Here is a 72,089-nt window from a genome sequence, read left to right as displayed (position 1 = left end):
ATTTAAAAATAAATAAGGAGTATAAGATCTACTTACCTCGATCGTCCTGAACCTTTTAATCTTCCTTAAAAGAATCGGACAATCTTATTTAAAATATTAAATCATCAATAAATTTTATTTTATATTTTTAATAAAATTATATAATATAAGGAGATGACTGATTTGATGATCAGTCCAATAAATCTCTCCCTTCGGCTCTAAATCGATTTAAGGTCATAGGTTCCTAGGAGTGGAGAAGATGGCCTAATAGGAGATTCATAGGGCTTCTTAGAGAGAAAAAAATTTTTAGAGAGAGAAAGTAGAGAGAGTCCAATTTTAGAGAGAGAAAGATTTTAGAGAAGGATGAGAAAAACTTTCTCTCATGTGTATTATTATTATTATTTTATTATTATTATATAAATATATATTTTTTTCTTTTTTCTTTTTTCTTTTCTTTTTCTTTTTCTTTTCTTTTTCCTTTTCTTTTCTTTTTCCTTTTCTTTTTTTCGTGGCCTTCTTTGGCCGAAACAGGGGACCTAGCGGTCTCCGTACCTTAGACCGATCGTTCACGATCGTACCTTGCCCAACGGTGGCCGGCAACAAAGGGTGACTCTCCTGAGTTCGGAGAGGCCAGAGCCGGCAGTCGGCATGACCGTCGGCACCTTAAAAATCAGGAAAAGGGAGAGGCCGAACAGGGCTTCCCTTTTCTGACAAAATCCGACGACTCCTGTCACCGGCAGTCATGCCCACCGGCACGAAAAAGAAGGGAGAGAAGGGAGGAAGAGGAGGAAGGACTTACCACAGTCTCCGATGACCCCCACCGACGTGAAATCGCAGCGAGCACGAGTCGAGGGGCCGCGGCTTCAATCGAAAAAATTGGAGAAGAACTTCGGTGATCGTCGGTGACTGTTGTGTCTTCTCTTAGAGGAGAGGAGGGGGGTTCTTATAGAGCTCATCCTAGGGTCTTTTAATGGCCCTATGACTCTGATTCCTGATCGAAATTGGAGAAGGCGAAGACTCTGATCGAGAGTTTTCTTCCCTATTTTTTTTTTCCTAAGTGGGCTTAGTGGGCTTTTGGCCCATCGAGCCGGGTTATCACATTCTACCCCCCTAAAAAAAAATTTCATCCTCGAAATTTAACATACCTTCATTTTTAAATAAATGTAGATATCTCATCTTCATATCATCTTCAAGCTCCCATGTAGCCTTTCTCTCTTCATGATTACTCCAATGAATCTTTACATACGGAATGATACGCCGTCTTAGAACTTGCTCTTTTCGATCAATAATTCGGAGAGAAAATTCTTCATATGTTAGATCTTCATGAACTTGTAATGGCTCATACTTTATCACACTATTTGGATCAGGTACAAACTTTCTCAGTAGTGAAACATGAAAGACATTGTGCACTTTGGATAAATCTGGTGGTAAGGCTAGTTCGGAAGCAACATCTCCTACTCGATTTAAAATTTCAAAAGGTCCAATATATCGCGGACTCAGCTTGCCATGTCTCCCAAACCTCATGACACCCTTAGTAGGTGATACTTTTAGAAAAACATGATCACCGATCTGAAATTCTAATTCTCTTTTTTTTTTATCTGCCCAACTCTTCTGTCTATCCTGTACTGCCTTGAGTCTTTTCTTGATTAGATAAATTTTGTCTCTAGCATCTTGAACTAACTCGGGACCTATTAATTTCTTTTCACCTACTTCATCCCAATACAGAGGAGATCTACACTTTCTTCCATATAGAGCTTCATAGGATGCCATCCGGATATTAGAATGAAAACTGTTATTATATGCAAATTCAATCAATGTCACATGATTATCCTAATGTCCTCTGAAATCAAAAGCACAAGCTCTTAACATATCTTCAAGAGTTTGAATTGTCCTTTCAGATTGGCCATCGGTCTGGGGATGGAATGCAGTACTAAGCCTCAATTCTATCTCCAAAGTATCTTGAAATTTTTTTTAAAATCTAGATACGAATCGTGGATCTCGATCAGATACAATACTTATTGGAATACCATGCGGGCGTACAATTCTATCAATATACATCTGGGCTAACTTATCAAGTGGAGTGCCAATTCGAAAAGGTAGAAAGTGAGCTGATTTAGTAAGCCGATCAACAATCACCCACACTGCATCATTTTTTCTTGTTGTCCTTGGAAGTCCAGTAACGAAATCCATCGTGATATGCTCTCATTTCTATTCTGGTATCTCTAATGGTCTTAGCAAACCAGTAGGTCTTTGATGTTCGGCTTTCACTTGCTGGCATACCAAGCATTGAGATACAAACCGAGCTATCTCCTGCTTCATTCTATTCCACCAGAAGAGTTGTTTTAAATCTCTATACATCTTTGTACTACCGGGATAAAAGGAGAAACGGGATTTATGGGCTTCTTTCAATTTTTTTTTTTTTAGTTCAAGATCTCCTGGTATACATAATCTATTTCCAAAATAAAGAGTTCCATCTGTATGTAGCCTAAACTCAGTTCGTAGCCCTTTCTCCATGTCCTTCTTAAACTGACATAAATGAAAATCACTTTGTTGGGCCGCTTTTATCGGTTCGATCAATACTGGTTGTACCATTAAATTTGCTAACACATTTTTAATATCAGTACAAGTCACTTCAATTTATAAATCTTCAAGATCTCTCAGAATTTATTGCTGAAAGGATAGCAAAGTCATTACATTCGCTGAAGACTTCCTACTAAGTGCATCTGACACCACATTGGCTTTTCCAGGGTGATATTTAATATTTAGATCATAATCTTTTAATAGTTCAAGCCACCTTCTTTGCCTCATGTTCAGCTCTTTTTGAGTAAATAAGTATTTCAAGCTTTTATGATCAGTAAAGATTTCACATGATTCTCCATATAAATAGTATCGCCAAATCTTTAAAGCAAAAATAATAGCTGCTAACTTCAAATCATATATCGGATAATTCTGCTCATAAGCTTTTAGTTATCGAGAAGCATAAGCTATGACTTTATCGTTCTGCATCAACACACAACCTAATCCCTTCTTGGAAGCATCACTATAAATGACAAATCCTCTCTTATTAAGGTTGCCGGCGCCTTCTCACAGACATCACATTGGATCTTCATGTCTCCTTCTTCAACACTTCTTTCCTCTCAGTTAAACTCCCCTCCTTTCTATCTTCTTCTTCTTCTTTCTGCTCAGCTTTCTACTGATCTTTAGAAGACACCCATATGGTAGCTCCAGAGTAACAAGAAGGCTGTATTGATACAGAAAAGAAACAAAAACTTGTGTTGAGAGATGGACATGAACAAAATTTCCATGGATATTGGCTGTCTAGAAGAATAATGATGACCTACCTTGGAGAAGGAGGATGGTGGTTGGAGAGGAGGGAGGGAGAGAAGAGGATGGGAGGAGAGAAGCGAAGCAATGGGGTCAATGGAATAGATAAAGTCGCTTATAATTGTGATCCTCTGCATCCATGAGGTTGCTTTTGATGATGCTAGATTTTTTAATGCTGGTCGGTTTGGGGCACTAGTGGCTGCGGTTGCTCTACGGAACTTGTGGCCCGGGGCTCTTTCTTCTTTATTACATTAAACAATAGTATCTTCTCTTCTCTGCTGCATTTTAAATTTTTTTTTGCTATATTTTAAATAATAAGATAAATTAAAAAATATTTTTTTTATTTTAACTCAATTATATTTAAATTTTTTATATTTTAAAAAATATTAAATTAACCATTCTAGTCATCGATATATTTCGATATAGTCTAACCGTCTATATCCATTAATAAAATTTTTTAAAATAATAAAAATACCTATCTTCTTCCTCCTCCCTCCTCCCTCTTCCTGCATGGCCGGTGTACCTCTTTCTCCCATTTTTTTCCTTTTTTCTTTGTCTTCCTCTCCTTTCTTTTCATCCATTTCTCCTTCTCCTCTTCTTCTTTTTCCCTCCTCCTTTTTTCCCCTTTTCTTTCTCCATCCATTCTCCTCCTCCTCTTTCTCCACATATTCTCCTCCTCTTCCTTCCTATCCACTTTTTCTTCCCATCCTTTTCTTCCAAATTGCCTATAAATTATTCTCCTACACAGCGGCCTCCTTCTCTAGCACATGAGAGAAAAAGAGAGAAAGCTAGTTTAAAAACAGCGATTATATCACTCTAATGCTTTGGGACAAATATGGTCCAGTAGCAATACAATTTTAGTATCTGAAGCAAGAGATAAGAGCTCTAATATCCAACACAAAACTATAGCTATCATCTAAGCTTTTCTGTTCGACTGCTCCAAGCTTTCCTGAGGAAAGAGAAAAAATAGAGAAAAATTAGAAGAAAATAAAAAAAATTCAAAAAAAATAAAAAAAAATAGAAAAAAAATTTTGAAAGATAAGATTTTTTACCACATAGATTGATCATTATTTTTTTTCTTTTTGCCTCCTTTTTTTTTCATTTAATTCTCTTTTTCGAAGATCTGTGGGAAAAGAGAGCACCTGAGGGAGGAAGATTGGAGGGGTTTCTTAGGTTCTGGTTGGGTTTTTCTCGGGCACATGGGATTTTGTAAGAGTTGTGCTGGTGTGAGTAGGTCCCTTGAGGTTTTGAGAACTTAATTTTAGTAGAAGCATTAAATTTTGTGGGATTTGGGAAAAAAATTAAATGGATGGATCAGAAGAATTCTATTCCATGGGGGAAGAAAGTAACAAACACCACGAACAAAAAGATAAATGTAGCCAAGAGACTAAGGTGATGAAAGGCCGGTGGACCATGAAAGAAGACCCCATCATGGTGGGGGAAAGAGGAGGAAAGGAAAGAAGAGAATGGATGGAGAAAAGAGAGGAGGAGAAAGGAAGAGGGAGAAATGGAAGGAGGAGAAATAGATGAAAAGGAAGGAGAGGAAGAGAAAGAAAGAAAGAAGTGGGAGAAAGAGGGACACTGGCCAAGGAGGAAGATGGAGAAGAAAGAAAATGAGTATTTTTATTATTTTAAAAATTTTGTTAATGGAGATAGATGGTTGGACTGCATCGAAACATATCAATAACTAAAAGTACTAGTTGGATACTTTTTAAAATATAAAAGTGTAAGTGAAATTGAATTAAAATAAAAAAAATATTTTTATAATTTATTTTAAATAATAAGGGAAGAGATGCAAACTGACCTTCGTCTTACGGACATCATCTGTCATCTCTGGCAAAAGCAATGTATGAAGATCGCTCAACCCGACGACCGCGGTGCTGGCTTTCCAAAGACAGATGTCAAAAAAAAAAAAAATGAAAAATGGTAAAATCATCGACGTTGCATGCACAAATATGATATCATGCTTCAAACGATATCATATGATTTACAATACCAAGCAGCAATTGTACCAATTCTAGATGATGTATATGGCACCAAGGTTCGATAATAGGCTGTTCTGATGTTCCACTTGCTTGTGTGGACCTAATTGTCTGATAATAATTTCTCTTTTTGAACCTTGGTAGACTAGGATCATGATGTGCCATTCAAAATTGGAAGTATTTTCCAGTTTAGATGTTCTATGGTTTGGTGATGATGATGATATATGTCAAGCATTATGGAGCCCACTCATCAAGATCCTATTTTACTGGGCTAGATTGTGGGCCAATAGACCGACCCATTAAAAACTTCACTCTAACCAACCCAACCGAGACAAACAAATCCGAACTATGCCCAACTTCAAACATTTTTATGTCAAACCCAATTCAATTTGAGCGTGGATGGATTGGCTGATGAAAGATTTAATTGTAGAAATATGAGCACTTATATTTGAGATTGGTCATGTTGAGAGCCCTACACAGAATATGAAGAAATACAACTGCATTTAGGTGATCTAATTAAACAAAACAAGGCTTGCTTCAGTAGAAAAGTTTCGTCAATCCAACCCAACAAAGAAAACTCCTCGCATTTGTGCTCTTGGAGTTTTCAAAAACCTGTAGACAATGCAGAGAATAGCTAATTATTATTATTATTATAATATTTTAATATCTTTTGGTGGCAACTGTCGCTCAAAAACATGTCTTTAATACATTTTGCATTGTGGATAGAGATTTCAGGATTTGTTCTTGGTCTAGCTTAAGTACATCCGAATTTAATTCCATCGTTGTGATCACAGACCAATTTATCAAGGTTGCATATTTCATTCTTTGTGAACATATACTTCTGATTTATGCGCTGCTGCTGCATGAACTGCTTAGTTTAATTTATTTGCAAGAATTCTTTGCTATACCTGGAGGAACATGCATATGGGCAGTGGTCTATACTTTTATGTTGTTTTTACCCGAGGTCAGTTAATAGACAAAACTTAGCAAATCATATTTTGGTGAATCTCAAAATGAAGAAATTATCTGATTAAGAATATGATGCCAAGCACAAGAAGATCTCAGTGTGTTCATTCCAAAGGAAACCAAAAGATTTGGAAGAAAGTGGATAATGGTCAGGATTGAGAAATAAAGTTATCCAGCATGAGCTTATAGCAAGCAAGTTAAATACCAGAGAAAAATTACACATCTTTTATATGGTTGAGTTTAGCAATTATTATAATTGATGGCATGCTGGTTTAAAGGAATGAATTGTTTACTATGCTCAAGGAGCAAGTTGAGAGCATTTTATATGACAGTAGCCTCTGGAGGAGCATTTTTCCCAACCTTCGAGAATTGCAAATCCAATTCTGGGGAGGTGCATCCGAAACCAGGACACTGTGTGCACTAGGAAAAAGGTGCTTGATGCCCTCGCTTGTGTCAAAAGCAAGAGGTGCATTGGCTACTGTGGACAACTCTATAGGATATCTTTCTGTCTCAGAAGCAGGTACAAAACAGTGGATTAGTGGTCTTATTATAATCTGCTATGAGGGTGGTGCAATTAATTATATTGCAAGAGCTTTAGTAGGTTTTGGAGGCAAAAGTTAATGTCTGAGATTTTAGATCTCATTATGTTTTGATGTAAAGGTCTTCAAATCCCAAACTCAAATCTCTACTGTATAGGCATGCTGATTTCCTTTTATCTTTGCTGTCTTAGATTGTCCAATAGCTTTTCTGTCTTCTCCTGTCAAAAATACTTTTGTTACACATTTCATCACTTGATACATAAAATGGGCTATATCAGTGCAGTTGCACCCTCCGTATGGCAGAAGGTTCTATGTTCAACCCCTGGTTGTGTTGCACTATTGTTGGGCCAAGATAATTCTGAATTTCTAAAGGTGGTACACTATATTCCCTCAAAGGAGGGGAAAAGGTCATCATTTAATACATTTGGAGTCCAATACTGGTAAGAGAGGCTATTCGGTGACCGGAAAGTGATGCTATTTTCTGAACAAATACCACAGTATCTGGGTTTGGATTGCAGCTCTAACTCGTGCCCATGAAAGGGACTAGTTCTTACCAAAAAAAGAAAATGTACCAAAAAAGAAAGGGACTAGTTCAGGGGAACTGGAAGAATGGTACCATGGCCATAGCTTCAGGATGCCCACATAGTTGCATCTTTCATGCATGTGTTAGCAAGATTTCAGTTCAAGGAGGGGAATGTCATCAGAGCCATTCTTTCCTAGTATCTTTAGCAAAATAAATTGGACTACTGCTCTAACAAAAGTTTCACTTAAATTTACCCTGCATGATCAGTGAATTTCCTGTACCCAGACAATCCAACAACACCAGATTTTGGAAGCCAAATCAAGAACAAGAAAATATGCAACACCATTATTCAGATGGGATGCAGCAGGCTCAAATCTTGACTGGTCTTGCGACAACTATAGTAAGTTGGATGACATGGAAATCTGCTGAAAAGCTCTGTGACACTTCCTCTTTCCTATTTAGGTAGAAAGAGACCCATAGGTAATGACAGTGCACTTTGCCTTATCTCTTTAAGCAGAAGGATATGATAGAAACCAGAACCATATGCTCATGCCCATTTCATTACTAGGATGAATAGTAATACATAACAGAGCTTTGGCTGCTTCCAGCAACCAGGATATTAGAATCTAGCTCAGTAGGCATTTTACATTCTTTTAGGGATGCAAAATTTATGCAAGAGACTTATCCTACTACAGGTTACAGGTTACATTGGAATAAAATCTGTGGTCAGGATAGAAGATGAATAGAGTTAGGATTGTAACTAGCAATCTGTCTCTAAAACTACTTCCAGCCTCTGCCATGGTCATAACACGCTTTCTTCATTCAATGGGAGTAAGTGACAAACTTCGAGAATTATGGTTGTTTGTTTGAACTAACAGGAGCCCAGAGATCGGCGCCATTGCTTTGAGCAATTCTGAGTGTAGAGGAGATCGGCATGAGACAGAGGCCGCGGTTTCTTAGGCTGCAGTACTCAGCTTCCTGAATCACATATTACAGGAGAATAAAATCAGTGAAAGTCTCATTTTCACCTTTCGAAAACACAAATGCATATGAAAGTGATAACAAGACATAATCTATAAAAGCTACAACCCTGCATTCTAGCTTAATATCTATGCACACCCTTTGCTCTTTTATTTTGTTTGTAATTTGAAATGTGGAATTGAAGGTGGTCCTCATGGACTTGCCATGGAAACCACTCCCGATTGCCCAAATGGACCCCGTGAATGCAAAAATTCAGCATGAGCAGGGGAATATGGTGAAAGATATCTCACCTCAGTCTTTGCAGTCTGTGTCCTCGTCCTCAAATATGGAGTACTCAGCACCTGTTGACAGCAATTAACACAGTGAGTAATTCAAGCAAAGGTCGCTAAATAACTCATAGAAATCCTTGTTGAAAGGAGGAAGTAAAACAAGATGAAAAATATTACGGGAAGTCAAAAAGGGTCATGGAATGAACCTGGAGTTGATCATGGAGGAATTTGATATATCCAGTAGTCTCCTGAAGAACCGATGCCGTGTCTGACTGCATTCAGCACAGGATATTCAACTTCTCGATCACTAGATAAGAAGCATAGAATAATGATCAAGTTCAGTCAATGGCAATCCAACACTTACCTTGCCAAAAGGAGAGACCAGTTGTTGCAGCTTGGCCACTCTTTCTCCAATCTTGTCCTTCTTCTCCTGCTCATTACTCTCAAACCTCATCAGCATTCTAGCTAGCTTCAGTTGTGAATAATATGATCAATGATTAGATATAAAGAAAGATGGAGAAAAACAGCAAACCTTTGTGGTGATGGTTCCTCCTCCTCCTCCACCACCACCAGCAGTTTTAAGCCTCTTGGAAGTCAAGCCACTGCAAGTGGTAGTGGTGGTGGTCATGCTAGTGTTATGGCTGTGACCTCCGCCGGCGCCGGCGATGTTGCTGAGGAGGAAACTATCATGGCTTCTTCTCTTCTGATCAGTAACTTCTGTCATCATCATCATCATCATCTACTTTCTTTCTTCTGTCAACAGGTTGATGCCAAGATAACAGTATAGTTGGTGAGTTAAAACACATGGAAATACATTGAGGAAAAAGAATGGGGTCAAGAATGTGTGGTTTTTAAAGTAATTTTAGCTATATCATCATGCACTGACCCACTGCTAAACCTCATCAATTTGGTGTTAATTTAGGCCTCATTCCCCATGAAACATTTGTTTGTGGTCTTGTTGCCTCCTGCTACTCTATCCATGTTGTCTCCTTGCCTCCAATTCTTTTTGGTTTCCAGAAGATGCCCATCACAATATAAAACCCACCAGAAGCCTTCTCTTCTCTACTTGTTTATTCGGTTTTATTTTATCTCATTGACCGAGCCTTCTCTCTCTTCTTATTGGCAACTTTTACAGAAAGCCCAGGTAGATGACTGGTGAACTTAGTTAACTTGGGCTAATAACTCAGTCCTTGGTTTGGCCCATTGGCTGAATAACTTAAATATTGAGCTAAGTTTGGACAGGCTCAGCTTGGTCAGGTTTGCTTTATTAGCAGTGCTTCCACATCTGATAACATTTTTGTCAGTCTAATGATTTTTGTATCTGTGCACTGGCTTTAGAATTTGAAATTTATTAGTAGGCCCCATGCCTAAAAATACTTAGCTGACCTGTAGTCAGGCCCAATCTTGGATAGTCACCAAGCCAACTTAAACTGGTGGAGCCCAAACATTTTAATTTTCCCATTTTCTCATGCACCAAATTCAGATCTTTGTCATTGAGCAATATTATATGCTTGCGTGTACACCTAAACCACCTATGCATGTTCCTTCAGTGATGACTCATACAAGATCTCTTCAAGTGTGGGCCCCATCTTATGTTTGATTTAAAATTCTGAGAACCCGAAGCTAAGATCTATACAATGCATGACTCATATAGATGGTTCTAACACCACATATAAACACGCGTCATGTACGTCTTAGACCAAACCTTTTTTTTCACTCAGATCATATTGAAATTAGACAAAATGGATCTTTCTTCTATGATTCAACTATTAAATGTAATCTGCCATCTCTAAACTGAATATATATCAAATTTTAAACTCCTCTTTTAATGTTAATATTTTTAGAAATAAAAATGATTTTTTTGGAAAAAACAAAGACTATTAATAATGTTACCAAACAGAGAATACAACTACCAAGAAATTTTATCTGTTCATAACTCTTATCTAATTCGCAAAACAAAGCCCACTAACTCTTAATTCATGCTTTAAATACTTGTGGACATATACATTTGTACTCTAATTACGTCTCCCATTAGAAGTCATTTGATTGACCAGTGGCGAACTCCCTAGGATTGAATTGCACTATGATATAAATCATGTATTATACTATTAAGCTAGGCTGCAGTTTGGTACGACTCCGATCAGGCTCTAGTGATACGTGGCTGATCGGATTGTCCTTCACCTAATACCCACCAGATCACCCTCCATTTGTCGGCCCTTCTAGACGTCGACGGCGATCATGTCGATACTGACCCTCCGATGGGAGAGAGCCAACAGCTCTCCTTCAACCGCGAGGGGGGGGTTGGAGAGAGAGAGAGAGAGAGAGAGAGGGAGCGAGCGAGCAAGCGAGAGCTTACCAAGATTTAGAGGAATTTGGAGGGGGGGAAGCTCGTAATGATGCCGGAACCCGTGCAATCCGAAGAATCCGACCGCCGCGGATACTGTCGGAATCCAACGTTCGGGCAGGGAATCCGACCGTGTGGTTCGGACAGCCGCCGCCGGAATATTCGATTATAGCATCCGAAAGATGAAGGACTCTAGAGGGAGAAAGAGAGAGGGTTGGAGAGAGAGAGAGAGAGAGAGAGGAGGGGTTAAGAATGGGGTGGGTGGCTACTCTTTATATAAACACGAAAAGCCCAGGAGGGCACCAACTAAATCTATGAAAATATTAAGAAAAAGAAAGAAAAATCTATTACCTCGGCTGATCCTTTTTTTTTTTTTTTTTTTTTGACAGCTAATATACAGCCATGGAAGGGCCCACAGCCCAGGGAGGTGACATGCAGCGGTTAGCTCAATTTGTACTCCTGGATTTGACCCTGTTTGTTTGTGGGAAAACTCTCGCGAAGTTTCCTGCCATCTATCATTTATAAATATTATTGGAGCAATAAAAAAATAATAATACTTCCTATTAAAATATTTCTTTATTTTTAATTTATTCTTCAGTAACTACTTCGGGTGAAAGTCTAACCAAAGTCTATCTTACAAACATCACCATCAAGAGACTTCACTAGCAGGTTAATTTTAAAAATAAGAACAAACATACTTTTATGTGTTATTGTTTGAACATTGGATGCCATCTTCACGCGGCAATAGACTGGACTCCTACCCTATTTATAATATTTTGGAACTGACCAGTGGAAATCTGTGTGCTGATTAGCTAGTTAAATTACATTCCTCTTTGATTTTTGCTGACCATTTCAGATGTGTTTATGCAAGCTTCAATGTTTATGATCCGTGAATAAAATTTAAATTAGAATCAAAATAGATTGAAATGATTATTGAAATAGTTATACTCTTCGATGCATCTAGTTCGTGACAAATTTGATTATTAAATAAAATTATGAGTTAGATTTTAGATAATTAAGATATTTTTATTTTCTTCTACAATCAAAATGAAAATGAATTTTTTTTCAACTAAATAGTTAGAATGGAAGTTACTTATTTTTATTTCATTTCATATTGTAAATCCTCCTAACCAAATATTCCTTATGGCTGATTTCTCCTCTAATAAAAAAAAATATATTTAATAATATTCAAACAATGCATATTATATATATGTGCATTATTTAGTTGCCAATGTTATCCTAGAATGATCTTCCTAACAAGAGTCCCAAAGGAGTTGTAAAATATGGTAGGAGATTTTGAGATGCGGAGCATCCCATCCCTAAGATTAGGATAATATTTTGTGAACTTGGGCTTATATTCCTCGCTCCATTCTAGCTTTAGCTTTGGATAACTATAGTAGATGTATTTATCCAAAAAATTAAGGTTAATCATCCTACTTAATAAAAACAAATATTATGTATATGTGTCTGATTTGGTGTCTAATGTTGCGCTTAACTGATTCTCTTGACAGTTGAGAGACGTTTAAAAAATTCTGGACCAGAGTAATTATAATATAGGATAGCTATCCCTTCCTTTCTCTCAATCTCACCCAAAAATAAAAAAGGACTATGCATTCAGGAAGTTGAGTACATGGCTGATGTTCATAGTTAATCTAGTACAAATCCATCTTTTATGGTTTTTCCTTTAATATTTCAGTAGCCTTGTCAATTTTTTGAGACGTTGTCATATGATATTCTATCTAATTTCACAATAAAAAACGTTATAATTATGTAATACTTGCTTTATCCATTGAATAATTGCATTCAGTGTAGTGTCAAGATGATGTTTTAACTTTATTCTTTATTTGATCTAACACTTTTTAGTTACATCTAAAGTTGCTCTAATGTACATCAAAGTTTCTTACCTTCTATATCAGTTGCTAATGCATATTTACGTACATTTTAGCATGAGCTTGAATAGTTCAAGCACAGTGTTATTGCTATTCCAATAAAATTTGTCCTCTTAAATATAGTCTTTCAATTCTCACTTTTCTCTTCCACATCATGTTTTAAATATCTTGACGGTTAACATTATTTGCTACAGGATTGTGGTTTTACAAGACATCAATTAATGGTTGAAGAGCCAACAGATAGCAAAATAAAAATTCTAATTAAATATATATGTTCCTTCAATTAGATCTTTTCATAATCTTACATTTTTGTTGATGTCAATTCTCTTTTAGGCCAATCTGGTCGCAAGAGAGCTAATCCAGGATATCAAACAAGCTTATTGGATTAGTAATATCCCTTGGTTAGTGGATGTTTAAAGATTAGTGGGACGAGTAATGAATTAAAGTGAAGTTTAAAGGTATTCGCTTTCAGGATGATATTTGGCAGGTCAGGTGGATAACTTTCTTGAAACCCCCACTTAACCTGCAAGAAAATATGAATTTAGAATTTAGGTTATCTAGGAAATAAAAATACCAATTTGTGAATAACTTCCTAGTACCCCCTCCCCACTTCCACAACTCCCTCCCCAACAACCTGAGAGAAAATATGAATTAAGAATTTAGGTTATCTAGGAAATAAGAATACCAATTTGTGAATTCTAAACATAACTTGTTTCATTTTATAAAGAAATTAATTCATTCTGGATTAGAAGAAAAAAACTAGGCTATAAAATTTGAATATAGCTAGCACCAGTTGTTCATTGCTATTCGGTGCTGCCTATATTTATTAGGACATATTTAGCCCATTGTTCTCTATTCTCATTATAAGATATGCCAATTTGTTAGAGATGCTCTCTAACCATAACCAAAATTTTCTATTATCCTTTAAGGAGTATTCTCTTGGACACAACAATATTTATCTACACTGCCTTTGAATTTTTTCTCTCCCTATGGAGGGATCTGAGACAAATACAAGAATAATAAATCCTCTTATTACTATTTAGTGGATTTTGCCTCAAGAAATTCATTTAATTATTAATTTTATGAAAATCAATTTTGTTAGAAATTTAATGTACATAAAAGGATCATGAATAGTTTCATTCACGTGCCCCACCTAAATAAATATAGGTCAGATATTTAAAATATATGAATTAAACTTCTAAAAAATTAAATATATATCGCCCATCTTATATTTAGCCCCGGAGATAAAATTGTCTAAAGATTGAACATATTATTCTGAAAAAATAATACAATATTTTTTTGTAAAATTTATATTTAAATAGATTTTTTACAAAATATATTAGTATCAAGAAAACACTTCAATCTATGGTATATAGATACATACATACATACATATATATATATATAGAGAGAGAGAGACTAAAATACGGTTGAGTAGATTTAGAGTCAAATTTGGTCGAGTTTTCCCTTATCCAATCCTTCAAATTCACAAGGATCTCCATACAACAGAATAAAAATTAACGGTCACTTTCCAGCTATTTGGGGTTAAATGTTTTTTTTTAAAAGATCATTAATATAGATAGAATGGGGTAGGGGTTGGGGTTGAGTTCATATTTATACTGATGTATTTCTATTTATTCTATAAAATTTATATTTAATTTGATATATTTTATTTATTTTAAATTTATTTATATTTATTTTAGATAGATGTATATTTATTCTGAAAGAATTTATGTTTATTCTATCTGAAATTTTTATTTATCATATATAATTTATGTTTATTATGGTGGGATTGAAAGTGGCAAGTCTTATTGATATTAATGATAGAATAGGCTATTTTTTATTTTCATAATAAACATAAATTATGTAAAATAAATATAAATTTCAGATGAAATAAATATGAACTCTTTTAAAATAAATATAAATATATTTAAAATAAATACAAATTGGATTTCATCCCCATTCCATCCATATTAATAGTTTATTTTATTTAAAATATTTTAATTTGAAATGAAGAGTGATCGTTAATTTTTAAAATCCATGCAGGTGTGGCCGTGTGGGAGATGAGGCGGTAGAAAACTTGATCGAAACGTATTAACCTTATTCCAATCTCTCTCCATGTATATATATATATATATATATATATATATATATATATACCATTTGTTTTGACATGCTTGGGCACCACATGGATTGGGGGGTCATCATTCAGATGAGTCCATGTAGCATTGCGTGTGATGAGAGGAACTCTTAATATGATAACTTATTCGGCCGATTTGTTTGTTTATATTTGAAGAGAAATCGCTATCGGGCAGTTTCCGGCTTCTCTCAACCAGTCCAGCACTGTGGGCCCCACAAAGGATTGCTGCTCACCGGACTTTAATTTTGTACCCTGCGACCCATGCTTTAATCATGGTGGGACGCACACCTTTGGACGCCTCCCAAAAGTCCACATACTGGTGGGGATTGTGACTCACGTGTGGGGTCCACGCGTTTCCTTTTGTTTTTTTTTTTTTATTAACGCTAAATAGGAAAAAAAAAAAAGGGCGGTTACTAACGTTAAATATAGTAGATTCTCGTTTGCTCTTTTTATTACTAATATATATATACACACGCCGACGTACCGATATCACTAAATAAACCTATAATAAATAATATGAGGCACTCTCAAAATTTTAATCATACGAGTGCCATCCTTTTGGGTATAACATACAATTCAATCATAGGAACTGTAGTATCAAACAATCTAATGCTTCCACTGCCATACCATTTGTATTTCCAATAACAAAATTTATCCCATTAACTTCTTGATAAAAAATTATTATTATTATTGAACTACGACTTTAATACAATAATAATGATTATATAGTAAAACTAATTATTATATTTTTTATTCATCTCAACAAAATAATAAATTTAAAATTAATTACGTATGCAATGTTGCACAAGTGATTCAAATAGAAAAAATCATTATTTTTATATTATAATAACTACAAACAATATCCGTTGTGCTAATATCAGGTTCCGGAATGGTTGGCCAGTGCTATAGTTCGATATATCCCATACTATTCCACACCAGATCTAAACAAACATGATAGAGAGGGTAAAGAGAGAATGGAAAAGATGAAAACAGAAAGAAGGAAGAGAAAAAAAGAAGGATAGAAACGACAATAGATAAGATATTTGCAAAATTTGCCCTACCAATATCCCAATCCATTTAAAATCTTACCATCCAAACTCATTCCAAATCTAAGTATAAAATTAACTAAAAATCTCAAATCTATCCCATTAAAACATGATAAATCCATCAGGTACTCAGACCCATTAGATTAACCTTTATTTGGGTTGGATTATTCGGATATCTAAACCTATTTATATAACCAATGATTAGACTTCTTGAAGGCATGGAGCTCAAATCCTCTCACCAAAAAAATTCAGAATAGAAAACAAAATAGGGGCCGAAGCCTCTATTTCAATCAAGACCTCCCTCCATCTTTCCGGTGGATTCAATAGTGGCACAACTACCTCAGCAGCCTTAAAGGCCCTATGTTCCTCTCTCTCTCCCTTCTTTCTCTCTTTTCCTCTCTTTTTTTTTCTTCCTCTTTTTGTCAAATTTTTATTTCAAACATCGGAATCATCCCAATCCACTGCTAACATCGTCCGGTATACTCCAAACACATAAATTCATGATAGTTTCGCAAACCTTAACTGCAAGAACTCTGTATTTTTTTTTCGCATCTATTAAGTCTACGAGTGCAAATGGGTCGAATTGATCTATGACTTGATCCGACCCAACTTGCTTAGATTCAATCCGAACTATTTTATAGGACTTATAGAGTTGGATCGGATTCTGAAATTGGATCCGTTCTATTTTCTGAATGAGATATAGATTTACTAAATTCTTACTTGACTTGGCCTAATTAAAACCTAGTATACGAACATGAACAATTGAACCTATACTCTAGATATTCTTTTTAAAAAATACAATGTTGGTTCATAAAAAAAAATAATTCTAAACATAATTTAGATAAATTGCAAGTCCTTATGTATTTTTTAATGTCCTAATTTGGTTTGCAAGCCTATTTTTATTTTTTTTTTCAAAATTTACAGTAGTAAATAAAGATAGCGGGAGATGATGATAACCATAACAATCAAAAATATATAATTGGGTGCAATGTGTGTCAGCTCTTAACATAAAGTTAGACCACTATAGCTCATACAAACTCCAACCGGAAACACTACATTGAAGTGGAGAATTCAAAATTTTTCCGTATCTTTTATTTCTTCTTATTAGAATTTATTAAAGCAAATGCAATATAGCTAGGATTTGATTCTGATCCGAATGGAACCCAGTGTGGACCTAAATTGTTTGGGTTGGAGTTAGCTGTATATAGCCAGACCCAATTTTTTACTGGACCAGATCTGGGTCCAACAATAAAATCTGATCAAAGAATGATTTGGGTCAGAGTCTCTGATCTAATTTGACCCATTTGCACTTCTAATTAAGTCACATATTGGGCCAATGATGGATTTTTTTTTTTTTGCAGTGGAAATAATAATTTTGAATTTTTGAAAAAAAGAAAATAATGATTGCAAAGAGCGCGCTACTTGCGGAAGTCGGTGCTATCGAGATCTTGACATAATCCTCATAGATTAATTAAGTTATTATCTTTAGATTCTGTCCTTTCTTTCGTTGTTTCACTATATATATTATGGTGAATGAAGTCATCATTTCATGTCTTCATATTTTTATGAGAAGAAAATATAAAGGCGTGAAATGATGACTTCACATTGTTTGTCCATTTTTTTTATGTTGCACGCAATAAAACATATAAAATCTAGCACGGTAAGATTTGACAATTTTGTCACCCATCACAAGACTTTTATTTTTGGTACTACATAAACATCAGACACTTCAATGCTAATTAATTAAGAATCACTTAAATTATATTGCTTCAGGCTAGAAAGTATACGATCATAGGTAAGATCTCATGATTTCTTCCCTCATAACCAATTAAACATCTTCCTAATTTTTCATACAAAGTATTAGCGCCTCTAATAGCATAAATTGAATTTGAAATCAGATGAATATTTTGGATATGTCATGATGTTGTCCATGTATTGTTAAAGAACGGCACCTTTAAATTGACAAAAGGTGTGGATTATATTGTTTCACCAAACCCTGATGCAATGAAGCATTTTCTTATCCGCTCAATGGGTCAAGGGACGTTAGAAAAACTGTACCATAAGAAAGGGACGTTAAAAATACAACTGGGAGCTTTGACAGGACGTTAAAAATACTCCACCGAATCCATGAAAGTATAGTAATTAGTAGAAAAATAGAAGGGAAGCTCCTCCTTTTCTTCCTTGAATACTACTGTTGCTGATGGATAAGACCAACCAACTAAAATGTCAGGAGATTAACCAAACAATAATGTGTTTAACAGTCTAATGTCTCCAATTTCAATCCAAGACCGCCAAAAAACACATTAAAATTTTCAAACATGGTAACATATTGGTCGGGGAATAAGTGATGAATGAGATTTTTGTGTAGTTTGTATGCCTCAAGTTGGCAATACACCCATAACTTATGCAAGATCTTTGGACCATTATATCGTTCCTATGACATCTATTATTAGTTTTATTCATTGCTCTTGGAGGAAAATAAAGGATTCTTGTTTGCTTCTTTATTTCAGAACAAAATAATCATTACGTAACACGCGATGTTTATGGCTTCAAGCAAATCTAACCTACACATCACATTGTACAGCTTTTTAATCTGGACTTATCTAAATATGGCATGGAGCCAATGTCAAAGAGCAATTGTTCATCATTCATGACATATGCTGTCGGCTTTGTGTCTATGTACATGCATCAAGTACTCATCTAAAATAAGAAAAATATCTTGGGATGCTAATTATGTGCATATGAAAAGTTTGGTCAAACTCATATATGTCGCTTAGATAATTAATCAAGTGATCTCATATGTGACAACAAATGTTGGAATTTATATCAATCTGTCTACACGAAGAACTGATCATGTGTACAAAATTGAAGCCCTATAGCTTTACTTAATAGCTATGATGATAATCTTATTTGATATTCTGTGAGAAAATAACAAGTTATGGTGGTGTAAGCTTTCTCATAAAAAGTACCGGTGGAACTTTAATGGTTGCAGATAGTGTTAGAATTTTTAATAGAGAAAACTACTCATTTGAGTTTAAACTTAAAAATAGCTATCCATTTGAGTTTCAAGTAGCAACTTCCCATTTGAAACATAACTTAAAAATAACTATCTAAATGAGAATGAAATAATCTAATTATCCTTGCAGTTATAAAACAATACTACACTATTGTGAAGTAATAATACTATACTATTATAAAATTATATTGCACTATTATAAAACAACACTGCATTGTTATAAAGTAATATTATAATAAAAAAATACTATACTATGATAATGTTATACTATCTTATCGTAAAAAAATACTACAGTAGTATAATATAATAAATTAATATTATATTATTATAAAATAATATTATATTAATATAATATAATACTATTTTATTGTAAAAAAATATTATACTAATATAATACAATAAAACAACACTACATTATTATAAAGTAATACTACACTAATGTAATATAATACTACCTTATTGTAAATAAATACTACACTATGATAATACAATACTGCAGTATTTTAAAAAATATAAGGATATAAGAGTCATTTCAGCCAAAATAGATAGTTGCTTTTAATTTATATTTTAAATGGATAGCTTCTTTTACTTAAAACTCAAATAGATAGCTACTTTTAAGTGAAAAGTATAGATAGAGATTTATTTCTAGTTCTCTATTTTTAATACTATAATTTTAATAATAAAATTGTATATGATATAGAAGAGATTGATTTATGCTATACAAATATTGAGGGCTTTCTATATTTATTTAAAAAAAAAATTTTTGACAGTTATTGTATGGCTTTCACAACCATCTTCAGCCCATGTCAGGCTCCATCCACTTTTGTGGATTGTTGGTGAATAATACATACTTAGCTCTCTATTGAAGTTACACATATTTTCAAAGTAGATAATAATGTGATTGATTGGATATGGCAATTTATGTTACCAACCATATTAGGTGTATATCATAGGATTTCTCAGCAAAATACTCGAGTGGACTTGTTAAATATTTTATTTTTTGATTTTCATTAATGCACCCGCACTTGAATGTTTGAATTTAATTCATATAATTTACCAAAAAACAGGATAAAAGCCACCATCTGTGCTATTTATAATGGTCACCAATAACTGCTATCTGGATGGCATGCAAAAATGTCACGAGTAACCGTTATTTTAGACCATGTTGCACCGAAACATTCGGCTTTCCTTCACTTTTTTTTTTTTTTTTGTTGGTAAAGTCTTTCCTTCACGTATTTAAAGGCTGCTTCATTCTGTAATGTTTCAATTGTGGCGTAATTTGCGGTATGGTGGGCCTACAGGAACTATCAAAGTCCTCTTGATCCACTTTGCTTTTGTCTTCTTATGATCGGCCATGATGGCTAATGATGTCTCCCTCTCTCACCTTGGATTCCAATTCTATACGTCCACTATTGTCAACCTTGTCCAATATTTAGGCCGAATCATGCCCGCAAATTCCGGTTCCAAAGCTTCTAGACAAGCAGCTTTAAACAAAGATTAAATACCTTACTTAAGTTTTAATTAAATCTCCAATGACAAGCACATCCCATCTAATTGCCATAATTTAGGCTATAATAAGATGTTTCACTAATCACTAGGAAAGCACAAAAAAACACTATCTAATAAGATGATTTTTTGGATCACGGTAGCAGCTGGCTGTGACTGGGATGCAAACTTATGGCAATAGATTTTTTTTTTTAAATTTTTTTTTTGGCATCCTCTATTGGCATGATCATAGATAGCAATCAAATGCCCTATGCACAATTTTGTATCATCGTTGTTGTCCTTGGTAATATTTTTTAGCATAAATATATATTACGGACAAGGACTCGACCCATCATGTGAGGTATTGTTTACTCTGACCCACGGGCCTCACGGTTTTGCCCTTTAAAAGATGCTTTACGTGAGAAGAATTTTTTCTCTTTATAAGCGCGAGTCTCTCTTGACTTACAACTGATGTGGGACTATTGATGTCCTTCACATTATTAAAACCACAACAGAGCCCCTCAATTAAGGGAGATTCCGATGTGCACAGTCTGAGGAGCTCCATAGTCAGCCGAGGTGGACCTCAACCCTTAGAGAATTGAGACGGACCTCGACCCCTACCTGGCACGTCATTGTTGCGGACAAAGGCTCGGTCCGTCACGTGAAGTATTGTCCGCTCTGGCCCATGGGCCTCACGGTTTTGTTCTTTAAAAGGCGTCTCACGTGGGAAGGATTTTTTCCTCCTTATAAGTACGAGTCCCCCTTGACTCACAACCAATGTGGGACTATTGGTGTCTTCCACATTATTAGAACCACAGAGTCCCCCAATCAAGAGAGACTCCGATGTGTACAGTCCGAGGAGCCCCACAGTCAATTAAGACGAACCTCAACCCCAGGAAATCGAGGCAGACCTCGACTCATTCCTGGGTGCCATTGTTGCGGACAAGGGCTCAGCCCGTCACGTGAGGTCTTATCTGCTCTGGCCCATGGACCTCACGGGTTTGCCCTTTAAAAGGCGCCTCACCTGGGAAGGATTTTTTCTTCTTTATAAGTGCGAGTCTCTCTTAACTCACAATCGATGTGGGACTATTGGTGACAAAATGCAAAGTAAAAGTTTGGCTGAAAGCGATCCTATATATATAGGATCCATCAACGGTCCAGATGAAATCGGTCGAATCAGAATCTCATCAGATGACGATATATGGCAACATTTGGACCGACTATTGGTCGGACGGTTCAACGTATTTGTTTTTGATCATGCCACCTCACCATCATTCGCATAAACAGCTCCGACCCAATGATATTCGGACACGTGGCCAAGATCTATTAGTCAGAATCGTATCGTCCGACGTCGAATTATTTTTCTGAAATGATGTCTGGTACCGAATTAACCTATTGAAATGACAGCCCAATAATGATTCTGTAGCTATTGAAACGACAAAACAGTCGAAGAACTCTCGTACTCCAAAAAGACTAGCAGTCAAGTCAGGGCTCGAGGCAATACATGACGACTCCTTCGTCCAACGTGACAGACTACGTGATAATATATAGTTGAATCACCTTAAACTTGAGAGTGGAGGGCAATTATTGGGACAAGTCAATCGACTCTCGACTCTGACTCTACATCAGCCGCATGAATACATTACGCCGACTCACGATTGGTGAACCGACCGATAGTCGGCTACTATCAATCATCAACTAACAATTTGGTTAACTTCCGACCGAAGACCATCGACATATCAGAGTTACTAGCTGATGCTTATTTGGATCTGCTACCGACTTATCAGTATTATCGATATATAGTCGGCCTATCTGCTCAACACATCCAAACCGTTATGAATGGTTATTGACTATGTGTCACGGCCATTAATGGGAATAAATAGTTCACTAACTCCACTATTATGGCCTGATAATTTAGCACCATAAAAAGCAGGACCACGTATTCGACGGTTACATCAGAATCATCTATAAAGGGAGGTAAATGAACAGCACGGATAAAACAATTCTGGACTAAGATTTTGCCGCTCTAAATACTCTTTATCTGCTGTTCACTAACCCCCTCTCTGATTTAAACATCGGAGGGTCTCCGTCAGACACAACTCCAATCTATGAAGATTTTATCTTGCAGGTGCTCTTCACCGGTGACAGGCGACAGGGGATTGACCGCAACAGATTGGCGCGTCAGGTAGGGGTTGAAGTCCGCCTCGATTCTTTGGAGCTGAGATCTGGCTCGGCTGATTGTGGAGCTTCTCGGATTGTATACATCGGAGTCCTTCTTGACTGGGGGCTCTGTTATGGTTCTAATAATGTGGAGGGCACCAATAGTCTCATATTGGTTGTGAGTCAAGGGGAACTCGTGCTTATAAGGAAAAAAAAAGCCTTTCCATATGAGATACTTTTTAAAGGATAAAACTGTGAGGTCCATGAGCCAAAGTGGATAATACATCACATGATGGACTGAGTCTTTGTCTGTAATAATATACAAATTAATTCATGCAGCTAACTTGATTAGCTCCTATCTCATTAACAATTTTTTTAAAAAAAAAATAAAAATTATTACTATGAAGGGTATGATCACTGTCAAAATGCAGTCAAATACCTCGGACTATATGCCTAGGATCACAGAAGGATCAAAAAAATAAATAAATAAATGCAAGAAGAACAAGTAAGAGACGGGTCAAACAAACAGAACTTCCATTAAACAAACAAGATTACCGTAGAACTAATTTGGAGATGCTTGAACTCATTATCTGTTCACTTGCTTACGAGAAATGCACGACCTGCAGATATATAGGTCCTGAAGACCTTTCTAGAGTGAAGCTTGGGTATTTGCACTTCATTAAAAGACTCATTTGATTCGTAAAAAAAATTTTTCTTCTCGAGAAGAGAAGTTATTTTTTGAAAATAAAATTTTGATATATTTATTTAATCATAAAAAAATAATTAATTACAGAATAATTTATATTTGATTGAATATTTATTTTTTTAAAAAAAATTATATAAAATATCTATTATACTTTTAATAGATGTAAGACCATACTTTTTTATTCCTGAATTTTATATAAATATAAATATTATATTTATATTAATATAAAATATAATATTAATATATTATAATATAACATTAGACCATAATAATTTATTAGGTTCACATAATACTAATATATATTAGTATTATATTAATATTATATTTATATAAATATTAAGATAATATTAATATTTTATAAAATTTTAACCGTAAATCTTAAAAGGATATTTTGAGAAAGAAAAAAGTACTACCACTTCGCATCTCATGGGAAGTGCGAAAACCCATCTCCTCCATGGATTTTCACTTTTCATAAAATATAAAAAATGGTTTGAAAAGAATTTTTTTTACTCTCTCTTCTCTTAAATTCCAACCAAACAAGAAGTTCCTTCTCTACTTTTGAGGAACTGCCTCTTTCTCTCTTCACTTTCTGTCAACCAAACGAGTCCTTACAGTCATTTCTATAGAGACCATTATACCCATCCAAAATTTAAAATTAATTAACTCTAAAAAACTCCCATGACTAGTTGGGGAAAAAAAAAAAAAAAGGAAAATCCAATAACTCTCCATGTTCTTTCCTTAGAACACTTAATGGCTCGTTATTATCTCCATCCATCCTTCTACTAATTTACCACCACACTTTAATGACTCATGTAAAGAAATGACATAAAAAAATTAAATGGATACCTGTCAAGCAGCCATGTTGGCAACATAATTTTGAGTTTAGTATCATAACAGATGAAATGGTGATTTTGTTACGTAATAAAATAAAGAATATCCTATAAATAGCAATTATATTAGCCCTTTGCAAAAATCCCTTTCTAGTTTCATCAATAAATATGTTTAATATTTTATTATTTATATATAAAATAATATTTATTATTAAAATGTTAATTTCAAAACCTACCATTTCGTATGAGATCTCATACCGATACCATATGATTATAATATATATCGATATGTGATCCGATACGATATGAATTAATATACCGAATATCTGTATGATACAAAATAATATACTAACATGATATGGTATATTCTGTACCAGATGGTACAACACATCATGGTTAATTCTTTAGATTGCTAGCTTATGCAGCTGACCCGGCCGATTTCTATTTCATTCACAACCATGGTCATATGGCTGGTGTTATGGTATTATGATGGATGGGACCTTGAATTTGCTACTTAATTAGTCAAGCTATGTACGATAGCCTATATAGTGATCATGTGGGCCATTTTCTGCCGCTTTTTCCAATACTGATTTACTTTTAACAATATCTTCTCCAAAAAAAAAAAAAAAATCTTTTTTCTAGATATATTGGCAATATGTGTTTATAATATCGTTATCCATATATAAAACAGTGTTTGTCACTGAAACGACATGAATTCACCATGCTGTTGTTACAATATTATAAGTTATTATTTGCTGTTACAATATCTAATAATGGAAATAAATATGTATAAAAAAAAATAAATAGCTGAGTTACGGTCCATTATAATCCAGCAACAGCTCCAATGGTTTCAGCCCTCGGCATAATGTAGCCACAATGGCATCAGTAAACCTTGTTCACAACTGTGCTTGGAAGAGAGCAGAGACAACATCAAAAGGTGGAGATCTATTTACTACTGAAGCTAGTTAATTTTTACTTACCAAAAAAAGGCTAGATAATTTTTTAAACTATATGCAAAAGTACATAAATCTCGCATCATTTTTTCAGGAGGTAAAAGCTGTAACTGGTCCAATACTCATTCCTATGAAGCTGCTGGAACTAGAAAGTTTTGCCAGCTTTCATAACTGTGAGCTCATTAAAGCCCACCAATCAATGTCCACAAACTTACAGACCTGTTTTGTTTTCCACTGTTTCAGTTCTGTAGTTTAATGAGTGTCTTTTTCTTCCTCTTTTCCATGGGAGTACCAAGGCTGATACATCATGCATCAGACCCAGATATGTGAGAGCTATAGTCCATAAATAAGAAAACAGAAGGCCAGGGGACCAATATTATTACTAGAGCTCCCATGGTGGCATTTCTCTTTGTTAGCTAGTCAGAGGCCCCATTGTTATCTTTTGTTCTGGTGTGGATTTGCTGTGACCACTAACTCCTCTATCATTGCAATTGGTTGGAATGTAATAAATAGGTCAGGTGAGCCAATATCCAAATCCAGACCCAATCCACACATTGGCTCATGATTATGGCTTACGGTCAGGGTCAAGTTCGTGTCCATTAGGAAATTGACCCAATCTAATCTGATATGCAAGTGGTCTAAACATATAGTTCTCGGCATCATTTTATTTTGAGCAGCTTAGAATGGCTTGTGTAGTAGAAGCTGGTTAAAAGTATCAGTAGGTTACAAACATGTCTGCCAATGTAGGGCACCTAACATTGGTTGACTATGATAAATACAATGGTAGCTACCGTGGAGGTAGTAAAAATGATGATAATATTAATAGCAGATATGATGGTGGTATAACGAAAATAGTAATAATAGCAGTTGTAATGTGGTGGAAAAAGTGATAGTTATGATGATGATAGTGGTGACAGTGGTGGTGATAGCAATGGTGGTAACTATGGCGATGGCCAGAGTAGCATCAACGTGGTAAAAGCGATGATAATAATGATAGTAATAGTAATAATGATAGTAATGATAGCGAAGGTGCTAGTGTTGCAGTGGAGTTGACAATGATGGTTGTGATAGTGTGACCGGTGGCGGTTGCGGTGGAGGTGGTGTTACCGGTGATGGTAAAAATATAAATTTTTTGTTTATAAAAAATATTAAAAGTAAGGATTTGTTATTTTCATTTTTTTAGAAATAATGAAATAAAAACAACCACCAAATATACTTCTATATTTATTTTTATTATTTTATTATAAAAATAAAATAAAAATAGAAAATAAAAATGATGCCACATAGACTATGTGTCAGCAACAATAACAAACCCAGCTAGACTTCTACAACAATAACCCAGCAATCTTGCAGTGCTTAAACTTTGGATTCAAGCCCATGAATTCTGAATGGGAAAGGCGTGCCAACCTAATGGGCTGAGCCTTCATCCATACTGGTAACTCACATGGATATGATGCAATTTCATAAGATTCACCACCACCAGATCTTCCTAATGTCACAAGAATGAAGGGTCAACTAAATATCCCCAACCTAGTACTTACCTATATCTAGAGGATAGCCTTTGTGAACATAAATTCTCAGCTTGTGGCTTCCTATGACCTGTTTACAATGTGTCTCCTTATGGGAGACCAGTTCCTGGTGCTAGTGTGAGGGCGTTCTTATAAAATTTTCATGAGATGTCTCTTGTGACGAGCTGCTTGGTGAAAACTTGTTGCATCAAGAGCTACCCACCCTAGGGTTCCTTTCACAGGGTCGTTAGCATAGACTTTGCAACGAGAAGTGTCAACAACTCATTGCTTGTTCCACTTTAACTAGAATTTTTAGTATAAAAGTTAATTTTATTTATTTGTTTAATCTTATTAGGTTTAGGACAATACCTTATTTTTAATTTTGGATTGTGTGATGGCATAGGACTAGCATAGAGGGTTTTATTTTGACGTAAGATTTTATGTCCCGGCGGAATGGAGGGCATCCCAGCTATCTTGTTTTGTTTCCCTAAAAAAATGAGATTGAGACAAATTTGGGATACTAAAATCTATTAATGCTAGGAGAGAAGAAGAGATGTAAAAAATAAAAATTAAAAAAAAATAAAAAAAAAAGAAAAAGAGAAGAAAAGAAAAGAAAAAAATAGAAAGAAAGAAAGGAATGTAGAAGAAAAAAAAAGAAGAGAAAAAAAAAAAGAAAAGATGAAAGAAAAAGAGATAGAAAATATCTACTGAGATACATGATCCAGACTACGACCAAGACAAGATGGAATTATGGGATACCAAGTAATTAGAATTAGGATAGGATTAGATTATCTCTTATTTAAATATATATTTAAATTCAAATCCTGGTAAGGATGATCTTGTATATATCAACTAACTTTATCTTTAAATTCTATATATACTGTAACTTATTCATTGAAATATGAGGTTGAAATTCCTTTAAACATATTCTCTCTTCATGGTATCAGAGCCGTAAAAGCATAACAACAATCTCCATGGCCAACTTTTCTTTCTCTTCCACAAATACATCACGGATCATTACCTCACCACCCACTTCAAACAACAATTCAACCCTAATCTCTATCAATACTGGTGCATAGCTTCCCCTAAAATTGACACGTCTCAATTATCCCTTCTGGCGTGCTCAGCTTACCATCCTATTATTCGGCTCGGACCTCCTCAGCTTTCTGGATGGCTCGTCCCATTCCACCCAAAACAATCGACAAAGATGGCCTCACCATGGCTAATCCGGATTTTCTTCTTTGGAGCCTTCAAGATCATCTCATCCTGCATGCTATCATAGCATCCATCTCTAAAATGGTTGTTCTCCTCATTGCCTCGGCAACTACTTCCAGAGAAGCCTGGGACAAGCAATCAAAAACCTATGCTAACAAGTCTCGCTCAAGGATGATGGCTCTCAAAGATAGATTGGTGACAGCCCGAGGTGAACAATCTGTTCACGATTACCTTCATTCGATGAAGACTATTTCTGATGAGCTCACTCTCATTGAAGAACCTCTCAAAGAAGATGATTTGGTCATTCATGTGCTGAACAGACTTGGTTCAGACTTTAAAGAGTTGGCCACTACGATCAGGGCATGTGAATCTCCTATACCCTTTGAAGAACTGCATGACAAAGTTGCAGACTTTTTGATACCACTCTTCAGTGAGATAAAGGTATTCTTCTAACACCACAGTCCTTCAACCGAGGATCCAATTCCTTTGATCAATCTCGTTCTCAGGAGACTCAACGCAGGAGGAATAACAACAATTATTCCAACTACAACAATAATGCTCCATGCATTATCTATCAGCTGTGTGATACCTTTGGTCATTCGGCTAAGCAATGCCGCCAATGGAGAGGCTTTTCTCTTATCTTCTCTCGTCCTCCTACACCATATCATTCATGCAATCAACTAGCTGCTCACCATGCTGCTTCATCAAATTCTGTTGGATAGATGTCTGATCAGGACACCACCTTTCAAGACCTTTTCAGTACCACACGATGCAGCAGGAAGAAAGAAAAAACAAAACAAAACAATCAAAATACGTAAATCAGCCACAAAAAGACTCACCTCCACGGAGCATGCAAACTTCACTATGAAAAAAGAAATTTTACAAGAGAAGATCTCATCCTCAATCCTCGTATACCTAATTTCTCTCTCACTAAAAATTTTTCTCACAAAAGCTCTCTCTCTTGGAAGACCCTCTGAACCCCTGAAGTACCTGACGTCCGCTGTCCAGGAGCCTCTACTCCTTCTCTCTTTCAGCGGCACAATCTCTCTCTCTCTCTCCTCGAGTTCCGTACGATGTCCACGGTAAAAAAAAAAAACAGACCACACCCTTTTCTGTTGAGGCACAGACCTTTTAAAAACCTTAAACAAGGGTTTAAACCTAATTAGATTAGGTTTAGGTCTCCTAAATAAGCCAAATCAAGTCCATGAACCGTCGAATCAAAATCGGAAACTCTCTGGGCCGTCCAATCGCTACCGGTCCACGAAATAATGCCGTGGATCGCGAGAAATGCATGGGAAACACCCACGCGATCCACGCGGTCCGCCATGGACTGTTCGGTCCACGGTGGATCGGGGTACAGGGCCCAGGCAAGGCGCCTGGGCCTGGGCCGGCCCACGCGCGCGGGCTTGGGCCGCGCGCCTGGGTCGTGCGTCCCACGCGTTGGCCCTGCCTGGGCCGCTCACCGTCGCTTGCGGCCGCGCCGCCGCCGCTGGCCGCCGACGATCCTCCACCGCCTCGGATCTAGTGCCGACTTGAAAAGCTCGTATCTCCTCCATCCAAGCTCCATTTGGGATGATCTTGGTCTCATTGAACTCCATTTTTCATCGCGAACCTCACTGTGGGCTCAATATGGGCTGAATCTCGAGGCGTCAAATCCTAACAATCTCCACCTCGACTTGATATTCGGCCTCCTCCAAACTCTAAGAGCTTCTAGATCTCCTCACCCCCATGCCCTGGGGCAATTGCATGCTGATCATGGATGGACAAACATGAGAGTCGAGCCAGGCTGCTCGATCCCATCTCCATCGTATGCTGTGCTCCTCCTGACCTGAGATCTGCTCGGGATATCATCCTGCGGTAATAGGAATCTCACCTTACGACGTCGCCTCTTGTCCTCCCAAGTCTCCTGTCTCGTGCCCGATCTGTCTCTTGGAGCTTCACCTCGCCCTGGGCTCCACCTGGCTCCCGAAGCTCCACCTCGCACTAGGCTCCCTGCAAGGTAATAATGTCCTCTGCTCTCCTTTTTCTCCTCCAGCACAATCCTATTGCCGCGTAGCACCCTCAGGATTCCTCCACCAGCTACCATCCTGTAGCCTCTCGAATTCAGTCTGCTAAGTAAGATAAGATTCTGCCTGAAATCGGATATGTATCGGACCTCCCCCAATCTCCTCACGCACCGTCATGTGTCTTCCAGTTGAATGTCCCAATGCCTCTGATCGCACAGCTCGATCCATCCGGCAGATATACAGTGCCCTCACTGTTCTCTAGAAAGTCAAACTGCTCCTCTCTGCAACATACATGATAGGGGCATGCAGAATCTAATATCTACTGCTGGAAAGAAGTAGATACCTCGTCAGATATCTCCAGAACATCTCCATCTGAATCGCTGCTGGCCGTCGCTACAGCAGTCACCGTCCGATTTTTGAGTTGAGGACAATCTCTGGCTAAATACCCCAACTCCTCATACCGATAACACCTGATTTTGCTCAAGTCTCTTCTGGACTTGGACCGCCCTCATTGTGATCTCCATCGCTCCGTCTACCGCCTCCTGCTCCTCCAGAAGTCACAAAGCTAAGCTACTGCCACCTGAGCTCAAAGTTGGGTTCTCCCTCCTGAGAACCTCGTTCTGGAGTATCGCTGTGGTGACCTCGTCCATCTTGATAGTGCTCTTCCCCACTAGAAGAGCAGTCATCAAGGACTCGTACGAAGGGGGAAGCGACGTCAGCAAAACCAACACCCTGGTCTTCTCCTCAACATTCTCACCAACGCTGAGGAGGTCGGTGAGGATCTTCTGGAAGTGGCTGAGATGCTCCTGCATGCTCTGTCCCTCAGTCATCCGCAGTTGGTAAAACTGCCTCCAGAAGAAAAGAGTGTTGGTGAGAGACTTCGTCATGTACAACTCCTCGAGCTTCGACCACAGCACCGTAGGGGAAGTCTCGCTCAGCACATGGATCACCACCTCATCTGTTAGGTACTTGCGGATGATACTCACAGCCTGCATCTATAGTCGTTTCCAATTCCGCACCTCCATGATGGTCGGCTTCTCATCGCACAAGAGAGCATCGATCAACCCCTGTTGGATGAGCACGTCCTTCACCCTTGCCTGCCACAAAGAGAAATTACTTTTACCATCAAACTTGTTGATCTCCATCTTCAGTCTTGCTCACCACCGCTACAATCTGCGTCCTTGTACCACCTTGCTCTGATACCATTTGTTGGGTGGATGTTTGGCCAGGACACCACTTTCCAAGACCTTTTCAGTACCACGTGATGCAGCAGAAAAAAAAAAAAATAAAATAAAATAATCAAAATATGTGGATCAGCCACAAAAGGGCTCGCCTCCACGGGGCATGCAAACTTTACTATGAAAAAAAGAATTTACAAGAGAAGATCTCACCCTCAACCCTCGTACACCCAATTTCTTTCTTACTAGAAGTTTTCCTCATAAAAGCTATCTCTCTTGGAAGACCCCTTGAACCCCTGAAGTGCCTGGCGTCCGCTGTCCAGGAGCCTCTGCTCCTTCTCTCTCTCAACGGTGCAATCTCTCTCTCTCCTCGAGTTCCGTACGGTGTCCACGGCAAAAAAAAAATAGACCACACCCTTCTTTGTTGAGACACAGGCCTTTTAAAGGCCTTAAACAAGGGTTTAAACCTAATTAGATTAGCTTTAGATCTCCTAAACAAGCCAAATTAAGTTCTTGAACCGTCGGATCAAGATCGGAAACTCCTTGGGCCGTCTGATCGTGACCGGTCCACAGAATAGTGCCGTGTATCGTGAGAAATATATAGGAAACGCCCACGCGATCCACGCGGTCCACCATGAACCGCCCGATCCACGGTGGACCGGGGTACAGGCCCCAGGCAAGGCACCTAGGCCTGGGCCGGCCCGCGTGTCCCCCGCGTTGGCCCCACCTGGGCCGTGCGCCGCCGCCGCTCCGCCGGCGGTCCTCCGCCGCCTCGGATCTCGTGCCGACTTCAAAAGGTCGTATCTCCTCCATCCGAGCTCCGTTTGGGGTGATCTTGGTCTCGTTGGACTCCGTTTTTCGCTGCGAACCTCGCTGTGGGCTCAATGTGGGCTGAATCTCGAGATGTCAAATCCTAACAAATTCCAGTAGTGCCGGATGGACCATGGATTCTGGAGCTACACATCATGTAACACCGGATCTAAGCAACCTGTCTCTCTGCACCTTTTATGAAGGACCTGATGATGTTGTTATTGGAGATCACGTTGAAATTCCTTTAATCATATTCTCTCTTTAGAAATCAAGTCGACCTACTTGGAAGAGGAACAATTGTTCTTGAAGTTATTCAATGACTAGAGTCTGTGAATGACTTCAATTGGTTTTGATTTTTGGTATTTATATATTGGAGAACGGTGATTCTGCAGCAATTACAGTGGACTCATACAGCTGTACACTTTGATAACAACTCAAAAAAAAAAAAAAAAAAAAAAAATGCTATACGTTTGGATACCAGGAAAGAACCATGGTGAAATATAAGTCATATAATCCAATGTAAAAGGTCTGTGCTATATTGGAATACTACTGAGTTATGCTGGGCTGCTGAGATAGTACTTATTATGTGGCCAAAGGCTGTGTTAAAATTTATCATCCAATTTGATCAGCAGTGAATGTGTTAGTCTCAGATTGTAGTGACTTGTAATCTTCTACAGTTTGAGAACTTTCACTGTTGCATCCAAGGGAATCACCAGGATGGGAAATTCCCAAATTTCCCCTTTACAGAGGGTTATTTATCAAGCTTCACATAAGAAAGTAGCACAGCTGAGAACACAGACAAATAAAGAGGAAACCATTTCGGCCAACATCCATGCTCTAAGGAAAATGCCATGAAATATTATAAATTGGAGCAATAAACTACAGGAGTTCGAGTTATCTGCTCCTTATTTACCTCATCTCTCTTTAGTAAGAGAGCACCACTTACATACTCAAAAACGATGGATTACAGAAACCAAACAACAACAGGACAACCAACCACAAAACCAACCAACCAAGGGACAGCAGATGAACCAGCATATAGCAGCAAAACCAGAAATTTCCCAACTCCCCTGCTTCAGTCCAGGGCCTGCATGAGAAGCACAAAATGGAGTGTGTTAACCAATTACTTCAAATTTCAAAGATGTTGTAATGGTAGGACTTGTAGACAAGACCAAGTCCCTTGGCCCTACTTAACACTGAACTCCATCTTTTCATGCCTACTTTAGAATGCTTGGCTTACTGGTTTACAACAATAAGTTTACCACTTTAATATGATATATGGATGCGAATGCTCAGTTTTACTGTTTGAATTCCATAGTTTTACCCCCACAACAGCCAAGCATCATTATTTTTTTCTTACTATTTTTTCTAGTTCTTCCTCCCATGTGCGCATCTGCAAGTGTTTTTGTGCATGTGTTAGAGCAAAAGGTTGTTTGATTCAGAATCCATGGCCTTTATATTCCCAATGTTTGAAATAGGCAGGGTTCATTAAGAGAACCCAGTAATCCAACAATTCATACTGTTTTGTTTGTTAAGGATTAAAAAAAAAGAAAAGAAAAAAAAAAAAAACAATTCCAAGAATTGAATCTAGACCATACCCGACGCCATCCTCGCCACAGGACAAGGAAAAGTGTCCTTAGGAGCATATAGCCTGGCAAAAGATAGTCCGAGGACTCAACATACATCTGCAAGTTCAAGATAGCTGTTGTCACCATTCACATAGACATTATTTATGTTTCTACACAACATACAGATACATGCATGAATATGTACATAACCCAAAAAAGAAAAAGATATATTTAAAAAAAAAAAAAATTTTGTCTGCCAACTAGATGGAGGAATGTAAGCCAATGATTATTGAAATAATCAATTGATTCCTTGTACATGTATCACATGAAATTTAACATATGGTTTTCAGAAAATGGAGTGTGGAAAGAGTGTGATGACATGAAGGAGATACTGTGTTTTGTTTTGTCTTAGTAGAAAACTTTAAGAATGATTTTCCTGTTTTTTTGGCAAAACAATATTCACAATTCAGACAAGGACTCTGTTAGAGAGAAATGGATTTCATCTAAGAAGTTGGAAGGGATGTAGGATTACAGAAGAATTCAAGTTAAACCTATCCAATAAGAGATTTAAGAGATTCTTCTTGAATATAGATCAATTTTCTTAGCTATTCAAAACTATGTGATAAACCTTCATCTGGTAAGTTAAATGTTTATGTTATGTAAGTCCAAGTTTGCATCCCATTTAAATATCATGAAGACAGTAAATATCCACCATCATAAACATCAGGCACTTTTACCACACTTACTTGAAAGTACTCCAATGTCGAGCCTTGTATGCCACCGGTGTCTACAACAATCATTAGGAGGTAGCGAATAAACAGAAGCAGCATCACCTGTCCAAAATCATTGATATGTTTCAGGCCGCGGACAATTCTAAGGAAAATGAAGTGTTGGTAAAGAAAATTTTATCTTACAATGTAGCCTGCATATTTCCAGAACCTGAGACGATGGTTATTTTCCTCATTCTCAGAGTCAGAAAGGGCCAGAAAACCTTCATTATGGAGCCTGGACTCCAAATTTGATCAGGAGATAAAATGGTAAACCAGAGAATGCCAAATTTCTTCAAAACTAACCATGAAAACATGATAAATTTGAAATAAAAATGTACTTTTTGTGTTAATGGAGCATAAAAGCTATGTGACCTGACAGATTAATAGTATATGGCTGAAGAGCTCTAATCTGAGACAAAACAAGTAGAGAGCACATGATATTTTTTTACATTTATTTAGTACTTTTCTGGCCTTTCAGGACAGTAAAATTAATGTACATTTTGATGATCACCATTATCCATCTAACTGGTCTTCCGGTGGGGTTTACTCCAAGTATGGTTGAGTATAATTTACACACAGCAGCCTGCCAAATCTCTTGATTTCTGCATACATTACACATGCCAAACAATAATATCATACAGCTAATTACATGTTATATAGATTATGTAGACCTAAATGCTAGTTTGATTAAATGCCTAAGTAATTTAGTCTCTTGCTTGGGCAATCAATAGAGTAAACTGCTTTGTCTACATTGCTACCTCAAGGAGGCATCTTACTGTGGGCAAGTATAAGCATCACTTCTCCAACTAATGATTTCCTAGTTTTCTGAGAACAGGTTAGTGTTTTGATACCCAAAGCGTTCTACCCATGCCTCAAGCGCTATTGCTAATTTTGGGACATTGGTAATGAAACTTGCCAATTGTTGGCCTTCCTCCTCCTTAATAATGGTATCTCTGGAATCGAGGAGCTAATGTCTATTTTCCTTATCATGGGAAGAAAACAAGTTAAAGCCAACCCAAGGAGAACTGATGAACAATGTAAAGATTTGAGTCCTGCACCACCTGCTACATAACATTCCTTCCATAATGCCATAAAATGCCAAGGGAAGTGCACGCTCAATGCTAAATTTGGCTACTTCCAATGATTTATAGATAATCCAGTAAATTATCCTGTACATGTGTTTAGTGCGAGAGAGAGAGAGAGAGAGAGAGAGAGAGAGAGAGAGTCCTTTGAGCTTAATAAATTCCCTTAAGTTTCCAACCTAGTCTTTAAGTGGATGACTAAACAAAATTTCAGTCATCACATAAAATAAGGTTTATTCACCCTCTACTGCTGGCAGCATACAAGAAAATGTTCTGACAACCAATAAAAAAAAAGCCAACGCCAAGATTGCTTCCTCTAAAATAATTACTAGAAATGATTTTAACCTATGAACACAATTAACTATATAAGAGTTGCATGACCACACTTATTTAACTGATAAATCTTTCAAGTCCCCAAACAAAGAGAACCGGCACTCCTACATATCATAGAAAAGGAGAATTCAGCAGTAACTCTGATGCATGCACTTACAGACCAAAAGGCATTTGGATGGAATTTAAAGGAAAAAAGAAAAAGATAAGGGATGCTAAAACCCACCTGCGATAAGCCTCACTCTCTGGAAGAACTGCATAATCTGGGCGAAATTCCTATTAAAACAAAAGAAATTAGGACTTATTTTCCAGGAGTGCTTTACTGACAGAAGGTACATGAACCAATGACACTCATATGATACTTTTACATTCTTTTCTTTGTATTGTTGTTCAGAATACATAAATTGGTGGTGAAACTTTAAGAGCTTGAATTTTTATGTTATTTTGTCATGTATTAACTTTCATATAGCTAATTCTGAGAGCCATGTCGCAGATTAATTTACAAAAAAAAAAATATCCAAATTTCAAGGTAAATGAGTGAGGAGGAAAAAAAAACAACATCTGCTATCAGTAAACATGGTATGAACAATTTCATGAATATTGAAATTCCAATTTGTGTGTACAAAGTTCAGGGAAGCATGAGTGATACCGCAGCTTCTTTTCCCAAACATCTGGTTTTAAATTTAGAATATGTGGCACAGTCACCAAATTTAACAAAACAGAAAAAGATTGCGGGTTAACATCAGCCGTATTAATTTTTTCTCAAAAAATGGGAAAGAAAACATTAGCCATGATAACAGAACTTATCTTGTTATGTAAGTCACTGAAATGCCTAAATACCAATAACTTAAATGGACCTTTTAATAAGAACACAAATGTAAATACTTGATAAGGAACAAGCTTTTGAAGCATTAAAAGAGAAAGCCACAGCTAACATAGCCCCCCACTCCACCCCACTCAGAAGAGAGAGAGAGAGAGATAGAGATAGAGGACAGGAATATCAGCTAGAAAAAACCTGGTGGCAAATTTCACAAATAATATCTCCTTTGAGATCAATCCATGTCTGGACGCACTTCCTGTGTGCAAACTGCAGAAGCGGAAAGAATTCAATTATCAGACCAACAGGTTTTCATCTCGAAAAGCAAGTAAAAAAAAGAGGGAAAAAACTCAAACAAACACAAGCTCTAAATTCTACAAGCAAGTTAATGAAGCTAATTGAAGATGGCCCGAGGTGGTGGTGATTTGCTCCCTTGATCACCATGACAAATGACTTCTTTGATCTAAGAATTGCTTGTGAGAAGAATGGTGCACCATAGTAGTGAGGAATGCAATGAAAATTAGTGTTAGAAGGGGGAGCATGCATTATCGAGGAAGTTGAGATTGAGGAAGGAAGCGAACTAGATTAAGCTGAAAAGTAAAAATATGCTTCCCAAAGAAGGATTCAAATAATAAAGATTGAAGAGACTAAATGAAGATGATGGATAGGTGAAATGGAATGTTCTGGAGGGTAAGCTCTTCGATCGAACTCCATGGACTAAATTAAATTTAACCTAAGAAGGATAAAGTAGAGGAACAAAATCTCAAATGTAAGGGTGAGCCTTGAAGCAATGGTACAGTTGCTCCATGCGACCTGAGTGTCATGGGTTCGAAATATTGAAACAACCTCCCCGCATGTGGGGGTAGGGATGTATATTTTTGATCCTTCCCATAGTCTACAATGATAGAAGCCTCATGTATTAGACTACCTTTTTATAAAATCTCACATGTGATATTTTTTGACAACAGATGACAAATAAAAAGAACAACACTAATATCCAATTCCAAAATGTTGGAGGAACTAATGTAAAATCAAGTATATGTTAGAGGCTCCATCAAATTAATGAACTTCAATAAAAATTAAGAATTATTTCTAAAAGTATCATCCAAAAAGATAGTATCTCCAATACAATAGCTCCAACAACAAACGACAAAAATAGAACGAATAATAATAAACCAATGACATGAAATGATCCATAATTTTGGAGGAATTGATGTAAAGTGAAATATTGTGTAAGGCTCTACCAAATGAAATGAACATCAATTAAAGCAACTACTTACAAAGTATCAATTATAATATCTCAGATGCGATATTTGCAAAAATAAATGACAAAACTAGAATTAGGGATGATATATGATGGATATGAATTTCCAGAATATTAGAGGAACTAATTTGAAATATTAAAATCAACTGATGTCTTTCAGGATCTAGCAGACCAAATAAATCTCAATCAAAAGAATTATTTCTGATATGTCAATCATTAGGATAGTATTTCAAATTTAAAATTTCCGACAACAAATGACAAACAAAGAATTAAGAACACTAAAACATTAACATGCATTTTAGAGTTTGGAGCAACTAACATGAAACTAGTATATATCCAAGATCTATACAATCAAATGAATCACAATCAAAGATTAACTTTAAAGGATCAATTAGAAAAATTAGGATCCCAAAATAAATTATCCGGCAAACAATGACAAATAAAAACAATAAACGACTGACATGCATTCCAACTTTAGGGATTTAGTGTTAAACTAAGTATATATATTTTTAAGAATATCAAATCAAGTGAACCACAATGAATGGAATTCTTTCGGTGTATCGACCAGAAAAATCAAAATCTCAGATGTAACATCAATGACAACAAATGACAGGTAAGGAATTAATGAAGAATATATACCATGGGCATGCATTCCATAATTTGCAGGGAGAAATGTGCAATCTGGCATACATTTAAGGTTGTCTTGGTTCAAATAGCCATCAAATGAGTTATTTTCAATATCAACTAGGGAGATAAAATCTCCAATATAACATCTCCAACTACAAACAACAAGCAACAAATTGAGATCACTAAATCGCTGACATTCATTCCAGCATTCAGAGGAACCAAAACTTAAAACAAATGAAATAAACAAATAAACCTTGGTTCTATAGAAACCAATTCTGAGCATACTGCATGCAGCTTTGACGTAATACCCATAGATAAAATCAAACAAAAGGAATACCGGTATAAATTAACCCTGAAGAAAAACAGTATATATATAAACACTTGGCAGGAGAGAGGGAGGAGGAGAGAGAGAGAGAGGGAGAGAGAGAGAGTGAATGCAAATCCGCCTAGGTTCCAAAACAAAGCAAACAACAGCTTGACTATAAGTAGAGAGGAAAAAACTTCTCGTGATCAACAAAAGAGAGTAATGGATCCATAAAAATATCTAAAAAGCTGCAATCTTTTCATCAAAAAAAAAAAAAAAAAATGCAATCTTCATGAAAGAAATAAGAAAAAAAGCACCTTAATTTATTGCACCTACTTTTATGAAGAAAGAAGCGAAACAATATGAACGCAACAATCAATAATCCGAGAAAAAGCGATAAATCCTAAACGCCAACAACAACAGAAAAGAAATCAGGCTCCAGAACATGATTCAAAGCACCAACTGTAACAAATAGTTGAGATCTAGAGACAGAAGCATAGACAAAGAGAGAGATAAGAATGAGACCTTTATGGTTCCATCACAACCGCAGGGCGTTTCCATCTCGCTTTCCAGCCCATCGTCATGGCAGATTTTGCACTGCACCACGCTGTCACTCTTGGTACCGCTGAAGCTGCCCCCTGGGTTCTCGATGAAGATCTTTATCTCCGGCACTGCGCCTTCCGGCGCCGGCGTCGACGTCGGCGGAGCAGCAGCCCCGGTGGCAATTCCGCCGTGGCCGCCGGCCCCATTCCTGGCCTCAGGTGCCGCTGCTGCTGCGGCCACCAAGCTGTCGACGTTCACGACCACCTCGTCCGACATCTTTCCCTCTCTAAAACTATCTCTCCTCTCCCTTTCCCCCTCCCTCGAACTCTCTCTTCTGCCCAAAGAAGGCAGTGGTGCAGTGGAGAGGTGGAGTGGGGGGTGGTATAAGTACAGGATTGCATGGGCGAGAGAGTACCAAATTGCCCAGAGTTGGTGAACTTTGTGTGACAAAGTTGCCCTTGTACTACAGAACAAAAAGAATACGTGTCAGCCACTTTTTGGATTTTGTTTTGACGCTGGTAAAGAACTCACATTTTGTTTGTGACGATGGAAATAATTTTTTTTGACTTTCTTTCAAAAATATGTAACGACTACTATTTTCACACTAAACATAGACCAATGTTTGAACATCCTCCAAAATTTAAAGGCCTATCATTTCTTGCTCAAATTTTAAGTCGTATCTAACAAGTTAAGAAATTACTTATTATTTAATATTTTTTAGTTATTTATTGAATCTATAGAGTATACTATCATGATCAATTTGATGTTCTTTTATTATGTTTAATAGCTTCTCTCCTTTTTTTTTTTTTTTTTTGAACTATCTCTATTGGAAGAATTTGTTTTACCTTTTATGAACATTTATATTGCTATTAAATCAGAATTGTATTTTATTGGTATATAATTAGTGACAAGCATAAATACTAAGAGTTCATGGTAGTGTAATAATGAGAACTTAATTAAATCAAAGCAAGGAGAAAGAAAATTGAGATCTGGAACTAATTAATAAAATACTACAGCAATCCAATCCTTATCCATGAATTAGAAAAGGCGAGATTCTTTTTTTTTTTGGTAATTAAAAAGTGAGATACTCACTATAATGCAAACTTGCAAGTCATGTGTTCAAATAGCAAGATCTTAATATCTTCCATCCATTTGACTATGTGCAATAATGTCTCCTTGCAATGTAAGAAAATAACAGCCATATTATACAGTCATAAAGACATCATTAATAGCATGGTTACTTATAGGAAGAAAACAAACAAAGATAAAAGATTATGGTCGGTGCAAAAGTCTAACAGTTGAGCTGCTGTCCAACTTTTACCACAATTTTTAAACTTAAGTAGTAGGCAGTTCAGTAATTTGGAAGGGTAGAGGAGGAAATGGGAAGCAAGCAAGGTGGTGTTGTTGGAGCATGGAGAGGAAGCCGCTGGACTCCGACGAGAGGCGTTCAGGTGTCAAAGAAGCAATTGGCATCAAAAAGCTTTCTCCAAATCACGAACTTATCCTCTCAACGTTCTCGACTTTTTTTTCCATCAGATCTCTGGCTTTTTCGTTCAACTCCAACTCCTCTTCTGTCTCCATGCACACCGCTCTTGCTTTAAGCGCTCCACTGTTGTACTTATCTCTTCCCTTTTCAGTTACGCTTTTAATTAAGCTAAACACCTTTCCATCTCACTTGAAGTGTCAGTTTGTAAAGGTAAGATACACTCCCGATACGATACATATAAATATTGTAACACTCATTGTTCAGGTATTGTATAACTAAATGTATTTAACAATTGGAAGTCGATATAGTAAATATATAAATAAAGATTTTTCTAATTTTGCCTAAGGTATTGCATTAGAATGGTATTTTATTTTTTTTTTACTATATTGAGTTAAATATTAATATTCTCATTTCTATATGTTGGCCAATATTTTGAAAACCCTAGTTATTTTCACATTCTTCGGAACTCCTATCTGAACCGAGATGAACCAAAATTTCGGTTGATTATGATATCGGTTGCCGAAATATCGGGATTAAAAAATGATGCTAGTTAGAATCTTATTAATGTATGCATTATGAGTCAAGGACATGATTAGCATGTTAATATCGTAATTAGGTTCTTATCTGCTGACAACTTATCGTGTCTATGAGATTATAGTTCGAAAGTGTTCGAATGTTGTTTCTTGTCGGCACCGTAAGTTAACCCTAGATCCGGCTCCCAAATTATCGCATTCGTTATAACATAAAAGCATTCATTTGTCGCTTTACTATTGCAAGTAGCTTATAATTTACTGGTCCAATAACCTCGTGCTTGATCATGCGTGCGAAAGCATTCTTATGTCATTTGTCGTTGCCTGGCTATTTAGTTAGATAAAAATATTCTCATATCGTTTGCAGCCACACGCGACACTGTTATTAGATTTTCTTCGCTACATAATTGGATGTGTATAATAGGAAAGCATGTGCACGTCATTTCATGGCCACGGGTAACATATTTACTCATATTTCTTTTTTTGTTGATTTTTCCATTCATTGCAACACCAAAAAGTATTTAAAGACTCGTTTGGTTTGTGGGAAGAACTTTTCTTTCTGAAAAATTATTTCTCAAAAATATGATGCTTGATAATATAGTTTTGGTATGAGTTGATCATTGAAAAGTCACTTATTTCAAAATAGTTTATATTTGATTGAACATTCATTTTTTTAAGAAAATTATATAAAATATCTATTATACTCTTTGTAGATATAAGACCATACATTTTTGCTCCGTAACTCTATATAAATATTAATATAAAATTTATATTAATATAAATATTATATTGATATCAATATAAATATTATATTATATTAATATAAATACTAATATAATATAATACTATATATATAAAGATAATATTAAAAGGATATTTTGAAAAAAAAAAGATCATCAATTTCTATCTTGTGCAAAGTTTCAAATCTATCTCCTCCATGAGTTTACACTTCCTATGAAATATAGAAAGTATCTTCCAATGAAATTTTTTTTTTTATTTTTTCTTTTCTTAAAATTTCAATCAAATAAGAGGACTCCTCTCCACTTCTCAGCCTTTCCCTACTCCACTTCCTAGGAATCAAACGAGTCTTAAATGTTATTTGTACAAAACATAGCCATGATATTACTTGCTAAACAAGCATGCACATGACATGTGTGAGCTCTGCTTAAGGTGACAATGCCGCATTCCGATCAAGTTTAGAATTTTAATTGATTTGATATAGAATTTACACCTAATTGTATGGACTAGTTTGAAACAAGTATGATCTTAAGTTAGGTTGAAGAGTAGCCTTTACAAAAAACTAATTTGATGATTAGATTAGATATTCATGTCCATAACATCTCCTGTGCATGCTGTGGAGATGTATTTGAGTTTGAATTATGATGGTGACAATTGTATGTCTTAAGAAATAGCATGGAAAGAAAAAAGCAATTTAAAGGGAAGAATGTGGATTAATTATATTAATAAATAAAAAGATAAATGGATTATAAAAATATTTTTGAGATTAAAATTTGGATTCATTATTTGAAGAAATAAATAAATAAAATAAAACCTTGATAAAAAAAAGAAACCAAGTCACCAACACTTGAATGTTTAAGTATTTGTTTGATAGTAAATGGCAGTTTACTATACGAGATTCATAAGTTTCTGTAAATTAAACTATTTCAAGTGTAATTTATGAGTATATACGTAATTCACTGCATATGTAAATTTAACAACTCTAACCTAAAATTTTCTCCTCCAACAATCTTCATAATGACTTCTTTTACCATACTAATGGTGTCTGGCATTACCAATATAATTATACCAGCTAATCATGTGTCATTATATGGCTACGTATCTATCAAATTGGACTCATCTTCTTTTAATGCTCGCTACGATGTCATTTATCTTTCGTTTCACTATTGGACTCTTCATTTATAAGTTACCATAACATGAGTACGCGGCTAACCACATGGTTCACCAAATGATACCATCTTTCTTTTGTGCTCAACTCCAAACCTCCACTCTCCCATCCTTGCCCAGAGAGTTCTTCATTTGTCTTTATTTAGTTCTCGAATTTTTATGTAAAAATTGTTGCTCCCTTCTTTGCCCACAGAGTTCTTCATTTGTCTTTATTTAAACTGTTGTTGCATGGCTACGTGGCTCACCAATTGAAGTCATCTTTTCTATGTGCTCAGCTCTACCATCACTCTCCTCTTTTTGCCCATGGCATTCTCTCTGTCCCAACGCCGACTTTTTATTTATAGTTGTCATTGCATGACTATGTGTCTCACCACGTGGCTCATCATCTCCCGTTTTCTTTTCTTCGTGCTCAGCTACAATCCTCACTCTCCTATCCATGCCCACAGCATTCTTGTGTAAAATGCATGACCATCTTCTCTCTCTCTCTCTCTCTCTCTCTCGCGCGCGCGCGCACACACATACACATATACATATACATACATACATATATATATATATACACATACATACACACATACATACATATATACACACATATATATATACACACACATGCATATACATACATACATATATGTATGCATGCATACATGTAGATATAGATATAGATATAAATAGATAGATAGAAAAAAAAATTTTTTTTTCCTCCATCTTGTTTAACAAATATAACAAAACTGGGTATTTATACCTTCTAGATTCATCCTTGAAAAATAAGCTAGAAATTAGAATTAGCTCGCTATGCCAAAAATTCTGTTTAAATGACCCAAAATGTGAGAGTAGGGAAGTTGTGTTTGATTTAGCCCCATCAACTCGATTATACATTATGAAAAATAACATATTGCATTAATATTATTTTTTCTTATTGATTCATAACTAAATGCTCCTATATTTTCTATCACACAAAAAATGAAAGTGTTCTTTTTGTTGTGGCAAATTATGTATTTTATAGTTGTATACATCAAAAATAATGAAGTGTGCATTGTGAAACATCATCATCCACCTTAACTCTCCAAGTCCCAAAAATGCCTCATCGAAGAAAAAATATTATTATAAGTGTTATCATATGGGTTGAGCAACGCGCATCATCAATCAACTATGTATCAAAAGGCAAATTAGTAATTGACTTGGTATAAAAGCAAATGATGCTCGTTTTCCAGGGGCCAACATGAATGTCATACTAGCAGGCTCATTGCCGTTTTCCTTCCAGTGAAATGTTCGACTTACTCTAAATTTATCCCTTATCATATTGCTTGTGAGATTTAGCCATGCAATAGATTTTATCATCTTCTTTCTTTGCATGTTTTTTCATTTCACTCAAATGAAAATCGTAAAAACCTCTGAAGGCATCAAGTCCCTTCGTGGGATCATTTCTCACAGTGATCAACCTCGCCCACATTGACTCTTCGCTGATCAATTTTAATTAATCCGGCATGCTGTGCATGCCGCATATTTATATGCTAAAAACAACAAAAGATGTACATAGTTGTATCAATACATACAATCACATATGCATGATGGATGCCACATTCGAGCCAATTAGGCTGGGATACAATTGAGCTTAAATGCTACCGGGCCCGAACCCATCTCAAGTCCAAATTGGATCACATTTTAAGGCCGAAATGGACCGAAACATCTTCCAACCCAACCCCGCCCCCCTCCTCTCTGTGTCTCTCTCTCTAACGTCAAGGTATCTTCTTGCTCTGCGGAGTTGTCTCCGTCAAAATCCAAGAAAAATCGTCGTCTGTTCAGGTCGGTTTTATCACCCTCTGAATCATCTCTACAGGATCCCATGCAATCCCCATTCTCATTTTTTTTTTTCATTTCTTCTTTCGATAACAAATGGTATTCCTGGTATACTTTAGAAAGCCGATTTCATATATATCCCTCTCTAAATTTTCTTAGTGTTACGCACTTGGAAACATCCATATGATGTTTCATATATGCCAAGGTTGTCATTTTAATCTCATATATGTGTTTGTTTTCTGGGTCACTGGTTATTTGGATGTGATGTTGGATTGATGCCGGTGTTGGGTTGGGTGCCGATTAAACAATTACATGCGAAGAGAGCTCTGGGTTGAAATTGGTGAATGAAATTACTCAAATTTTGATGTAATTGATCATTCATTTTGCTTGCATCAACCTAGGTAGAGTTGTTCCCTTTGGATGGAGGAGCTGTGATCAGGAAGAGGATGTCGATGATGAGAGCCAGTGAGTGGTGACGCATCATGGAGAGCATTATTCTTCCTAGAAAATTTGATTTGGATACTGTAGTTTTGCAGGGTTTTAGGGTGTTGACATATGTTGAGAGTTAGATGCGGCAAGCCTTTCCTTGGCTTCTTGGTAATTCAAATTTTGATTTTGTCTTTCTTAGATCAATCAGGAGTGTTGACATTGGGGATAGAAACCTTATAAGGGTTCATTTGGTTGGGGCTAATATGGCATGCGAAAATAAATCCTAGGTCCCATGCCAAATATCACCAGGGGGTGGTATTCGTTCCCACGTCAGATTACCGAGTGGAGGGAATCTAAACTTGTCATTTTTTTGATAGAAATGCTCCCAGTTTTTTTTTTTGTTGAAACCCACGAATGCTTACTACCCACCCCCACGCTTGATCTTTTGATTTCTTGGTTTGTTTTCTCCAAAATCTCTCAATTTAGCAAACCGGCAGTGATTGTTGCCTAGCGTTGCATTTTATAGTGAGAAGGAGGTCTTGTTTTGGTGAGAAAATACAATTTTTTTTCCAGTTTTCATTGATTATTTGCTGTGAATAAACTTTTGTGCATTCCTTTTTTTTTTTTTTGTTATACTTGTTTTATGCCATAATTGTTATTTGATTGAGCTGGAAAACTAGAATGAGTGATCCTTTTTGTTTGATGATCTCTCTCCCCCCCATCTCCATTTTTTTTATTTCAGTTATTTAGCTTTAATATATTCAATTTTTTTTTTCTGGTAAATCAAATTGTATTTATGTTATTTGATGGTAGAGTATGTAAAATTAGCTTAGTGGCATAAATTGTGTGAACTGTCTTGGTATTTTTGTAGTTCCATTTTTCTTTTTTAAGTGTGGTGCAATATGTGACTGTTTATGTGACAATGAACATATGCAGAAATGGCTCGACCTCCTTTGGATAGAAGAATGAGCAAAACGAGTTTGTACTATGGTTTTGACAATTTATATGAACATGACATTCGCTGTTATCTATTCATATGCACTAGTGGCTTGTTACGTAGCTTCTATGTATGCCGAAGATGATGACACACAAAACGATAGTGATGATACCCCAGTGAGTGCTTATGCAGGAAACCCGAGCCTACAACTTGAGGAAGGTGGAGAAGTAGATGGCAGTTGGATCCCAGACGTCGGTTTCAGTCTGCAGCGTACAAAACGAGCCTCACATTCAACATCATCCTCATCTAAACAACCTCGAAATAAAAGGCGAAAGCATGGTCAAGGAATGGAGATTACTGCCTTGGCATCTGAGTTGGGAAAGTTGAGCAGCATTATGCAAAGTGTTAAAGAGGATATCAGGGAGCTCACTAGTTGCTTCAAGGATGAGAGAGATATAGTTGAAAAGAGATCAAAGATATATGAGGAGCTTTCTAAGATTGAGGGACTAACTGATGATGATAGGTTTGCTATTGGAAGGAAGATTATTAAAGACAACAATGAGGTTGAGTACTTCTTCTCCATTCCTGAGGATATGAGGAGGGCATACGTCCTTTCCTTGCTTATTCCAGACTCTTAGTTTGTCTTCTCTAATTGTCATGGTGGTTGTGAATGTCACATCATGTTGGATTTTGAACTATGTCGATGGCTGAATATGATATGGAGGCAGCACATAGTTGAACTGTTTTTAGGTTATCTTCTTGTTGAACCATTTTTCTTTTTAGTGGATATTTATTTGTGGTTTTCCTTTGAGAATCCTAATCTATTATTGAATTAATTAGCATCAGAAGATTCCTTACTTTCCTCCACCCAATATTTGTTTATCTTTCTTTTCTTTTGAAGCTGGTCAGTTAAGATTGGAGGGTTGGCAATAAAATTGCCACCATTTTGTGCCTATAGTGAATGAGTAATTGGTAATATGCCTTGCATGATCCTACAAGTGACCTGGATGGAACATAAACTAGTTGTGATAATAATCACTAAGATAGTGAGCCTTTCTTAGCTGGGTGTTATTAGAAATTAGGAAAATTTGAATCCACTCTCAGCCCTTGTAGTTGGCATGCTTTTGCCTTCCCCTTTGTGCTACAGCAATTGATCATCACAAAATGGCATTTAACATGCACAGAAAAGCAACAAGTATGATTAATTATGGGTAAAAGAAGGCATTTTGCAGCAAAGTTCTTTCACAGCAATGGGTCTGGCAATGGATCAGGTTATGGTTGATCAATGTTGAGCTTCATTTTAACCCAATTAAAACCTCATTACTAATAGGCCACTAATTTGTTGCTTCTGGTTATTGTGCTCGATGTAACATCACAATATCAATGATGTTTGATATTCCTCTGATTTTCCATAGATCCTTAAAAGAAGATAATCTAAGCTGAAACTTAACAAGCTCGCTCATAGCTTACCTTTTTATGGAGTTCTATTTAAATTTTGGTTCTGTACAGCACTAGCTGACAGGGTTCTATTTTATATAAGCACCATTGCATTATGCGGTGAAGTAAATTTGGACATGGACTAGGGACCTGAAATTTGGTTTTTGGATTAGAAGTAGAATTCTAAGGTCATTAGACATGTCCTCTTTTGGATGACTTTATTCAAGGATATGATGTTGATGTTATCAATTAGTATCTTGATTCCATTTCAGTTGCTTCAACTTTATCTTGTTCTTCAGATCGTCCTCCTACATTCTGAAAGCTGATTTCTTTGTGCCTTCAGCCTTGCTTGTTTGCTTTCAAAAGGTGCTTTGTGCATCAAATAAAGCCTTTATACTGTTATGAAATATGGCAACTTTCGGAATCTTTTCTTGCTTATCCTTGAGAATACATTATGTCAGCTTATGTCAACTTCTGCTGTAATATTTCAGTAAGGAACATCAGATCTTCAAAAATTGAAAAAGGTGTAAAAAAGCAGGAAAAATGTAATCATAGAACTAAGATGCATTCTATTGAAACAGCTTCTTGCTGCGTGCCTTTATTACATGATTGATTCTCCTGTAACTTTGTTCCTGTATAGGGCTCTGGATTGTGTTCACATGAGCATATGCTTATGGTTTAAGCAGCAAGATTTTTTTATGGGTTCATATGTGTCCTCTACCAGCAGTTAAGGAAATCGAATGTGTTTGCATAATTCGGGAAGAAATCAAGCAAAGTCCATCAGAGTTCTATAGATCTGATCTGAGCCTGGATGCATTGGGTTTGGTTTGTCTCCACATTCTGTCATGTTTCAGGTAATAAGTAGGCCCCCCCTGGTTCATAGCTGAAAATCCAGAACAGACCTGGTTGATAACTGGATCTGGTATGAGCCTCCTTGGAGAGCAATAAACCCAACTTGGAACCTCAAATACTAATTAGATAAACAATGTTATGGGAGAAAAGAAATGGAACACTCAAAATCAATAGAAACTGGACTTGGACCATTACAGTTTCAGGTTGATTATAGATGATCGAAGTTGGTAAGTTTCCAAGTAATGGAACTGAATGGAACTAACTATGCAAAAACCCACCAGATATGGCAGACTCAGAACTAGCTTGTTATCAGATTATTGTCATTTTAGGATAAAGCGACACCTATTCGTGAATAACAGGTACTGGAATCCTAATCTTCTGGCTTAGAAGAAATAGCTGGGAGATTTTTTGAAGTTGGCATGTCCTTCCATTCTTGACCATTTGTGGTCTAAATTAACACTCAGAGCTAATAATGTCAATGGATCAATCACTAATCCTGCAGATTTTAGGTAACTTTTTGTTGCTTTTGTGTAGCTAATTTTTCTTGCTGTTTGATTATTCCTTACTTTTTTCTTCATGGTTACTTATGGTTCGAGAACCTTAAGGATTAACAATTTGGAAAGGACCCCAACTCAGTGATGGCCAAGCACATGTTAATCTTGAGAGAGTTAACTGTACTAGTGCAAAGCTCAGCAAGAATGGGTCAAAGCTTATGTTCATTAAAAGCTTCTGTTTTTTTGGTGTTTATGATTGCTCTAGGTTCATTGAGATCAGATCCTTTGAGATTCCTTCTCTTCTTGCTGCCATTCTGTCTCCACGGGGAACCTGCCTTCAGACGCTCCGGAAATCCATTAGACTGGAAGATAAAAAATGTTGTGCTGTTGGAATTAGAGACAGCTGTTCCCGTCTATCAACAATTTCAAAAGAGTAGGTCTAAAAACCACATGGTCTGTTAAAATACTGTAAATCACATGCTACCAGAGATTTTGATCTACATGTTTCATTTAATTGTTTGATTACTCAATCCCTCAGGCCATCAATTCAGTTAAGCTTTGATGAATCTGCTGCCTGCAGGATGGCCACAAATGAGATGCAACTTTTTTATTCTTACAGGTTAGGATACCTGGAATGGTTTTCAGTGGAGCCTTTGAAAGCTCCGGGGTCTCATCTGTGGCAGAATCTAGGGTCAGTCATCTTGGTCCATGGAGGTAAGCATTTCATAAGTAAATTGCACCTGACTTCAATTATCCTCTTGCTCAGGGTATCCCAGCCAGTGTTCAAATCTTTTCTTGTAATAAGCATAGTCTAAGCCTGTCACGGGGGAAAGCTTTTTGGGTTGTTCTACTGTGTAATTGCAGTGGAACTATGGCTCTATAGGGAATCTTGCTATGGCCCAGCCTGATGTGGACAAAAGCAACCAGAATTATTATGGTGAATCTAAGTTGAATTACCTGACAACCAACGGAACTCATGAAGGACTTGTTCCTCTGCATGTTTTTTCCTTTTCTAATTTCTGACTCTTACCATCACTGTTGTCGATGTATTTATGTGGCATTGCTGATCATAGGAATGAAGCAGAGATACATAGGGGCCTGTTCATGATGTCCAGTGGTCTTCTTCAGGTTCTGAATTTGCTGTTCTTTATGGATCTAACCTCTCAATTCTTTCATTCTATTCCCTTTTCTGCATTGCATTGCTTTGATTTATTACATGATGCATATCTTGCTTTTATTACAGTGTTCCTTCGCTTGTTTCAGTCATGCCTGCAAAAGCAACAACTTATGACAAGAAATGCAATCCACTGCTGGATCTTGGTTAAGGTCCTTATAATACCATCAGATGGAACCCGAAAGCAAGATGTATCCTTCTGCGCAAAATCATTTAGACGTATTTCATGCAGTCATATCCATTGTGGCTATCAACTGTGACAAGGCTTGTAGAAAAACAACAGTTCTTTATACTCAAACTTGTTTCCTCAATTGTTGTGGATACAGTTATATGTTTGCAGGTTTTAACAATTTGCCTGGCGATATGGTATGTCCATAGGTGCTTTTTCTGTGTGTGGATGGTGTTGATTTTAACACACAACTGTTACTGTATTTACTAATATTAGACTATTAATATATGCTATGTTGATTAACAAGATGATAGGCTCTGAGAAGTTTGATGTGTTGGGACTGGTTCTCCCAGCCACACAAAATCCAGGCATTTATACCCTCATGTCTTCACTTTCTAGATGTTAGCTAATGCTAAATTTCTGGACACTAGCCGGTGGAAATGTCTTTTAATTTTTCAGATGTCAGATATGGGTGCTTGGTGTAAGGTTGCTATGATGAACCTTGGACACGATAAAATAAGTGCAACTTGGAAATTGTATCATTATGTGGTAGCATGCTAACCTGTTTTACCAGTTACAACTTTGTATATACTTGATTATTTGGTCACTATATTTCTCTTATTTAACTACCTTCATTTATCTAAGGGAACTTCCCACGATTTTCATTTGCTATTTATCCTTGTAATGTTCATGCTATGTTGCTTTCGTGTTTTTGTTATCCTTTATATTGCTTGGCGTAATTTCTATGCATATGGACTTGCATCTGATCAAATTATTGTTCTTAACAAAATTGATTTGCTTAATTGTAGTATAAAGCTTCATCTGATGTGCAGAAGACAATAACTATTTCAAATTTTCAAGCAGGACACATTCAATATATTCCCTTATGATTTATGTCATTTAATACAAATTTTACAATTCATACGGCCGATGCCCTAGTTACGAGACATTTGCGCATTATCCTATTGAAGCACTTTAAGTGAGATTAATTTTTTAAGTTTTTAAGCATGCAGATTAATTTTTAAGTTTTTAAGCATGTCATTTTCCTTTTTTAGCAACAAAGATCTAATAAGCTGTGAAAATTTAAGTATTCTCTATGCAAAAATAGATATATCAATAACATGCGAAAAAGACTACCTAACTCTGTCTAGGACTAACAATAAACTACTTAGTGTCATATTATGTAAGAGCCAAAAATTCATATCCCGATAAGACGTCCTACAAAACATTGAAACTGGATACCATCCCATATATCGGGACATGATCATCCCACCATCATCTCAGCAACCCAATCGGAATGTTTTGGAATATTTTCTGTCCCAACTGTCGGCATGGAAAAGAATAGTAGCATATCTCGTTTCATAGGAAAATCAGAACAGCTCCATTCTATAAAATTTAAAACCTTGATAAGAGCTAAATTTTCTTTTCTCTTAACAAATTGACATGATGCCCCCCACCCCAACCAGATCCAAAGATTCCAAAGAAGGCTGTTCAGTTCAGCAAATGTAACAACTCATATCAATAACTCAACATTGTTTATATCAAGTGAAATATGTTGAAGAGACAAAATGGTTCTGTATAATACCAGATTGATGCTTCCCATATGCAAAGCGATGGTCACAATATGAATAAAAGAACAAGATCTACAACATTCCCCAAGTCTAGACGATCCTGGTCCTGGTTTTGGACTAAGACAAAGAAATACAGAGGTTCAACAGAACATCTAAAACCAGAGATTCTCACAAAACAGTGGATAGACCTTCCTTCTTTGGGACCTTGTTTCCTGGAAATGCATTGCGAGAAATGTCAACCAGTGCCTTAAAACTATATGGCTCATGCATTGACAGCTCTGATAGCACTTTCCTGTTCAGTTGGATGTTCTCCTTCATCAATCCATGCATAAAATTACCATAATTCACCTGGCAAAACCACAACAAGTAGTATTTTGGCAACCTTATCAGATTTTTGTGATAGATACCATGCAAAACTATCGCACTAATTCATATCACGATAAAAAATAGCAAGAGCTTCTTCAGTGAAGACTTTGTCTCCCTTTGCTTCTGCTTGTTCAGTTTGCCTCCACATATCTATGACTAAATGGTGGGTATAGCTACATTTTATTGTGAACAATGAGGAATAAAGAAAGGCAGAGTAGAGTGAAAACTTTGACATTCAGCAAGTGTTTAATCAGTCCAGTGATTGGCTGTGCAAAGACTGCAGCAAAATGGTACTACTTGTTCTCATTGACATGGACATCAGAGGGCATACGAATCCACTTCTTTTGTCCATACAATATCTGTTCAGAGACACCTTAATATGTACCTATTGGAGATGCACTGACCTTGATAATGACTTGAAACTTGAACACAAGAGGTATATAAGGGCCTTCCGAGTTGGCAATGTATAATAGATTGCATTTCTTCATGACTAGTATTATGACGACTTCCATACCAAGAACACTCCAGTTTCAATAACAAGAGTTTTCATCATTGCTCATCAACACAAACTTATCATTGGGGAAAAAGGAAAAATCTGAGAAAAGGGTACTTTTTGTATAGCAGATTCAAGGAAAGCAACACATGCACAGTAAAGAAAAGTATCATGTGAAAGGCAGAGAGCTTTTCATGGTACTATTTGTCCAAAGAATGCAGAATCCATCAGGAAGTAGAATTTTTCTTGTTTGTTTTATGCAAACCATCCTTGGTTAATATTTGGATGACTTTTGGAAGTCTGACTTATATTAAAAGTTCATTAAACAGATTTATGCACATTAAAATCCATAGGTAGGTCCAGATCCTATAAGTTCTACAGAATATTTTGGACATTTTAAAATCACACATTTATTTCAAGCACAGAAGTACTTTTAAAGCAGATTGTATTTCCAACAAGTTTTGTTGTTTCATTGCTCTTTCGGTTGTTGCACTCCTTGAAATATGCCAAATCTGATTGAGGAGTTGTTCAGGAACTTACCATTTTCTTATAATTCTTCCCCTTTTTTCTAGTATTTGAGGAAGTCCACAATTTTATTGAATGTTTTAAGGTTAGTTTAGAGCACCTTTGCAGATTAAAGTGTAAAGCTAAAGTTCTATTAAGGGATGTATGTGCCCCAATAAGATAAGACAGCCTCCTATATTAATATTCTCCTAAAGAAAAAATTGAAAATAAGTATGCTTCTAAGATATTGCTGACTACCTAAGTTCTGTGCAGAAGCCAAACACACAATAAATCATTTGAGAAATTTTTCGTATACCGTACACGGTGTAGAAAAAATACACCGTCCTATCTGATTAAGCCACGTAGTCACCACTTTCCAATACGCATTTAATACCTATAATTCCATTTTTTCATTCGAAATTTTGAATGACGAAAATGTCCTCCTTTTCTGAAAAAACTTATGACATTTTATGGCAATATTATGATATCCTGCGCTCAAATTATGACTTCCTGCATGGGATATCATAATTTTTCCATAGGATGTCATAAAAAAGGGAGGAATATTTTCTTCATTTAAAAATTTTATAAATTTTCAATAACAAAAATGCCATTTCCACTTTATGATTTCTGAAAGAAAAAGTATAACATCCTATGCATGATATAATAATTTGAGCGTAGGATGACATAATTTTTTCAGAAGACGAAAGGCATTTTCGTCATTCAAGATTTCAAATAAAAAAGCGAAAATATGGACATTAAATATGTGTTGGAAAGCGGTGACTACGTGGGCCAATCAGGTGGGGTGGTATATTTTTTCTACACCGAGTGCGGTGTACAAAGAATTTCCCAAATCATTTATACAATATCATGATTCACAATATACAACTGATGATATAAAAAAAGCAGCATAATGAAGAATTCACCTGAGCAAAGGTGTTTGGTTAAGGAACATAAACATTATATAAGATAGAGCCTAAGCTTCCACTAGAAACAATCACACCACCAGAGGTATGTAAGCAAGAGTTTAAGAAAGTCCTCGCCAAGGAATGTAATGGATAGACACCAATGTATCAGCATTTCCTTAAGACACGACCTTTGCTAGAGGTCATTTGAAACTTTGACCACAATTATGATAACAAGCATCATGACATCCATCCTCTGATTTGGGTTTGGCCATCCTTTTAATGCTAAGCCTCCACCTTGTAGAAAAGGTTTTTCTAGTTCATACAAACTTCTAAACGACTTGTTCAAATGATTATTATAAGCTATTTTACATGTATTCCCTATAAGCAGTCTCTATGATAACAACCCCTTTATGAAGCATAAACAAAGAACATACCCAAGACAAGGCACATGTCAAAACTTTCAATGAAAATATATAAACTTCTGGCATTGATAACAAGAGAACTATATATTTCGAAAGGGAAAAAGTCAGAATTATAATTATTTTACTTCAACTTATTCTCAAAAAGAAATGATAATTCAACATTACCCCATGCAAGCGTGTGCCAGCATTGATCCGCTCGATCCAGAGGGAGCGCATGTCCCTCTTCTTGTTGCGGCGATCTCTGTAGGAGTACTGCAAGGCCTTCTCCACCCTCTCCCTTGCTATCCTTATGCAGTTCTTTGCCCTCCCCCTGAAGCCCTTTGCCAACTTAAAAATCTTATCCTTGTTCATCTTTTCCTCCTCCCTTGTATCCCCCTAACCTCTTCCTTTACCTACATACCATAAAATTTCTCAAATCACTTCCTTTCATCTCACAACCACTTCTTAAATTTTGCAAGAGATCAACATGCTTGAAATTATATCATTTAAAAAAAAAAAGGAAAAAAATTATAAAAAAAAAACACCTTCCAATCAAGAATGGGGATAATAACTCGAAATTGGGTCATTAATCTCAAACTACTGCATCGTTTCTGGAGAAACAATATACAGTAAGTTTAAGCTTATTGCTCAAAGGCTGGAAGCAAAAGGAATTGGAGGGTCCAAGTTTGAGCCTGGGCATGTTGGATGTTGCATCTGCTTTACAGAAAGAGAAGCAGAAGCCAGAAGTTAGGTTTTCTAACTTCTCCTAGAAGTAAACTTTTCTTCTTAATGCAGCACTTTTCTATTACCAGATATTTAATATTTTTTCTAGAAGTACTCTATTGCTACAAAGTAGCAAAAGTTTTTTTTTAAAGGCAGTACCAAAGGTGTTCACTTGGGCATCTCCAACTTTCCCAAAGAGATCACCAGCATGAAAATAAAAAACGAATTCTTCTGGTATTTTGAAACCGAAGAACGCAAAAGATCGATTTTCCCAGAATAAAAATCGGATTTTTAAGCCAAGGGGTTGTGATCTAGAAGCAGCCACCACGAAGGTGTTGCCACAGGAAACGACGCGCCGCTTGCAGAGGCCGCAGGCCTTCGATAAACGGGCGGTCTCCACCACCCTAAGTCGCCGGAGTTCCGGCGGTGGCCGGCGCTCCGCGGGAACACTCTACTCCCACATGCCACGCCTCCAGCCAGGCTAACCCGACGGCCCTGCCGTACCTCCTCTGCGCCCCGCCTGCTTCTACCGCCGCAGCCCGCTACCGGTCCCTCCGGTCGATGCGGCCATAGGGAAAACGATAGAGAGAGAGAGACTGACCTCCGTTGTCCTCGATCGCCTCCACCCGCGCCACCGCCGTAGTCCCCGGCCGCCGGAGGGAGGATGGTTGGAGATTGAGAGAGCCGCCGGAGAGACCCAGAGAGAATGCTAGAGAAGAAAGAGGGGTCCGCAAGAGACAGGTGAGAGGGTCTGGGTTCTCTTCCCTGGAATTATGCACGTGCGTGGCATGTGATAAAAAAAAAATTCACTTGATAACGGCAATCCAATTGCCATATTTAGTTCAGATAAAATCTTCCACGTGATTTGCACGTGGTAAGGATAAAGGACATTTAGACGCGGAAGGGTTTCAGAGAGGCCGTGGTCTTAGGAAAACTATGATGCGGGTTTGTAATTACATCCAGAAACCTCATGAGACTCTTGAGAGGTTGAGAAAAGGAACAAAGAAAACTGAAAATTTGAGATATTAGATTGAAGGTGTGTTATGTAGTTTTCATTGCTGGCCCAAGAAATTTGGCTGTTAACCATGGTAGCAAAGTTTTTGTATCAACTTGTAATGTTCCGTACCAAATGTATACCATACTATACTTGTAAGATATCAATATACCATCGAGATTAGGCAAGCTATATGGACTAAACTGGTCCAAACTAAGGGGCATTATTGTGTATAGTCCAAAATCAATGCCAATGCAAAATTCTATATGGATGTAACTTTCTGCCAATGTTAGATGGATGAGATGTCATATAACAAAGCTGAAATGTCATAAACTAGCACAAATGATCAGTTCAAATAGGACACTTTCAATACATTCCATCATGATTTATGTTCAAGTTGTTGAATTATCACAAATTTGTGCTAAGAGCAGTATGTATGTCCAAAGCCCTACTTATGAGGCATTTGCACATCATCCTATTGAAGCACTTCAAGTAAGACTGCATTTTTAATTTTTTAAGCACGGCATGTTTCTGTGACAAAAGCTGTAAAAACTCAATTGTTAACTGCAAGATAGATAGAGCTATGTCAAGAAACTAGTAGAAGCATATAGAAAACATTAGCAGATTCATAACAAAATGCTAAGCATGTAAGAACTAGATACAAAATGGCATTATGGCAGTTGAAGAAAGGATCTGTACTAGGTCCACTTTATATTTATTTTGTATAAGTTGCTACAGTAGAAATAAGAGTAGAGGTAGAGGTAGAGGTGGAGACAAATAACTGGAGGCTCCCACCTTCCCTTCAAGTTACATAAAGTGGACTTAATCTAGAGTGAATCCTCTAGCAAGTGAGGTTATCTCCTGGGGCCACACCAAAGTCGTTGCAATACTGCTGGTAAAGTTGAACCCGGGCATTCATCTCAGCTGGTTGTCCTCCATTACATTCTTGGCTGTTAATCTTCTCAATTGTGGCTCCAAACCCTTGGCTTATGACAGAGTGCACATTTACCATCCAAAACCACAAGGCGGTCTTGAATGATATATTGGCATCAGTAGCCACAGTCTCGGGTGAGTTCAAGCCCTCAAATCCACTGCTTTGTCCAGCGGCACCGTAGTTATAGTTCCAGGTCAGTTGAAGAGGGCCACGGCCATAGTACTTCTTCCCTTGGGCACATGGGTATTGAGGATAGTCTTTATCATTACAATAGTCGTTGGATTGGTTGCTCTCTTCTATGAAGCACAGATCTGCTTAGAAGGAGGAAAATAATTTAGATTCTATCTGTCAGAAATTAGATTTTTAGTGATAATAATCATTATTATTAAAAATATAAAATATCGTCACTAATAATTTTAATAATAATATTTTAGATCATTCTTCGTTATTACTAATACTCGAGCTACTAATATATTAATGACAATTTTCAAAATTGATCATAATAAGTCAACTCAATGATAATGATATTATTGTCACTAATATATATAATAATAGTAACGACGATCTGTTGTCATAAAAATTATATCACTATTAGTGATGACAATGTTATCATTAAGATTTATGATAATATTGATATAAATATTATCACTAATGCTATCATTTTTGATATTTTATAATTTTTTTCTTGCAAGTTACTGGATTATCACATAGAGATTGATATCCAACATATTATTTATGCACAAATTTTGCTATTTCTTGCTTTTGTTCACAAAAGCAATAAATTTTTACTACCAAAAATTATAAACATGTTACAAACAATTTTTATTTTCAAAATTGTTTAGAAAAAAGAAAAAGGTGACAACGATCCCAAATGTTGTCTCAACATAAGAGACTAACTGCGCATTTGCTACTACAAAAATATGCAACAATTAAACTTCAATTAAAAACTCTGGCTGGTAGAGAACTTACATCCGGTCTCATGGGTGACATGGGCAAAGAAAGCAGCAACCTCCTGCTTAGCAGTGTCGTCGGACCCGTCCTGGCCAAATTATGGGTATGACCCCAAAGCGTCAAGGAACGTCTGCCTCGTATAGAAGCTCTTGCCAGGGCATGGATTACTTGAGGCCTGGTTCATGATGCCGTCGAAGAACTGCTGGGTGACAAGATCGGCGACCGAGATGCCGCTGGTGGCCGGCGAGGCGTCTCAGGGCCCCTCGCGGCAGCCCGCACCGCAGTACTGGCTGCCAGTGCCGCAGTAGCCATACTGGCTGCAGCAGAGGTCCGGCGAGCACCCGCAATTCTGGGCAGTGGTGGAGATTAGGCCGGCAAGTAGGAGGGTCAGCTGGAATAAGATTGCACTACGTGCCATTTTGTTTGCTCTTCTCTATAGGTGGATGGAGTCATGGAATTGAAGATAAGGAGCATTTATAGACAAAAAAAAAAAAAAAAACAAAATAAAACAAAAAAAGAAAGAAGGGCAGGGAGTAGGAAGCATCTTGCCAACTTCTGGATGACTTGACCAAGTGCAGTCGTTGCAAGAGTACGTATATGCGGAAATCTAAGCTTAAGGAGGAAGAAATCATACATCAGCAGTGTATGTCATTTTTTTTTAGATGAGATTTTTGTATTATATTACTGTTTTACAAGTTCATCATGTCACATTTTAGTGAACAGATGGACGCATGCATGTTACATGAGATTTGGAAGCATCTTGGTGACGTGTGGAAGGAGTTGACGGAGACTTGGCAGTCGTTGCGAGCTAGAATAGCAATAGTGCAACACAGTAACATAGTTAAAAAAAAATATTACACGGCTAGTGCGTAACTCTTCCATTCAAGCTATTCATTTGTACATGATATTAGGGTTTTGGAGGAAAACTCAAAATTTCTTTCTTCTCAGATATTTTTAAAATTTTTGATCTTAAATTTATCTTATATTAAAAAGAGATAATCTTTTTTTTGATACTTTTATATTTTTTTCTTTGCTGATGTTTATTTAAATCAAGAAGAAAATGACGCGCAGCTTGCAGAGGCCATAGGTATTCAATAAATGCGTGGTCTCCACCGTTCGAAGTCATCATAGTTTTAGCGGTGGCCGGCGCTCCTCACCTGCCTTTGCCACCGCCACCTGCTGTCGGTTACTCTGATGGCTTTAGCCTTAGAGAAAACGATAGAGAGGGAGAGACTGGCCTCCATTGTCCTCGATCGTACGTGCATGGCATGTGATAAAAAAAAAATTCAAATTCCAAATCCCGCAATTAGTTCGGATAAAATCTTCCATGTGATTTGCACGTGACAAGGATAGAAGATATTTAGACACAGAAGGGTTTCAGAAAGGTTGTGGTCTTAGAAAAACTATGTTGCGGGTTTGTAATTACATCCAGAAGCCTCATGAGACTCTTGAGAGGTTGAGAAAAGGAACAAAGAAAACAGATAATTTGAGATATTGCAGTTTTCATTGCTGGCCCAAGAAATTTGGCTGTTAACCATGGTAGCAAGGTTTTTATATCAACCTGTAATGTCCCGTACCAAATGCATGCCATACCGTCCGAACTAAGATTAGGTAAGATTAAGAACTAAAGTGGTCCGAACTAAGTGGAATTATCACGTACCAATGCAAAATTCTATATGGATGTAACTTTCTGTCAATTTTGGATGAGATGCCATATAACAATGCTGCAATGTCACAAAATAGCACAAATGATCTGTTCAAATAGGACACCTTCGATACATTCCATCATGATTTATGTTCGAGTGGTTTAATTATCACAAATTTTATGCTAACAGCATCACGTATGTCCAGTGCGCTGCTTATGAGGTATTTGTGCATCATCCTATTGAAGCACTTCAGGTAAGATCGCATTTTTAAGTTTTTAAGCATGGCATGTTTCCACGACAAATGTTGTAAAAATTCAACTATATATTAACTACAAAATAGATACAGCTATGTGCATAAACAAGTAGAAGCATATCAAAAATATTAGTATAATTTTATAGGATTTGTTATGACCAAAGGCTTATAATTCGATATATGGAGTATTGTCCATTTTAACTTATGGACCTCACGATTTTATTCCTCTAAACTATAATTCAAAAGATGCCTCATGGAGAGAAGACTGATCTCTTTTTATATAAATTAGAGTTTCTCTTGATTCACAACTAATATAAGATTAATGATGCTTTTCTTCTTTATCATCACCGGAACCAATAGTAAAATGCTAAGCATGTAAGAACTAAATACAATGGCAGTCAAAGAGAGGACCTTATGCTAAATCCACTTTATATTTATTTTGCATAAGTTGCTACAGATAAGAGGTACAGGCAGAGGTAGAGACAAATGACTGGATTCTCGCACCCCACACTCTAGAGTTTATTTCAATAATTCAACATGAGAATAGATTGTTTTAAATATTTATTTTACTTCAAGTTACATGCAATGGATTTAATCTTGAGTGAATCCTTTAGCAGGTGAGGTTATCTCCTGGTGCCACACCAAAGTCGTTGCAATACTGCTAGCAAAGTCGAAGTCGGTCATTCATCTTATCTGATTCTTGTCCATTACACTCTTGGCTATTAATATTCTTAATTGCGGCTCCAAACCCTTGGCTCATGACAGAGTGCACATTTTTCATCCAAAACCCCAAGGCGCTCTTGAATGATGTATTCACATCATTGGCCAGAGTCTCGGGTGAGTTCAAGCAATTAAATCCAATGCTTTGTCCAGCAGCATTGTAGTTATAGTTTCAAATCAGTTGAAGTGGGCCACGTATTAAATGTATATCCTATAAGTCAAATTGACTGACACATATACATATTTTAGAGATATAATTTTATAATTAAAATTTTTTAAATAAATAAATTTAGATTATTTTTTATTGATGTTGTGCTTTAGTTGTGTTCATGAATCGTCCGAAGAATCAACGGATGATTAGATGTATTTTTAAAAGTTAAAAATTTGAGCCACATGTCATTAGTGGTTAATTCCTAAATACTTTCGATCAATGGATCATCACGAGGACAGTGACTGATCTGGATAGATTAGTACATGGATCACTTTCCTTCGTGAGTAGACGAGTTCCGAATCGATAGTATGGAAACACTGAAGCAAGAGTGCAGGTGCTTGATAGAGATCAAGGGTACTGAGAGTGACCAATATGAGAAGTCACTAGGATAGCTATCCATTCATCGATGACTTACTCAAAGTTATAGTTGTGTAAATAGTTTTTTGACCTGCGGTGTCTCGACTGTTCACAGTGAGATTACTATGGTTTGACTACATCAACATTTGGTTATCTAGCCATTCGAAATCTTGAGGTGTATATTGGTTATAGTAGGTCCATTGTAGAAATAGAGTGTACACCAATATGAGATCTGTCGAACTTAGTAGATAGGAAGAGGTTTTATGCAATTCATGAGATTGAGTCTTAAAATATATGGGCATGGTAGGTGAATGATGAAAAGAAGTTTTAATAAGATTTCACATGAATTCGAATCGATTGAATCTGACATATGACAGATGAACATGTTTGATAAGTTATCCTTAATCTGCGACTTGTCGAAACTCATGACAGAAGAATCGAACTACATGGTAACTATGCCTAGAGATTCAATATTTCATTCTGCTGGATTGCCACTATATACTGCTAGGTATCACTGATGGATCATGAGACTTATCGAGCATCGTCTTAATGATCGATGATCCTTGATGAGCAGACTTGAAATTGTTTCAACCCATGAAAATGAGTTTCGATGATATTGTGATAAGGATCACAGTATATCTCACTACCAGATAGAATAGAATCTATGGTGTCACATACAAAGAGGTCTTTGTCTGATCAGATGGTTGAGCGATTATAAATCGCTATTGGGTCTAATCGTCAATGTGATTGATGATTAATCCAGTGCAAAAGTTGCAATAAAATAATTCACTAAGAGTTAGTTAATTATAGAAAGATTAATTAGTAATTAAATTACTAATTGACTCAATTTGATTGAGCGATAGGATTAAGATCAAATTTAATTGAATCGGATTCAATTTGACTTGATTTGGGTTTGATGAGGTCAAACCTAATTGAGTTATGAGATAACCCAATTATGAGGGAGACCAATTTCTGATTGGATCTGGATCTGGGTTCAATTAATTTCTAATTAGATTAGGATTTCATTAAAGAGATTAGGTTCTCTTCTCTATTTGGGTTTAACCAAATTGGATCTAGATAGAGACCAAATTGGATCAACCAAGAGTTCAAATTGGTCTGGACTTCTTCCCTTGCACCACACCCCAAGTCCACACTAAAATTCATCATGCCATTTTTGTTTTTGCATGTGGTTTTTTCAAGCAAAAATGTGTTGTCACCCTTCCTATCTCATGCCAATGGATTGGAGAAAATTAGTTTGATTTTGAGTTCAAATTTTGATTTGAATTCAAGACTCAATCGGATAAGGATTAAGCCTTATCTTGGATGGAGTTTGGTTTCATCCAAACTCTTTTGGATGCCAACCATAAAAGAACTATTCTTTTTGGCATTAAACCTGATTATTCACCATGAGAAAATTGAGAATTGGGGTGTGAATTCTGAGAGAGTTCATGGGGCTTTCTTGTGTGAATGAAAATTAGAGGAGAGGTGTCTCCTCTTGGGCATGAGATCCCTCGGATTTTCTAGGGTTACTTCCTATTTTATGGCATGGGATTTTGGGAAGAGAGAAAAGAAAAGAGAAAGAGTTCTCTAGATTTTAATTTTTTCTTCATCTTCTTTCTGTTCATTTTCAGAGATCTGAGAGAGTCTGAGAAATCTAAAGAAGAAACCAAAATCAACCATCAAGAAGCGATTTCTACAAGAGAGCTAGCATCTTGATGAAGTCAGAAGCCTCTGATCGTATTAAAGACTTCATGTGGATATTCGTAGAGATCGGATACATATGCGGCTCGTCAAAGACCTCATCAGATTATCACAATCATCAAATTATGATGAAAGGCTACTTGCGCAAAGGTATGCAATCAAATCTCTAAATTTTTTATTCTTGCTTAAATCTGATTTAAATTTCAGCATCTTAAAAGCATGTGATCGATCCTGTTGCATGTACATTAGATCTACTTCACGTATGTTAGATAGATTAAAGTGTTTAATTTAGATCAGATTTTTATTCCTCTATGTTTATAATTTTTAAAAATTAAAAATCTACATGTTCTGATTTTTGCATGCATGTTCTTGGATGTACAATATTCTTCAAGTGGTATCAGAGCCAAGTTGTCATTCCCATATATTTTTAAGATTTGATAATCATATTTATAGATCTAAAAATTTTTGATTAAAATTCAAGATCGTTTCGATAGAAATTTATTTTAGAACGATCGTTGAACGTTATCTGATAATATGTTAATTAGATTTTCATATTTGAATTTTTTATATGATGCATAAGATTATGATCTAAATTTTTATGTGATTTATGAGATTATAATCTAATTTTTTATATGATGCATGAGATTATAATCTGATTTTATGTGATGCATGAGATGTATATCATGAAATAATCATGTTAGATCTATGTTACATGAGATGTATAGATCTGAAATATATGTTTTATGGTCTAATTTTTACATAATACATGAGATATATGTTAGATCTATATTGCATGATTAGATCTGAAAATTAGATTTAATAATTAGATTAGATCTAATTTAAAACATGTGATGGATTAGATCCTGATTAAATATAAGATGCAAGAAATCTATTTTAATTATGCATATGTGATATGTGTAAATGTAGATTAAATTTTTAGTAGCCTAGTACTCTTCGAGAATTATAGTAAAGATCGTCTTGCCATAGAGGACTATGATGGAAGAGGTGTTTGTATGAATCAAAAAGAAGAACCGCAAAAAAAAAATTACTTTTGTGCAAAATCTTAGATCTAAAATGATTTAGGATCTAAACATGAATCTGAATTTATGTAGTTATATATGAGATGCATAATTAAATGTTTAGATATGAAAATAGTTTCGATATTTAAACTAAATCTGATTTCATAATGCACTTAATTAAGATCTGAAATTGAGAATTAAGGATCTAAAATTAAGATAATTAGATTTTGTATAGTTCATCAATATATGTAGTGGTCCCATCGTATCACTACAACCCTTGATGTAGGATGTATCATGAACTCAAATTAAAAATGTTGTGATTGTAATTCGTGGTGGAGAATCGAAGCCAACTCAATCTTGAATTGGTGAACCAATTTGGTGTCTAAGGCAAGAATATAGATGATGGTTATTTAATTAAGATCCTTGCCACAAGCAGTGGGGAGCCTTTCACACATCTTATCTTATCTGACCATTTTGGAGATCGATTTTGATTTTGTGGTGCTTAAGATTGAGTCCACTTCAATTTACATTACACCATAGGACTGATTTGATGACACCAAATTAGGATCTCTTTAGTAGATTCAGTTTAATTATGGCTCTACATGGGATGTAGTAAACAATTAAACCTAAGAGATCTAAATTAAAAACTTCCTCAATAATATTAAATCGAGGGATCTTTCACTATTATAGTGTGCCATGCTCTCTCCGATATTGACTGTTCTCAATTAAATATAGTGGTTTAATTGTATCAGAAGAGAAGCAACTACTTTATTAGTATGAGATGCTGTGGGGTGGAGATGGGATTAGGTCCAAGATCTGTTAGATGAGAATCCAATGACGGCTTCACTCATACTCAATAATGGATCTGACTTAAATAAAGAATGAGGCTAAGATCTATCAGGTGAGATTTTAGGACTTAGAGATCAAGTCTACTACAATTTGCTTTAGAAGTATTGGATAAGAGTTGTTCATCCATTGGTTGACACATTCACCAAGAGCTGTCAGATGAGGTAGTGTGCTAATCGATGGGACTGCAGTACCCACTAGAAATCTTAACTAGTGAAGAGATTTTTGCTTTCCAACCCCAAGAGTGTTGGGGTCTAAATAATTAGTAGGAGCTAAGTTTATTTTTAAAATAAATTTTTTAAAATAAATTAAAATTAATTATAAAAGTCTAACTAGAAACTTCTTCTCTCTATAGAAAATTGTCTGTCTCTATAGTCTAGCCTACATCTTAGAAATCAACTAATTATCAGGTTCCAACTATAAAGATTTGCTATGGAACTTGAAAAGTATTTTGTGTTTCGAGAAGCTAGATTATGTCTTAGATCAGAAAATGCCTATAGGGATCTCGAAGAGTTCAAGGGACACACCATTAGAAGGTATGCCAAACCTGCTCGTAATTGAGACTAACTTTATGGTTTCTTCTACTGCCAGTTGGGTAATAAACTCTGATTCTAGTATATATTTATGTACTTCAATGTAGGGTCTTAAGAAATGTAGAAGGTCGAGGCTAGGATAGATGACCCTATGAGTAAGCGGAGCAAGAGTTGCTGATGTGATCGTAGAGATTTATCCTCTTCAACTACTATTTGATTTCTGTGTAGAACTAAGGGACTGTTACTGTGTGTCTAATGTGAGCAGAAATTTGATTTTTGTCTCATGTTTAGCACAGGATCAATTTGAAATGAGTTTCAATAAGAATTATTGCATCATTTATTTTGAAAATAAAATGGTTACATGTGGTTACTTAATCAACAGCCTCTACCATTTGCATATTAAGTGGATGAGTTAGTTAATTTATCCAGACAAATTGTGAGTGTTGTTGGATCTGAGAGATCCAGAGATGAGATTAATCTAAAGTACATGTAGCACCTTAGGCTAGGTCATGTTGGAGAAGAAAGGATTAACAAACTAGTGAAAGATGGTCTTTTAGACTTATTCTATAATAAATCGATTCCAATCTATGAATTATGCCTTCAGAAAAAAATAACCAAGCCATCCTTTGTAGGACATGGGAAAAGGACCATTGAGGTACTTGCTCTGATACATACTGATGTGTACAGCCCATTTGATGTGCCGGTCAGAAGAGGTTATCTCTACTTCATCACTAATGAGATACAAATCTGAAGCCTTTGATAAGTTTAAAAAATTCAGATGTGAGGTAGAGAAGCAAACTAAAAAATCACTTAGGGTGCTTCGATCAGATCGAAGAGGAGAATTCCTGAGTGGAGAATTTTTCAGTTATCTTAAGGATAATGGTATAGTCTCTCAATGGACTCCAATTGGAATGTCTCTGCTCAATGAGGTTTCATAATAGAGAAATTGGATCCTATTGGATATGGTTCGATCCATGATAAACTTCACTGATCTTCCTTTATTTCTTTGAAGACACACCTTAATGACTGCCAATTACTTAATTAATAGAGTTTTCTCTAAATTCGTTTTTACCATACCATATAAGATATGACATAGTAAGAAGTCAAATTTTGGTTACCTCAGAACTTGGGGATGTCCGACCTATGTCAAATGACAACAGACAGATAAGTTAAAAGCTAGATTTATGAGAGCTCATTTTATAAGATACCTAAAATAGTCTTTGGGATGCTATTTTTATCTCCCAAAGTATCACAATATAATTGTGAGCCGGCATACCAAATTCTTGGAAAGAGATTTTATCTAGGATGGAGGTAATGGGACAAAAATTCAGCTTGAAAAAAGTATTTTTGAAGAGCAACAAGTCATAGAGCCAGTGAAATCCATTCTACCTCATAGATCTAGTAGGATCTCATATCCACCTGAAAGATACATCAATATACTGACAGAGGATGTAGAGGATATTGGAGAACGATCCTGGCTCCTCCCACGGACCTTGGGGGTAGTGGAACCAGCAACGAACAAATCTGAAGACTTTTGGACTCGATCGAAGGCCCTTGACGAAATCAGCCTGGTTGCTGTCTTCTTCGTCAGCCTTTCTGTAGCAGCCCGGTTATCTGGGCCTGTAGCCCAGACGGCCCAACAAAAAAAAAAAAAAAATAGAGAAGGAGGAAGACTCCTAGCCGGAGTCTTCTTCCTTCACGATTCTGGCAAAATCGGACTCAAAGAGTCTGGCTAGGGTAGGAAACCTCCTGTATAAAGATCCCCGTCCTCTCTTAGGAAATTACAACCAAAAATTTTGAGAAAAATCGAGGGTTTTGAGAAACTTTCTCAAAGGTTACCGTGGAGGGGTTGATCGGAAGAAAGGAGAGTCGTCGGAGCTTTCTTTGGACGGCGGAACAAGGTATTTCCTCTTCTCCTTGTTATTCTCCGATCATCGATATTTTTGGAAGCCGGCGAGGTGCCGGTTCGGGCTCCCGGTTCGGGCTCAAACAGGGATACCCTATTTTTATGATTTTCTTCCTTCTCTGCCGTCGGCAACAAGGAGGGTGACCCTGCCGCCGATACGGTAGCATTGCCAGCGTCGGGACGTTGCCGGGGAAGGTGGCTGGGGGTGCTCTCTGGGTCGGGATGTGGGGAGAGGTTCGGATGGGGGCTCGGGTCCCTGTTTTCGAACGTGAGGAGAGAAGAAGAAGAAGCATCTTCTCTCTTCTTTAATTAAAAAAAAAATTATAATAAATAAATAAATAATATATATATATATATATAAATATATATATATAAAAGGTGGGGGATCATGGGTATGAGTCAGATGACCTCAAAATATATAGAAAATTTATTTGGTTAAATCAATTTATTTTTATTTGATAGGAGAACAGTCTAATGATCAGGGAGACAACGAGTAGGGCTTGATTTTCGAACTATAAGGTTGTGAATTTGAATTTTCAATTATCGAGGTAAGAATCCTGTATATGATCATCGCTAAATTTATGTTATTTATTTGTTAGTTTTATATGTTGAATTTGCAATATTGAAATTATAATCGATGAATTTTTTTATGTTTGAGACATTGAGATATGGCTTATATGAATATTTTTTTTTATATGAGTATATTATGAAAGAATTTTTATGATTGATGGTATGAATCTTATGGACATGATTTATCAACTTATTCATTCTGTAATTTGAAATAATTCGATAAAATTCAGAATTGAATGAAAAGGGTATGTTTTGGACTAACCTCGACATATGAATCAGCCGGCCAGGAGCTTATGCCTGGGACAGCCTCCACTGGCTTACAGGTAGATCAGCTGGCCGGAGCTCATGCCTGGGACAGCCCGTCAGGAGCTTATGCCTGGGACAGCCTCTCACGGGCTTTCGTACGTGGGACAGCCGGTCAGGAGCTCATCCTGGGACAGCCTTGAAAGGCTTTTATAAAGGAATAATTGGATTGGAAAGAGATTGAGGTATGGTCTGGGTTAGTCTAAAACCAAAAGGGGATAAAACATTGACAGATTAAAAATGTGAGAAGATACAATATTTAATATGAAATTCAACAATGAATGAAGATTCCACCTGATGATGTATGATGATACGTATGCATATTTGTGACATTATTTCAGTTATTGTATACCTAGAAGATTTCTCAATTGCATTGGTTTTAGAAATATTAATTCTATTTACTGGCTTGATGTACATGTGCAGTGATTCTTACTGAGTTGGAAAAGCTCATATTTTTCTTCTTATTTTTTTTTAGACTCACAGGAAACTTAGATTGGATGGTTTGGGCGAGAGCAAATGAGGACTGAAGTCTTTAGTAATTTAGTTAGTTTAAAAATTCTCTGATGCCAAGGAACATTTGAATAGTTGTATTGAACAAGTTGCATTTGATTTGAAGTTGTGACATTGGTTGATTGATTTGGTATTTAATTGGTTATTTAAAATTTTGAAGTGTTAAATTTTTAGGCCTAACATGATCCTAGGGTGCTGCTCTAGGTTTTGTGTGGCCGTGTCATGTGCCCAACTCAGGTGTTGGGTTTGGAGCGTGACAGAGTGGTATCAGAGCCTAGGTTTAGGAATCCTAAGGTTTATTTTAGAGAGAGAGTATATGGATAGACTTTTAGATGGAAAGTGACTAATATGAAATATTATTCTTAAATTCTTGACTAAAGTAAAATTGTGTAGGTTGTCATGGCAAGAGGGACTGAGCGTGGGCGAAATCGGAGACCTACTCATTTTGCGGATGGCTCTAATACTTGGGAGCCAGCTATACCACAAGAAAATGCTCCACCCTCATCGGATGATGAAGCACCACAACAAGAACATCCTACTGAGCCTGCAGAGGTCACTCCCAGGGAAGAAACTCCAGGAGAACCTGAAATTCAACCTGGGGAACAAATTACTGCAGCTCAATTAATGCAAGTACTGGTTCAACAACAAGTGGCTGCAACGGAAGATATGAGGAGGATATTGGAGGTACAACAGGGACAACAACAACAGATCATACAACAAATATTTCAGGAGCGACAGTCCCAGCAGCAACAAAGAGCTGAAAATCAGTATGAACGTCAAATCAATTTATTAGACTTCAAAAAATATGCACCACCGGCATTCTCAGGGACCTCAGATCCTATGGAAGCTGAAAGCTGGCTAAAAGCAATAGAGAAAGTTTTCCATGCTTTGAGATGTCCTGCTGAAGACAAGGTCACTTTTGCCACGTTTATGTTACAAGGTGAGGCAGCCGATTGGTGGGAGATGGAAATTGAAAAGCTAGGGCCAAATGATGTACCTTTTACATGGGAAGAATTTAGAAAGGTTTTCTATGAGAAGTACTTTCTCCAGAGTATCCGACTCCAAAAATTTCGAGAGTTCGATCGTCTGGTGCAGGGCCACATGACAGTTGCTCAATATGCAGCCAAATTTGAAGAATTATCGAGATATGCCCCTGCATTGATAGCTGAGGAAAATATTCGAGCCAGAAAATTTGAGAATGGATTAAGGGATAGAATCCAACAGTTGGTGACTGTTTTTGAGCTGCCCACTTATAAAGAAGTCATAAACAAATATTTAATAATAGAAAAAGGACTCAATGATGCTCAAGCAGCAAGAGAAAAAAGTATGAAGAAAAGGGATCGAGCAACTGATTCTCAAGGTCAAAGTAGCAGAGCCTTCAAGCCAAAAACTCCAAAACCAAGCCAGTCTGCAGTTAAAAGTAAAACTCAATATCAGGGGAGCATTATATGTTATAGATGTGGAGGACCCCATCTTAAACGAGATTGCACATGGCCTGGGGGACAATGTTACAAATATGGACGAGATGGCCACAAAGCAGTTGTATGCCGCAATGGAGGAGAATCTCAGAGACAGCAGATGCCTCAAAATTATCAGAATACCCCCGCTAATCGAGCACCCCAAGATGTACAAAGACAAGATGCGGGACAACAAAAATCAAAGACCCAAGGACGAGTCTATGCACTTACACAACAGGATGCTAATGCTTCTAACTCAGTGGTGACAGGTACTGAATCGATCTCTTAAAATTTTTTTTATATATATGTCATGAATTATTATATGCTTAGATATATAAGGACATATAGCACTGAATGATAAATGAATATCTGACAGGTATGATTAAAATTGCATCCAACAATGTCTATGCTCTATTTGATCCTGGAGCTACCCACTCTTTTATAGCAACTAGTTTTATTAAGAAGAATAAAGAGATGTCTCCTACACCTTTAGAAAATAATCTCTGTGTCTGTACACCAAGTGGAGAGGTGATCTTGGTAAATTCAATTTGCAAAGATTGTGTACTAAGTATCGAGGATAGGGAGATGAAAGCAGACTTATTAGTTTTAGAGATGAAGGACTTTGATCTAATCTTAGGGATGGATTGGTTAGCAGCATATCATGCTACAGTTGACTGCTTTCAAAAGACAATAATGTTTCAAATTTCAGATCAGTCAGAGTTTAGTTTTAAGAGTACTAAATCTTTTTTTCACCAGAAGTTCATCTCAGCTATTCATGCTCAGAAATTTTTTAGAAAAGGATGTGAAGGATTTCTAGCCACTGTATTAGAAACTCAGAATGAAAAATTCAAGTTAGAGGATATCCCTATTGTGAAAGAATTTTCTGATGTTTTTACTGATGACCTGCCTGGACTACCTCCTGATCGAGAGATTGAATTTTTTATTGACCTGATCTCTGGTACGAGTTCAGTTTCTAAAGCTCCTTATCGAATGGCTCCAGCAGAATTGAAGGAATTATAAAAACAATTGCAAGAGTTGTTGGACAAAGGATTCATTAGACCTAGTGTGTCACCTTGGGGAGCTCCAGTACTTTTTGTAAAGAAGAAAGATGGTAGCCTTCGGCTTTGCATAGACTATCGAAAATTAAACAAGGTAACAGTGCGAAACAAATATCCTTTACCATGAATCGATGATCTGTTTGATCAGTTGCAAGGGGCTCAGGTCTTCTCAAAAATTGATCTTCGTTCTGGTTACCATCAGTTGAAGATACAGCCGGGAGACATATCAAAAACAGCCTTTCGGACTAGATATGGGCATTATGAGTTTTTGGTCATGCCATTTGGTCTGACCAATGCACCGACAGCTTTTATGGATCTTATGAATCGAGTATTTGCATCATACTTGGATCGATTTGTAGTTGTATTTATTGATGACATTTTGACTTACTCGAAAAGCTCACTCGAGCATGAAGAATATTTGAGGACTGTATTACAAACTCTGAGGGAAAAGAAGCTGTATGCAAAGCTACAAAAATATGAATTTTGGATGAGCAGTGTTACTTTTCTCGGGCATGTCATCTCCAAGGAGGGTGTCTCAGTTGACCCAAGGAAAGTGGAGGCAGTAGTTGACTGGAGCCGACCCACTAACGTATCAGAGATACGCAGCTTTTTGGGATTAGCTGGCTATTATCGAAGGTTTGTGGAAGGTTTCTCTAGTATTGCTATGCCTCTATCTCGTCTAACACAGAAACAAGTAAAATTTGAATGGACAGACGAATGCGAGCAAAGCTTTCAAGAGTTAAAAAGATGATTGGTGTCTGCTCCAATCTTAACCATTCCATCTGGG

At 36.6% G+C, this 72,089-nt stretch overlaps 4 protein-coding genes, 1 long non-coding RNA gene and 1 pseudogene across 8 annotated transcripts; 1 reads left to right on the top strand and 5 right to left on the bottom strand.

The window, feature by feature from the left end:
- Positions 1–3,140: 3,140 nt before the first annotated feature.
- On the bottom strand, positions 3,141–3,796 carry LOC140851594 (uncharacterized). The gene is made up of 2 exons (XR_012134337.1): positions 3,321–3,796; positions 3,141–3,220 (listed from the first exon to the last, which is right to left on the bottom strand). It is a non-coding gene; the product is annotated as an uncharacterized lncRNA (long non-coding RNA).
- A 4,094-nt stretch (positions 3,797–7,890) lies between these two features.
- On the bottom strand, positions 7,891–11,147 carry LOC105051461 (transcription factor bHLH153). 2 transcript variants are annotated; one of them, XM_073243703.1, is made up of 6 exons: positions 10,920–11,147; positions 9,096–9,316; positions 8,928–8,993; positions 8,770–8,835; positions 8,585–8,635; positions 7,891–8,291 (listed from the first exon to the last, which is right to left on the bottom strand). In XM_073243703.1, the coding sequence occupies exons 2-6, from the start codon at positions 9,300–9,302 to the stop codon at positions 8,166–8,168; spliced, it is 516 nt and encodes a 171-aa protein (XP_073099804.1). In that variant the 5' UTR covers positions 9,303–9,316; positions 10,920–11,147; the 3' UTR covers positions 7,891–8,165. The 2 variants fall into 2 exon arrangements, with proteins under 2 accessions (XP_073099804.1, XP_073099805.1); XM_073243704.1 differs by having other exon boundaries at positions 9,096–9,313; positions 10,920–11,058.
- A 21,540-nt stretch (positions 11,148–32,687) lies between these two features.
- On the bottom strand, positions 32,688–39,517 carry LOC105051462 (uncharacterized). The gene is made up of 7 exons (XM_073243618.1): positions 39,137–39,517; positions 36,615–36,686; positions 35,826–35,875; positions 34,332–34,422; positions 34,164–34,250; positions 33,448–33,534; positions 32,688–32,936 (listed from the first exon to the last, which is right to left on the bottom strand). Exons 1-7 carry the CDS (start codon positions 39,428–39,430, stop codon positions 32,925–32,927), a joined length of 693 nt encoding a protein of 230 aa, XP_073099719.1. The 5' UTR covers positions 39,431–39,517; the 3' UTR covers positions 32,688–32,924.
- Positions 39,518–44,779: 5,262 nt separating this feature from the next.
- On the top strand, positions 44,780–50,676 carry LOC105051629 (uncharacterized). Its single transcript, XM_073243258.1, has 7 exons — positions 44,780–44,884; positions 46,244–46,285; positions 46,437–46,807; positions 49,647–49,741; positions 50,101–50,155; positions 50,291–50,392; positions 50,542–50,676. Exons 2-7 carry the CDS (start codon positions 46,246–46,248, stop codon positions 50,638–50,640), a joined length of 762 nt encoding a protein of 253 aa, XP_073099359.1. The 5' UTR covers positions 44,780–44,884; positions 46,244–46,245; the 3' UTR covers positions 50,641–50,676.
- Positions 50,677–51,865: 1,189 nt separating this feature from the next.
- On the bottom strand, positions 51,866–56,122 carry LOC105051463 (uncharacterized). 3 transcript variants are annotated; one of them, XM_073243259.1, is made up of 4 exons: positions 55,935–56,083; positions 55,156–55,324; positions 54,797–55,023; positions 51,866–52,289 (listed from the first exon to the last, which is right to left on the bottom strand). In XM_073243259.1, the coding sequence occupies exons 3-4, from the start codon at positions 54,980–54,982 to the stop codon at positions 52,110–52,112; spliced, it is 366 nt and encodes a 121-aa protein (XP_073099360.1). In that variant the 5' UTR covers positions 54,983–55,023; positions 55,156–55,324; positions 55,935–56,083; the 3' UTR covers positions 51,866–52,109. The 3 variants fall into 3 exon arrangements, with proteins under 3 accessions (XP_073099360.1, XP_010930228.1, XP_010930227.1); XM_010931926.4 differs by lacking the exon at positions 55,156–55,324 and having other exon boundaries at positions 55,838–56,122; XM_010931925.4 differs by lacking the exon at positions 55,156–55,324 and having other exon boundaries at positions 55,935–56,108.
- Positions 56,123–57,007: 885 nt separating this feature from the next.
- LOC109506242 (endochitinase EP3-like) lies at positions 57,008–58,699 on the bottom strand (annotated as a pseudogene).
- Positions 58,700–72,089: the final 13,390 nt, after the last annotated feature.

Source organism: Elaeis guineensis, chromosome 9, assembly GCF_000442705.2.
Source record: "Elaeis guineensis isolate ETL-2024a chromosome 9, EG11, whole genome shotgun sequence".
Lineage (NCBI taxonomy): Eukaryota > Viridiplantae > Streptophyta > Magnoliopsida > Arecales > Arecaceae > Elaeis > Elaeis guineensis.
The sequence above is the reverse complement of the archived record's forward strand: the minus strand, read 5'-3'. Positions and strand labels throughout refer to the sequence as shown.

Excerpts from the sequence above, each read along its gene's own strand:
- LOC105051462 (XM_073243618.1), bottom strand. The coding sequence starts at position 39,430 with ATGTCGGACGAGGTGGTCGTGAACGTCGACAGCTTGGTGGCCGCAGCA. Across the intron at positions 36,687-39,136 it reads GTTGTGATGGAACCATAAAG|TTTGCACACAGGAAGTGCGT; the intron begins GTCTCATTCTTA and ends CCGCTTCTGCAG. Across the intron at positions 34,251-34,331 it reads GGAAATATGCAGGCTACATT|GTGATGCTGCTTCTGTTTAT; the intron begins GTAAGATAAAAT and ends GATTTTGGACAG.
- LOC105051461 (XM_073243703.1), bottom strand. The coding sequence starts at position 9,302 with ATGATGATGATGATGATGACAGAAGTTACTGATCAGAAGAGAAGAAGC. Across the intron at positions 8,636-8,769 it reads TCCTCCATGATCAACTCCAG|GTGCTGAGTACTCCATATTT; the intron begins GTTCATTCCATG and ends TGCTGTCAACAG. Across the intron at positions 8,292-8,584 it reads CACAGACTGCAAAGACTGAG|GAAGCTGAGTACTGCAGCCT; the intron begins GTGAGATATCTT and ends TATGTGATTCAG.
- LOC105051463 (XM_010931926.4), bottom strand. The coding sequence starts at position 54,982 with ATGAACAAGGATAAGATTTTTAAGTTGGCAAAGGGCTTCAGGGGGAGG. Across the intron at positions 52,290-54,796 it reads CTGGCACACGCTTGCATGGG|GTGAATTATGGTAATTTTAT; the intron begins GTAATGTTGAAT and ends TGGTTTTGCCAG.
- LOC105051629 (XM_073243258.1), top strand. The coding sequence starts at position 46,246 with ATGGCTCGACCTCCTTTGGATAGAAGAATGAGCAAAACGA. Across the intron at positions 46,286-46,436 it reads TAGAAGAATGAGCAAAACGA|GAAACCCGAGCCTACAACTT; the intron begins GTTTGTACTATG and ends GTGCTTATGCAG. Across the intron at positions 46,808-49,646 it reads TTATTAAAGACAACAATGAG|GTTAGGATACCTGGAATGGT; the intron begins GTTGAGTACTTC and ends TTATTCTTACAG.